The sequence below is a fragment of the Primulina tabacum genome, chromosome 16 (genome assembly GCF_025594145.1).
Source record: "Primulina tabacum isolate GXHZ01 chromosome 16, ASM2559414v2, whole genome shotgun sequence".
Taxonomy (NCBI): domain Eukaryota; kingdom Viridiplantae; phylum Streptophyta; class Magnoliopsida; order Lamiales; family Gesneriaceae; genus Primulina; species Primulina tabacum.
The window spans coordinates 9,839,629-9,911,717 of NC_134565.1; the positions used below are offsets into that span (position 1 = coordinate 9,839,629).

At 38.0% G+C, this 72,089-nt stretch overlaps 2 protein-coding genes, 1 long non-coding RNA gene and 1 pseudogene across 3 annotated transcripts; 3 read left to right on the plus strand and 1 right to left on the minus strand.

Moving 5' to 3' along the window:
* The first annotated feature begins 16,911 nt into the window (after positions 1–16,911).
* On the plus strand, positions 16,912–18,318 carry LOC142528985 (uncharacterized). Its single transcript, XM_075634317.1, has 3 exons — positions 16,912–17,379; positions 17,463–17,578; positions 18,038–18,318. The coding sequence occupies exons 1-3, from the start codon at positions 17,064–17,066 to the stop codon at positions 18,143–18,145; spliced, it is 540 nt and encodes a 179-aa protein (XP_075490432.1). The 5' UTR covers positions 16,912–17,063; the 3' UTR covers positions 18,146–18,318.
* A 15,542-nt stretch (positions 18,319–33,860) lies between these two features.
* Positions 33,861–36,084, plus strand: LOC142529500 (uncharacterized). The gene is made up of 3 exons (XR_012815908.1): positions 33,861–34,888; positions 34,983–35,416; positions 35,500–36,084. It is a non-coding gene; the product is annotated as an uncharacterized LOC142529500 (long non-coding RNA).
* Positions 36,085–44,412: 8,328 nt separating this feature from the next.
* LOC142528343 (uncharacterized) lies at positions 44,413–47,159 on the plus strand. The gene is made up of 3 exons (XM_075633386.1): positions 44,413–45,129; positions 45,217–45,745; positions 46,129–47,159. The coding sequence occupies exons 1-3, from the start codon at positions 44,413–44,415 to the stop codon at positions 47,157–47,159; spliced, it is 2,277 nt and encodes a 758-aa protein (XP_075489501.1).
* Positions 47,160–60,076: 12,917 nt separating this feature from the next.
* Positions 60,077–66,127, minus strand: LOC142529534 (calmodulin-binding protein 60 A-like; annotated as a pseudogene).
* Positions 66,128–72,089: the final 5,962 nt, after the last annotated feature.

Consider the following 72,089-nt stretch of genomic DNA (forward strand, 5'->3'; position numbering starts at 1 on the left):
TCGGTCTTAGTTCATAGATGAAATGATGAATAATACAAAATATAAAGATGATAACTCAATTTATTTGAAAGTAAGGATAAATGATCAATTAATATCTTACCTTATGTTTTCAACGGAAAAGTTAGATAGATAAACGATCTTGTTTAATCCTCTAACTTTGTCAAAAAAATGGTCATAACTTTTTGGGAGTAAAATGCAAAATATGATTAATTGCGGGTGTATCAAGTGATTATTATTATTATTAATATTATTATATTATTATTATTATTATTATCTTTTATTTTTTATTTTTGTTGAGATGTTCATAACGAAGGTGGCAAAAAAAAAGGAGAAAAAATGAGTGACGAAAACTTCACAGGCGACAATCAATCATTGCCTTCAGTTTGTGGAACCTTTGCATGCTCTAGATTTGCACGAGTAATTGTTTCGGGGCCCCTAAAAAAAAGATTGATCCCCAGAGTTTCATTTTTGATTTAGTACAGATATTAAATAGGAATCCTAAAGAGGACTTGTACATTTGTATGCTTGAAATTAAAACTAAAAGTACTTCTTGCAAGTTTTTTTGAAACCAAACCATATGTTTTGGCGATTTAATTTTATGTATTATACTATACTATTATCAAAAGAAAATTAGTGTCCCATAAATATTATTAAAAAATAATAATAGTTATTTTACGATGATTTTTAAAGAAATTGAAACAAAAAAATATCAACAGAAATAAAAATATTTTATTCCCACATTTTTGGGAGAATTTTATGCAATTTTTGCCGAAAAGATAGCGGCCACTGGCCACTTGGTTTGGTAGTATTTATCACTTGTGAAGAAGTATGATCAAGTCAAAAAGTCAAGTCACTGTGAGATTTTTATAGGATTTGAAAGGAATATTTTTTATTTTTTAAATATATTTTATTTTTAATAATATTGTATTTATTCAATTATAGAGTTCTGTATTTATAGATCATATATATTTATGAAGAAAACTTTAAATATGATATTATTATTTAAAAGAGTTTATTTTCGAATAAAACTCTTGTTTTCATATCTTGTATGATTCTTTTTTATGAATTAAATTTTAGGACAAATGAAGCTTATAAATAATCAAATATTGTTGCTGGTGTAGTGAGATGGAGAGAGAAAGAGACACCGTAAGAGCAAGCACGAGAGTTGAATATTTACATCGAAGATATCAAGTGCTCAAGCCAAGACGTATAGTTGTGTTGCCCTTGAGTATTAAAGACATGCAGACATAACACTTAATAACAGTGCTTATTAGTGGGTTGTTTATCAAACAAAATTTCGAATTCACAAATCATGCATCCGTAGTTTTAGTTATTTGATTTGACAAGTATTTGGATGCACTTTGCTACCTCACTGTGTTAAGAGAGTTAATTTTTCTTTATTTACTAGTATTTGTTTTGTAAACTGACGTGTTTTTCTAATTAATCTTTTGTACTGAGACACCATACAAGTGTGTTCATTTATGCATGATTCATTGTGTCTTGTTTTACTTACGTAAAGTTTTCCGTGTTGAAATATTCCACTACATATTTTATTAATTGTTATAACAGTGCACACAACAGTTAACTTTGAAACACAATGTCACTTTATTACAAAGTACTTTTATGCCATACAACCACCCTTCAAGTGGTACTAGAGAACACACTTGACCTTACTAAGTGAGATTCTGGTTATTTTTGGTTGAACAGGAAAAGTACAATGGACATGCCAATTGTCAACATGCTATGAGAATCAGTTCTGAATGGATCTAACTATGAAATATGGAAAGCTAGGATGAGGGTCTACATCAAATACATTGAAGAAAAAACATGACAATGTGTTATAGATGACTGGATTCCACCAAAGACAGTTGATGAAGATGATGACAGTTTGTTTAAACCAGAAAGTGCATGGACGAGTGATGAAGTCCAGATTTAGAACTTCAATTCAAAGTCACTTAATGTCATCTTTACTTCTGCTGACATAAACATATTCAATTTGATCACAAATTGTGTCCCTGCCAATGATACATGTGATGTCCTTCAAAGACACTGTGAATGATCTGAAAGTAAGTGAAGAACCAAGCAATGATGTAAACCACAAAATTTGAAAAAAAATGAGAATGGAAAAAAACAGAGTCTATTGTGGCCTATGATCGTCTACTGCGAGACATTGCTAACGAAGTTTTTAGTCTTGGAGACCCGATCTCAAATGAGAGATTGGTCAGTAAGGTGTTAAGATCACTTCTAGAACGATTTAACATCAAGAATCGACAAAGCCAAAGACACCGCTCAACTTGGTTTTGATGATATGTTAAGTTTTCTCAGAACATTTGAGATGAATCTGGATTTATAGAAGAAAGACAAAGGAAAGACAATTTTCCTTCAAGTTTCTAATTACTCATACCATGATTTAGTTCAACTGTCTCAGGAATTCAACGAGTCTGATCTATGTGAAGACTCCATCTCGTTGATTACAAAGAAATTTGGAAACTATATAAAGAAGATCATAGACAAGAAGAAATTGGACAAGCAACTTAAACTTCCTAGCATCAATGCTCCCGAAAAAACTCTAAGGTTTCCACCTACTCAAGGACAATTTTGACCGAAGAATGATGGAAAGGTTCGATATGATGTTAAGAAAATAGACTTGGTTCAATGCAGAGAGTGTTCTGGATTCGATCATTATGCCAATGAATGTGTCAACAAAGGGGAAAACTATACATCTTTCTTTTCAAATTTCAAGAATAAACTTTCATTGCAAGTTAATCAACTTGGTGTTGCATGTGGTGTTGAAACACCTGGTAGGAATATGAAACGTCCACTACTTTTTAACTTTAAATACTACTAGAATTTTTTTTTCGTATTTTAAAATTAGAAACTGATCATTTAAAATACTCAACATTTTCATAAATCAAAATAGTTTAACATTTAAAATATCAAGTGCATAAAAACTCCCTAAATCTTCAATTAACAAAATTCAACTCCAACATTTACCATGATCCTCCTAACTTCAAAATAAATCATAAAAATCTCTAATAAAATCATTACAAAAGCTTTAAACTTTTAAATATCAAGCTAATGCGGAAAATAAAGTTCCTCGGGAGTGTACTGTGGAACTCGATTCACTCAAGCGCCAGTGCCTACCTCAATATCATCATCACATACAGCATTCAAACCTAGTAAGTCTAATGACTCAGGACGTTCTAAACATGAGTAGCAAATAATACATATACAATCACATGCATTAAAGTCATATTTTTATTCAAAATAAATTTGTAAGCATAATTTAATCATAAATCGTCAAATCATAAAGCTTTTAATCATTTATCCTTTTGGGTGGAATTTGATCATTGAAATTGACTAGGCTTTATCCTCTGGTCGACTGATCAGTCTTAGCTCATCATTGTGCATGGAGACGAGCACTAGGCACCGACATAAAATGAAAATACGAACGTTGGGCTCCCTTTGGGGCCTTCTCCCGTAAACGGGCTCCCTCTGGGGCCTTCTCCCTCACGATATTCCCAAAAATCTTACATCATATATTTTTTGTCATAGTCAATTCACATCGTTCAAAAAAATATTCCTTTTCTTTTTAATCATAAAATATCGTGTCATTTCCACATTCGAAAAATAGCATTCTAACAGCAGCCAGCAGCCACACTCTTCAAGGACACCCAAACTGAAACCATAGTCGTCTAAAACCCAATTTTCGTTCAACCATCTTACCCTCCTTTCTAGCCCTTACCTTTGCATCTATGGACCCTTAAACATATTGAAAAACGTCACTTCCCATAACTCTATCATGACAGCCCCTTTGTGCATCATAATCATGATTTTAAAAGCATGAAAACACAATTTTTATCAGGTATATGTCATAAAAACGAAAATAAAAGCAAGGTTTCATATTTTTCATGTAAACATGATTAAACACAAATAATATGATTTGAATGGTGCAAAAAAAGGTTTAGAAACGTGCCATTGCGTTTAAACCGCTCGAAATGCGAATACCGAAGTGGTGGAATTCGATGACGAACGGAGAACGATTTCTATTTTTTCTACCCTTTTTTATTATGAAAACCCCACAAAAAACTACCTTGGAATGGAAGGGAGTCGAGTGATCATTGTTTGAAGGAAGAACGAGAAAGAAAGTCGAAGAAAGAAGGAGAGAAAAAATCGAAAAATTCCTTGCCTTTCTTCTCTTATTCGGCCGCTGTTTTCCTTCCAAAATTTTTTTACGTGACTTTGTGTGTGTTTCGTGGTGTGTGTGTAGGTGTTTAGGTGTGTGTGTCTTTAGGTTTAAGTTTAAATAATTTTTAAAAAAAAAACAAAAAGGCTTTTTAATTATTTAATTAATGAACTTAATCAATCTTAGTTTTTAAATAATTAATTAGACCCATTAAGATTAATAAAATCATTAGGCCTCAAATTAAATATTTAAAAATACCTATTTTCAAAAAAAAATCCCTTACAAATACATAAAATTCATTGCTCCCACATATTAATTTAAACTTGATCTTAAAATTGAAATAATTCTTAAAATATTAAAATAAATATTTTCTTAACTAAAAATAAAAATTTAGCTTCTAAATCTTTAACAGTTTAATCGTCTTCGGTCCTCCATTCCAGCCAACTACCGATATTCGTCTGAAAATCTTTAAATCATGAAATCAAACAAATTTTTACAAAATTAATCATTTATTCACTCAAAATATATCATTCATGCATCCAAAATCATTAATTAAAATATTTTATTAATTTAATAATTTTCATGCATGTGGTCTACGTCGATTGATTTTCGGGCCGTTACAGAACACCTATCCAAATTCATCAAGTAATATCTGCCTCAAGATGACAAATTACTCTAATTCACGTGATCTAGAAATTCATGATGTATATGAAGAAGAAATGACCTTAGAAAGTGTACAAAAACTCTATGAGGAACTTTATGCTGATTGGATCAAAAGGAACAAACCGAACTCGATCATCTCAAAGGAATCATCGAGTTGAAAAGTTATGTCACTAGACTTGAGGTGATTTTAAGTAAGAAGCACCTGGAGATGGAAAATATCAAGGCTGATCTAAAAAAATTGGCGCAAACTCTTGCTAAGTTCAACTCAAGATCAACCAAGCATACTCCATAGTGATGATGGGAAAGGATAGCAAAGTCGGTCTGGGGTTTAACAATAGTGTGTTTGAAGTTAGAGAATCATCCAACTCAAAATCTCAGCCAACTATTTTTGTGAAATGAAGTGTTGATAGTGTTGTTCCAAAAGACACTCATTCGGTTAAAAGTCTACCAACAAAGAAACAAGATACTGCTCAAAAGCCTAAACAAAGGAGACGTCCCTTTTTATGTCACTATTGTTTTAAGCCTGGTCATATCAGACCTTATTGTTTCAAGTTGAGGAATGACTAAATGAGCCGGGAGACAATTCGGATTTTTCACGAAGTGTCGCAAAACACCAGCCGCAACACCTTCGTCAAGAAACCTTCAACGAAGAAGATTTGAGTACCTAATGCTGAAATTCGTTGTACTGTTGTTTATATATCATTATAAACTAATGTTTCAGGTATCTGATATTTCGATAGTGTATGCTCATGCCACATGACAGGTTCAAAAGACTTCTTTACTGATTATGTTGAACTAAGAAGTGGCCGAGTAACCTATAGAGGTGGTACAGAAGGAAGGATTGCTGGTAAATGGATATTGAACTCTGATGAACTTCCTAGAATTCACAATGTGTTCATGTCAAGGGATTTAACTCAAACTTAATAAGCATTAGTAAATTATGTGATGATGACCTGCATTTAAGTTTTACAAAAAGACTTGTGAAGTATTTGATAAAGATAACACTTGTATCATGACAAGTACTAGATCGGCTGATAATTGCTATCAACTTTCAGAAGAACATGCTTACAGACATATGAAGGTAAGTGAACTAGATTAGTGTCATAAAAAATTGGGTCATGCAAACTTCAAGACATTGAAGAATCTAAGAAAACATGATGATGTGCGAGATCTAGCAAGAAAGACAATCAAGGATGATTTAGATTGCCTGCTTGAAACATATGAGTCATTGATCAACACATATGTTGTGCATGATGTTGTGACACCAAGGATAACACCCTTACTAAGAATGAAAGAATCCGATGATGATGATTAAATTAATGAAACAAATGATAATGATTATGGTGTGAACAAAATTGGGAAATACATTCCTAGAAAAATCTAGAAGGGTCATTCCTCATCTCAAATCATAGGAATTGCATACGGAGATATGCAAACTCGACGAAAGGAGAAGGTTTATTACCAAAATATTATTTGGTTACTATGCATGACTTCCGCATACTGTCAGGTAAGACACTCAAGCTTTATTTCACACATTGAACCAAAAACATTAATGACCCTTAAAAGATGAATTTTGTGTTAATGTTTTGTGCACGAGGAACTTGAAGAGTTTGTCTGGATTTTCAAGTAAAAAATTGATGAATCGGGAAATGTTTTTAGAATTAAAGCTAAGTTTGTTACTCAGGAGTATACGAAGGTTGATGGGGTTGATTTTATGAAACATTATCTCACGTAGCCCACATTTAGTCAGTCCGACTCTTGCTTGTCATTGCAAGTCATATGAGGATTAAAATTTATCAAATAGATGTGAAAATTGCTTTTTGAATGACATTTTGAATTAAGAAGATTATATGAGTCAATCGAAAGGATTTGAGGATCCATATCACTTGGACCATGTTTACAAGATAAAGAAGGTTTTGTGTGGACCGAAGCAAACTCCAAGTGCATGGTATGTTATGCTAACTAAATATCTGCTTAACATTCGCTCGAAACAAGGTGAGATCGATAAAACTCTTTTTATTCAAAGTTCAAATGATGATATATTCATGCGTCAAATTTATGTTGATGATATAAATTTTTGCGCTTCTTCAAAAAAGCATGTGTATAAATTTGTGGAATGTATATCTTCGACATTTGAAATGAGATTGGTAGTTGAGTTAAGTTTCTTTCTTGAACTTCAAATTAAACAATCGCATGATAGAATTTTTCGATGTCAAAGCAAATATGCTAAAAATATGGTGAAGAGATTCTCAAATGAACATGTCAAACACATAAAAACTCCTACGGGATCGAGTGAAAAACTGGGTAAGGACGATGTTACCGAAGTTGTTGACAATACCTTGTACCTCAACATCATTAGCAGTCTTTTTTATTTAACTATAAGCCGTCCTGACATAATATTAAGCGTCTATCCATGTGATAGATATCAAGCTAATCCTAATATCACACATTTAAATGTTGTAAAACTAATTTTGAGATACATTACAGAGACCGTAGATTTAGGGTTATGGTGCAAAAAGGAAACTAACAAAAATTTAGTTTGGTTTAGTTATTATTATTGGTCTGGAGATTTAGATGATTGGAAAATCAGCACTGGTGCATACTTTTTCCAAGGTAATAATTTTGTCATGGACAAGAAACAAAACTGTGTATCCATTTCAACTGCTGAATTTGAATGTGCGCACTACAAGAAAAACGCTAATACGACAACGGAACCATTTAAAATTGTTGTAACTGAGAGTGTTGTTGAAAGTGCGTTCAAAGACAATAATTAAAAACCGTTGTCGTAGCTATCATATTGCGATGGTTTTTTTAAAAAGAAAACCAAAAAACCGTCGCTAATTAGCAACATTTTAAGATATGGTTTCCGTCGCTAATTAGCAACGGTTTTTAACTAAATCATCACTAATTAGTGACGGATTTTGATTTAAATCGTCGCTAATTAGTGATGGTTTTTGACTAAATCCATCCCCACGTAAAAAAAATATTTTTATAATTTAATAAATATGCCAAAAATACTTACAGTATGACTAAACTAATAATATTCATGATTTTAACGAATACTTAGAAATTTACCAAAATTTGAAGCGAAAAAACTTATCTTATTTCGAATTTAAAATCATCTAAGAGTGAAAAATTTATGGTGTGAAGAAAATGGACCGAGGGTGCGGATATTTATAGACAATTTGCGACGGTTTTTTATTCAACCGTCGCTATTAGCGACATTTTATGTTTAAACCGTCGCTATTAACGACATTTTTTAATAAACTATCGCTATGAGTGACAGTTAAGCTAAAGCTGTCGCTATTAGCGATGGTTTGTTAATAAAAATGTCGCAGTTTTTAAATTAGCGACAATTTTTGTAAAATTAGCGATGATTTTAACAAAAACCGTCGCTAATTTAAATATAGCGACAGTTTTTTAAAAACCATCGATAAATTTAAAAAAACCGTCGCTAATTTAAACATGCGACATTTTTATCTATTTAGCGACGATTTTATCAAAACAGTCGCTAAATATAACAATATTTTACAAAAATCTTTCTTGTTTGTCCAAAAAACACGCTAACCGACAACGATTTTCTAAAACCGTTGTCGATTATCCAAAAAAACACGATAATAGACAAAGGTTTATAAACCCATTGTCTTTGTCCCTAAAAAAAGCTCAAAGACAGCGGTTTTTAGAAAACCGTTGTCTTTGAGCCCCATAAAAACGCTAAAAGACAACGATTTTCTTTTGCATAAAAAAAATGCTATACGACAACAGTTTTCACTAAAACCATTGTTAAAAAGTATACGACAACGGTTTTAATGAAAAACCGTTGTCGTTGGTGCGTTGTTGAAAGGGTTTTTTCTTGTAGTGACGGCAGCTGGTAGCTGTTATTAAAACTCTTGAGCATGAACGGAATGGTAGAAGACTACGGTTTCCACAATGGGACCTTGATTTTTTACTGTGACAACTCGAGTGAAATTGACATTTCAAAAAATTCAGTACAACACTCACACATACAACAATCACACACACAATACATTGACATCAAGCATCACTTTATTCGAGATTTGGTTGAGAAGATAATAATCTGAATGGAATTTGTTGGAACTGATAACAAATTGACATATATTTTCAAAAACCATTAGATTTCAAGAGATTTTTCAACAGTAAGAAGTCTCTCAGTTTGTATGCATGATAATCACTCGTTGATGTCAACATCTGGGACTACACTCAACATGCATATGCATTTATAGAATGTTAGACATATTGCATTAACTCATCCATCCTGTTATGTGAATTTTTTATATTGTGATGACTATTTCCTAATGTGCTTTCAGTTTCTCAGTTTTATTTCAATCAACACACGTGGCCATGAGATGTGCTCTGACTAAGTCACAAATTAGTTGAGGGATGTTCTGTAATCAATTATCTTGCCCCATGTGAAAAGTGACTCGAGAAGATTGAGCAAAAGCAAAAAAAAAAGAATCTTGTTCTGTATCAAAAGAAAATATGAAACGACATCGACCTTTTTTTGTTGCATAAACTCGAAAATACCAAATAAAATAAACTTAACATTTTCATAAATCATAATAATTTAACATTTGAAGTCTCGAGTGCATTAAAAGTCCTAAATCGTCAACTAACCATAATTCCTATGTCAACCTTTAAAAAGATCAACTAACCCATAAAATAAAGCATAAAAACGTCTCTAATAAATTCCTTAACATAAATCTTTCAAATCTTTCAATCGTCAGCACCTCTCATAATATCATCAAATCATGTATTATACAAACCTAGTAAGTCTAGTGACTCAGCACGTTCTAACATGAATAGAAAATAATACATATACAATCACAAGCATTTAAAAAAGTCATACTTTTATTTAAAATAGTTTTTAAACATAAGTAAACTATTTAAAATCATTTTCAGCATAATTAAATCGTATATCGTATAATCTTTTTAATCGTAAAGCTTTCAATCATTTATCATTTTGGGTGAAGTTTGATCATTGAAAGTGATTAGCCTTTATCCTTTGGTCAACTGATCAGTCTTCAACTCCATATGATCCATGGGGTTGGGCACTAGGCTCCACCGTGGAAATACGCTCGTCAGGGTCCCTCTGGGGCCTTGTCCCTCACGACATCCCCACAAAATAGTAAGTTCATCGTTCCTTCGGATCCCCCACATAGCATATATCGTTTTTCACAGTCAATTCACATCCCTCAAAATATTTTTTCTTTTCTTTTAAAAATATAAAATAACATAGCTTTCAAAAAATAACATTTTAAACAGTAAAAATTGCACAGCTTTACCATAAATCATAAAATATCATATTTTCATGAAAATCATCATTTCAAATCATAAAATATCATTTAGCATGCGTTATGATCCTTCAAGACGCTGCCAATCTTTTACGTATTACCCAAGTGTAAAATGACCGTTTTGCCCCTAGACGTAATATTTCTCGATTTTCTCTTTTTATTATGTTTAATGACATGGGCTTATCCCAAATAATTATTTATGCTTAAATATAATTTTTTTCATAATTTTATTTATCTTAATTCGAGACTTTTCAATTAATTCTTTAGTTAACTATTCGTGAGATATTTAATTCCCGAATAAATTCAAAACTTAATATTTTCTTCCCAAATTTCAAACATAACCTTTTTAATACCTGATATACCCTTGTGAGCTATGAACCACCCTCGTGGACCCATGGTTCCAATCTGTATTCATGTAATTTTAAATATGACCTTCAATCGAACACACCGAGCCATGCCCGAGCCACATCGAGCCAAACCCTAGCCAACCCATCTAGGAACCCTCCTGACCATCCCTGATCCTTAGGACATGACCCTAGCTCGCTCAAACTCTCCTGAACAGAAGACACAAAGCTGCACGTGACCTTTCCCTCTCTCCTAAGACTCTTGGCTAACTAGGACTCTTCAAGCCGAGCCACCAACAAGCCCACATGACCCTTACTGACCCTGGACCACGCCAGACCCAACCAAGCCCAACCCAAGCCCCTGACCTCACGCACGAAGCCCTGCCCGAAGATACAAGCTACGCGCACCCCACGGCTCCTGCTGCTATCTTGCGTGGAGGTTTCTACCTAGGCCACCACCAAGCCCAGCCCCTCATAACCCTCACTGGACCATCCTAAGGCACCATCTAGACCACCTAGCCCAGCCCCATAAAGAGCCGAAAGCCCCCTAGCCCGAGACTTACCTGAATGCGCATGGGGGAGAGTCCCAACTCCCATGGACACTTACCTAGCGTTTCCCTCGATTCCTAGCCATGATAGGACTCTTACTAAGACCTAACCACATCCCATACAAACCCTCCTCAAGACCTCGTCGAGCCCCATCACCCATTCACCCTAGTCGAGTCCCTTGAATCAAGCAAAACCCATGAACCCTCGGCTTCTCTCTTACCTTGCCATCACTCGGTTCCAGCCTTATTTTTCTTTAATTTGTTCAGGTTCCATTCATAATTCATCTTATGTTGGCAGCGAAACCCTCGGGAATCATAACGTTTCAAAACCAAGTATTAGATCGTTGAAACTTTGAAAATATTTTACAAAACGTTTAGCAATTAAAACTACAATATTTTTCATGCAAAAATACATAAAACATGCATATAATAGTTTGAATGATGCATCAAAAAGGTTTAGTAAACGTGTCTTTGCGTTTAAAACGCTCGAATACGTGATCGTCAGCGGGGAAGGACGAAAGGGCGACGAAGACTCCTAGCTTTTCTCCCTTGTAAATTTCGAAAATAATGTGTGTGCTGGTGTGTGTATTTCAGCTGATAGGAGGTTGAATTGTGGTGTTATGAAAGCCTAGGAGTCCTATTTATAATTTAATTAACATGATAATGGGCTTTGGTTTTGGGCCTCCAAGTATAGGAGCAATTGGGCATACTTAAAATAATTAAATTGAGCCAAATAACTCTAATTTAATACAAACATAAAATTTTATAAAAATTACTTTTCATAAATAATGCATTTGATATTTTAAAAGTCAATTGTTTGCCCAAAACCGGCTTTTCGGATAAAATCGAGCTCGACTCGTAAAATAATTCGAACTACCACATTTTTAGAAAAATTAAATCATTTTTAATCATATTAGGAAGCCTTGAAAATATTTAATGAAAAATAATTATTCTAGTCTTGGTCGTCCTCGGTCTCCTTTCCCCTGACTATTATCGAATATCGGGTAAATTCCTTCAATTTCATGAAATCATGTCATACAATCATTTAATCATGCAATCATATCTTTAATCATTTAATAAATATCATGCAAGAATTTAAAATCAATTAAATAAAACTATTAGGAAATTTAAATAATTTTGGATGCATGTGGTTTATGTAGGTTTGGTTTTTCGGACGTTATAAAATGAATGAAAAAAGCTACCTAAGCGAGTCCAATGAAGAATATTCTTTTAGTGTGGGAGCTACCTCTTTTGAATCATAAAACAAAGATCATAACATAAGAAAAAGGAAAAACTACCTGGAGGATTTCAATGAAAATCATTCTTCTAGTATGGAGCTACCACCTCTGGATAAAAATAAATAAATAAAGTGTAAATGATCTCTGTGTGTGCAGGAAAATCAAAATATTTTTTAAAATTGAAAGTGTTTCTAGGAGATGTTGCCAACGCCACATATAAACATCTTACAATTTGATCACATGCTTGACATTTCTTAAATGTATCATATTCTAGATATAACTAAGACATGCATGTTAATGGCTATGTGATTTTCTCTCCATCAGTGAGTTATAGAATTTGAACTTGTGACATTTGCATTAAACCCTTTTTTCGGACAGGATCAATTGTCTTTCTATAGAACCTAAGGGATGAAGTCAACAAAGGAGTTGTAATCTTTATTATTTTGAATATTTGAGATTTTCCATGGATTAGTGGGTTGAGTCAATGAGGTGTGAAATGTAGATGTTTTTCTTGAAATATATTTGCACAGTTCGTTTTTTTTACCGTTGGGTGATAGAGTAAAACTGGATTAATTTTGGGCATATTTTTCAGTAGGAGAATCTTTTTTTCTCTCTATTCGAACTCTCATTGCCCGCATTTTTCTTTCTTTCATTATTCGCGTTCTTTAAGCAAATTATTTTAAAAATTAGCGAAATTTTTATCTATATTCCTCATTCATATTTCACAGATGGCTGGAATTGGATATAATCCTCTTGATATTCTTAAAGAAATGACTGCAAGCGCCGGTATTCCACCCCATGTGGCAACAAAGCCTTCAGAAACACTACTATTGATTCTCTTCAGATGGTTGCGGTCGCTGATGACCCAGTTATGATTGAAGTCATTGCCCCTAGGGAGCTGGGTAATGCAATTGATATGGTCAATCCATCGGATTTTTAAGAGCTGGATCGTGTCTTTCCTGTTCTTCCACAACCAAGACGATCAAAGCGTCAGGCAGGGTGTGACATTGATTTCGCCGCATTCAAGAAGTTATGATCATCGTCCTCCACTGGTAATATTCTAGATCCTGATTTCTCATCTAGAAATTATTCTGATGATGAAGATTTTGAATTGGTCACAATAAAAAAATATGTTGCTGCTGAAAAGAAGACGTCCCCTGCTGCAGCTGTGAAAGAAACTATGGTTTCTTATTAACCAACTAATCCTACTAAGGACGAGAGTCTCTGGCTAAGTTTCTTGTACGGTTAAAAGAAAAAAAAGGCTTGAAGATAAACACACCAGAGACTGAAGCGCCCGATGAAAAGAAATGTTGCAAGTGTTCAAAGAAAACCGCCCTTGGAAATCTGATGATTCTACTTCTGATTAAGTTCTGACTCAGATTCTGAGGAGTTTTCTAGAAAACATGGTAAAAATGATGATGTTGATAGTGAGAATGAAGAGGGTGATGATGAAGAGGGTAGTGCTGCTGATGCTAGTCTCGATGTTGAGAACGATGTTAACGACACCATGGACAAGATTCATATTTCGGACTATGACTTGAGGAAATCATTTTCCACAAAATTTTATTTTGAAGTGCTCTTGCTATGTGGTCCCTTTACATTACTGCAAGATTGATTGATGAGCAAAATGTTGATATTGATGCGTACGGAAGGCAAAATTTGATTGAGTTTTTCAAAACTATGGGACTTCTTTCAGTTTTGAGCGTTGTGGCTCTTTACTCAAAAAGACCTATCCTGGAATTTTAATCAAATCTCTCATCCAATGTGGGTGATGACAGACCAGCAAAATACAAACGTGTGTTTGTCCACGATCAGGTATACAATTTCAATCACTCTATTATCAATGCATTCTACAATACTGCCGTTGGCGATGAAGAAGGAATGGCTCTTGACATTAATGAAGTTACTGCGAGCCTCACTGGAGGTTTGATCAAAAAATTTCTGGGTTGTCCTATATGCCTGGCATTTGCTGCAAATCTGACATCATTTTACTTAGTTATCCATTGGACTACGATCTGAAAATGGACTCCATCCACAAATAATACAGTGGTTACCAAACCGCAGTCCATTGTTCTTTTCTCAATTGGTAATGGGAGTACCACATTTAATTTTGGGAGGTTGGTTTTTAAAATCGTGCTACAGTTTGTAGATAATGGATTAAAAAAACGAAGCTGCCTTTCCCCTCTTTGATCTATGGGATTTTAAAATCACAGGGTTTTGTTCGTGATTTGGGGGTAGAACGTTCTGACTTCAGTGATGTGGTGAAGATTGCTTCTTGATGTTGTTGTTCATTCTGGAGAAAAAAGAGGAGATGAAGATGTTGAAGCTGCTGCAAAAATGTTCGAGTCTACTTGTTCTGACAATGGTGAAGCAGGATATACTTATGTTTTTGTAAAAATGTCAGGGTCTGCTGGTTCTGACCATGGTGAAGCAGGAGATATTGTTGAGCTAACTGAAGGAAATGTTTCGTAGATGGTCTAGATGGTTTTTATTATTTTTTGTTGCTCTATCTGGTTAATGTTAATAGTGTCATTATTATTTTATTATTGAATAAAGGTTGTTTTAGTTCCGTGTTGTAGACACTGCTAACATGATCAAATTCAGGGGGGATATGTTTCCAAATGCAGAGGGAGATAAATTGTGAGTTGCGTGCTAACTCATGGGAGTTCTGTTGATTATGTGTTTTGTCCAGAAAGAGAAAAATGGAGATATTGAAAGAAATATATTTTATTCCTTAATTATGTTTTCCTCAAGATAATATTGTGTTTATTAAATTATAGAGTTTTTCTTTTCTAGACCATATATATTTATGATAAGAACTCTAGATATAATATTATTATTTAAAAATTTTATTTTCTAATAAACTATGGTTTCATATCTTGTAGAATTTTTTTTTATGGAATAAACTCCAGGGAAAATGTAGCTAATAAATAATCAAAGACTGCTGCTTTCGAAGTGAGACGGAGAGAGAAAGAGACGCCGTATGAGAGCAATCACGAGAGTTGAAGATTTATATCGAAGAGATTAAGTGCTCAAACCAAGGCGTATAATGTTGTTGTGGAGTGTTGAAGACACGCAGACACAATACCTAATCACATTGCTGATTAGTGGATTGTTCATCAAATAGAATTTCGACTTTACAAATCTTGCATCTGTAATTTTGATTATTTGGTTTTATAAGTGTTTTGGATATATTTTGCTCGTTCACTGTGTTAAGGGAGTTAGTTTTTCTTTATTCGCTAGTATTTGTTTTCTAAACTGACATTTTTTCTAGTGAATTTTTTGCCTTGACGTACGTACCGCACAAATGTATTCACTTACGTATAATTCTTTGTCTCTTGTTTAATTACGTAAATTTTTGTGTGTTGAAATATTCTACTGAAAGTTATATTAAATGTTACAATACCGCACACTACACTTAACTCTGAAACATACAATTACTTTAATAAACAGTACGTTTATGTCATAGACCACTTATGTGTTTTTTCCCCCCCAAAGAAGTCATTATATTCATTAAGAATTTTATTTTTTAAATATGTTTGTATTTGGAAAAATTAGGTCTTGGCAGAGAGGAAACGACTTGATTCATATATGTTAAAAGCTGATACAAATATTTTTCTAATGTCATATTTATTGTAATATTAAATTTTAGCTGTGATTTGAATGTAATTTTGTATCTATGTTATTGTTTAAATTGAAAATATCGATTTAAAAATTCTATCAAATTCGAACAGAAGCTAAAAAAACCGAAGTAGAACCAGAATTTCTTTGATTCTTTTGTACGATAAAAGGTTATTATTATTATTATTATTATCTCATTTTTTCAGAAAAAAAAATGTCAAATTTCTTTAAAAAATACTTTTAGGGATCTTTAAAAATATTTGATATATGTTTTTTGTAAATAATTTTTTTGATATTTATTCAAAATATTAAACCCAAACCAAATGCATACATTAACATCGATCTAACTTCACTTGGATTTATGAACGACTCTGATCCGATTTAAATCCCAAAAAAAAAATAAATTAAAAACACTATTTAAATTTCTTCAAAATTAAAACCCCACAAATAAAATCTTGCATTTCACCTATTTAAATTTTATATTCATAGAATCAAACGTCTACCGTTTTATAAAAAATTACAATTGAAGATAATGTTGCAATTCAAATATTTTAAATTATATAATAACAAAAAAAACATTTTGATTGTTCTTTCGGCCGTGACGAATATTATACCCACACAATATTCTATTCTTACTATATATTTGTAGACTACCATCTCGTCTGTTTACAAAAACTTATAGCAAATGATATTTGTGTAATTTAAATATTTAAGCATATTACGCTACAAAATTTGAGGTTTCAATTCTTCTTTCAACAATAATAACTACCCAATAATATTATATTCTTTAAACACATATACACACATAATTAACAATTTTTGTAACATTATTTCACATGTTATTTTTGTGAGATATAATTTGATCCGAGCCATAAAAAAATATTATTTTTGATTTTATTTATGAATAGATCAACTAATTTTACGTATGTGTGTGTGTATATATATATATCGTATAACAAGATATGTATGTGGACCAGAGTAAGATGCTGTAAGTGTTCAGAGGTGTGACATCATACCGAGGAGTAGCTGACACCATGGGGTGTGGACCTATATCTATTATTCCATAACACATCCCTCCAAACAAAATCCTTCCTATTCTTTCTCCTTCGTCTTCATCTTCTTTCAGACACGCAAATCCAAAGAATTTGCAGATGGGAAACTGCCAAGCCATAGATAATGCCAGCCTCGTAATCCAGCACCCCTCCGGTAGAGTCGATCACCACTTCAAGCCTACTACGGTCGGCGAAGTCATGAAGACGAATCCTGGCCATTACGTCGCTCTCCTCCTCACCACCACCCTGTATTCCTCCGCCGCCGCCGCCGGTTCACTGGCTTCATCCGCTGAAAATTACTACGCGAGTAGGGTGAGCAACAGCAACGTCCCACTTCGTGTCACGCGGATTAAGCTCCTGCGGCCGACGGATACTCTGGTTCTCGGTCATGTTTACCGCCTCGTCACTGCCCAAGGTCTCTTTGATTTTTCCGAAGATTCTTCTATATTTTCTTGCTTTCCGAGTTTTTTTGATGAATTTTTTGTGATCTTTTGGCAGAGGTGGTGAAGGGGCTGGGGGCGAAGATGAAACAGGATCAGCAGAAGATAACCGGGAAGCAGAGTTCTGATTTTGATGCAGTTGTTCGGAGAACTGATGTGGAGAAGACAAAGCAGGTTATTCTTTTCTTTATTTTCTTTTTAATTTAATAATTTATTATAAAGTTTGGAGATTGATTAATTAAATAATTGTACTTTTAAGATGCGATATGTTTCTTGTTTACAAGAATAATAATAATAATTGAGAATATTTACCTTTATTCCACTTGTGCTAATTTGTGGTTGGATTTAGATCTAGAGATCTTGAAACCTTCCCATTAAGTCTTTCTGCTGCTAAATAATTGATCTGGGATTAGTTTAAGTCAAAATTATTGTTTAATGTGTAAAACTTAATCTTTTTTCACAACCCTTTTGCTAAGAGTTATTACATTCTGAATAATTTTTGAAATATCAATTATTTTTTGAAACACAAGAAATACATGAACAACTCATATTTCCAATGGTTATTTGTCCCAACTGAAATGATCCTATTTTATTTCTAAGTAATGTGTGTGTTTTTTTGGTTTTTTTTAACAGATAAAGCACGGCAGGCAAAAATCAAGAAACAGCACATCTGTAAATGCTGCATCAAAAAACAGAACATGGCAACCATCATTAAAGAGCATCTCTGAATCTGCAAGCTGATTCTGTCTTCTTTTTTTCCTTTTTTTTTCTTATTTTTTTTGGTTGTATTTTCTACTCTTTAGTCAGATTCTGAAGATTAAGTTACCCCAGCCCAGAAAACCGAAAGAAGATAGATTAATTGCTGTTGATGTATCAGAGAAGTTTCTTTAATAGAAATCTTTTATTTGCAATCTTCTCTTGCTCTCTTGCCTCTTGTTCTATCATAAAACCTTGTTATATAACATGGATGGTGCAAATACAAATTCGCCTTTGGCCGTCAAATGATTAATCTAAATTGTTATAAGAGTTTATTATCTAACAATTCATGAAATAATTACCTTAAGTTGTTATAGAATTGGTTAGTAATCACGTTAATGCACGACTAATTACATGTGGATGTGCAAAATTATAATTTGTGCCAGCTTGAAGGTTATGATAAAATATATATATATATATATATATCGAAAATATTAAATTATAAAGCCGAACTAGCAAGACATTTGAAGTGTGACTTGTGGTTCCACCCTATCACACCATTTTGTCCAAGGGCGTGAATAAAAGTAGGGATGGAATATGATTGAGGTATCTCTCAATCATATTAATTTTGAAATTTATTTTCTGTTTCGATTTTAAAATCGAAGCCCGAGATTTACATTAAGTCCCAATAGTTTATAGTCGAGTTGACACAAATATCTCAAAATTGCAACGATGTTTCAAATTCGAACAAGTTGTAACAAGTCTATCTCTAATTCAAAAACTAATGATAATAATAAGTTTTCGAATCACTGGTTTGAAGTCAAGTGACTTGGTTGTTTTTTTCATCTGCTATTAAAATTATAATCGTCGATCGTGATCATGTTGAAGACAAGAATTGTCGTAGCTGCTTTATTTTGACTTCACGCTAATGAGAACAAATTGAAGAGCATTGCAACTCCAAACGTTGTTATCAATTATTAATGAGCTAATGTGTTATGATGGATTCCTAATCTTTATTTGGACAAAATTCCAGTGATATCCGTTATGGTCCCTTCGTTAAATTTAGATTAATTTGAAGTAATTGATGTAATAATCAATTACTTATCGAAAGTAAAATGACAAATTCTCACACATTTTTCTCTTTTGATTACCAAGACCTGTGATGAGGAAATTAAGACCAATACATTTGTAAATATAGGAAAAATATTTATCAATGATAAACTATATTTTTGCAGATAACAGAAAAGAGTGGGGAAGAAGCAATAAATTTGAAATCAAAAGTCTGATTTCTTATACGTGTTCTAACAGCACTTGTTGTCCTATAAGCAAATATTAAAAAGAATGATGATGTCAGAAAAAGATTTTGTAATAAATTCCAATTAAATAAAATATTTATGCAGATGCAGAAGGTAAAATTATTTTGACCACAAAGTTTTGTCTCTCGTATCAAGCAATGCCTTCAATGAATAGTCAAGTGTAAATCGAACGGAACAGAATTTATGGCGCAGATTAGAAAACCCGATGTTCGACTATTGTAAGGTAATAAAATAAAGAAAGTAAAAGGTAAATTGGACAATAAAATAATGTTATGAAATCATTCGGATTGCCTAAACTATAGAAGAATGTCGTGAGTGGCCCCCAAATAATGCTGAAAGGGAAAAAATATATATAGTTAGAACATGGAATGATTCAATTTATTCAAATTTCATTAAATGGGTCAACAATCTAGAAAAAGGGAAGCCAATATAAAAACTCACTCGTCGTTCTATGTTCGTCTTTGACTTTGGGCAAGAATTCCCCACCATCGTGCAATTAAGCCGTTCTCCTCCTTTTCAAGAGCGCTCTCCGCGAGCTAATAATTATGATGTTGACCAAACTTTCAAGTAGCTTTGGAGGGTCCAAGCATAACTTCAATACTATCTCGAGCTCCGATCTGATATGCACCAATGAACAAAGATTAGAGGTGCTAGAAGTGTTTCATGCTTAGATCCTCCGATGTTTAAGTCAATTTGAAGAGCAAACTTATACAACACGAAAATATATTACTGCACGTAAAGCAATGAGTAAAGTGAATTAATAATGGGTGTTATCAGATATTTATAATGTGAGAATTTATAGAGTGTGAGTCTTGTATTGAAAGAACTCTTAATGGAGTAAGTTACCTGGAATAAGAGTTTGGTTTGATCTTATCCCAACTTTGGTAATTTATAATTTGAATTAGGATGGTATACGCTGATATCTCTGGGATGCTTTATTTATCGAGGTGATTTGTAGAGTTTTTTACATGGCAAGGACTTCTTCCACCGCCTTACTGTCATGAGTTCAAGTCAACTTCCACTTAGCTCGGATGTTCAGTTATCCTGTGCTAAGCTGTTTGATCAGCTCTTTCATGAGGAATGATTCTCGAGCTGAAATGGTCAGTTCGGGTACATATAGTGTATATTAAATTCAGATCAGGTAGGATTTCCAGGGTATCAATAGTATCTCCCTCTTTTGGTCTAAAAGAAGTATGAAGTTTACACTATGTTCGGGTAATAGCCAACCCAAATGCTTATCTAGGCTCTCTATTTCCTTGGCTCACATCTAGATCGTCAAAGTGGAGGGTTAAAAACGGCTAGGATTAGGATCCACATGGATAAAAACTCAATCTGCGTGACTTTTATTTTCGACCATCCGATACACGTGGACACTCGTGGTTATGCGCCTGTACAGATTCCCGAGGCCACGAGTTTAGTTTCTTGCTCGAATGTAGATCGTCATATTGCTTTAGATCGTGCGGTTGCAATCATGCGAGTCCGCCTGTAAACATACAAGTTTTTCCCGTCCTTGTCACATTCTCACCTCCATGACGTTACTCTTTCCAATTCACTACTCACCTTCCAACCAGAAATTTCTATTCCAGCTACCGCTTAACCCTCAGTAAGTTAACTCGTAGCCTTATAACTTTATCATGTCGAGTCCTAACCCTGGTGTGATTCAGGAATTAGCCAAGGAGGTAGACGCCCATCGAATTGAGGGAGTAGATACCCCTATAGGTGAAAGGGTACATAACAGCGACCCGAATGCCAGCTTTACAGGTTCTGAGGATGTCTCGGACTCTGATCAGGATATTGAGCAGAGGCATAGGCTTAAAACCATTCAGGCCATAAAAAAACATTTAAAGAGAAAGGTGAGGTTGAAATGGTATGAGGTGGCCGGGTCTTACCTCAATCATAGAAAATGTAGAACTCGTAAATCAGTAGACGTATAAGCCATGCATAATTCTAGGTTTTCTTAAATTTAATTGACTTCATTGCATGATGCATTTATTTGAAGTTAATTATTTTATTATTTCAGTTCAGTAGTTTGATTTTTAGCATTTCAGTTATTTCAGTGAGGCCGGACCGGAGTCGGAGTTTTGAGGTAGAATTTAAGATTCGAGAAATATTTCCAGAAGTTAATTTAGCCAGCAACCAAGTTCATTTAAGTTAGAAAGGGAGGTTTGAGGATTTAATTTAATTATTTGAGGTGATTAAGAAATGAACTCATTTAAGTTATTAAATTAAGGGGTTAGCTCACTAAATTATTTAAAGGATTAGTAAGGCTTTCAAGGATTATTAGTTGACTAGATAATCAACATTCCCCTTTATTTTTTTATGCATTTTTCGGCCACCCTTAGTGCTAGAAGATTCATTTTCCAACTCATCAACTTTGACCAATTCTTTGCATGTAATTAGTAGGATAATTCTAGGATTTTTGGGAGCACAATTTAATTAAATAAATGGACATATCCTAGTCTAGAACAAGAGAAATTTCGGCCACTACCTCCTAGAAGCATCCACCAACTCATTTGATATCAATTCAAAATTTAAAATTCAAAGGGGAGTGGACTTGGTCTTGATTCTTCCTTATATTGTGCACCCTTCTCCTCACCCCTCATAACCATTTTTCACCCCCTCTCCTTTTCGAAAATTCAGAGTGAATTCACACTCATTTTCAGTAGAAAAATCGTGAGGTACCTAGCCAAAAAGAAGAGAGAAAAATCGAGAGCAAGGTAAGGTAGAAAAGAGAAGCGCTCCACCTCCTCCGTGCCGCGTCGTCGTCGTTTCGTTCGTTTTCTTTCGAAACGAAACCAGGCATGTCTAGATTTCTTTCAAACCTCAATCAAGTCATATTATCATTTATTTTTCAGTACATGATCATGTTTATTCAAGTAAAATCGAGATCCAAGTCAAAACATTTTGAAACCACACATGCAGAATTTTCGATTTCCTTGGCAAGCTTCACGATTTCTTTTGGTTTGTGAGTTTCAGGTATTGGATCGACTCCAGGCTCCCAAGGCGGCTTGTATACATGTAGTAGGATGCATTAGGACCATGTTGGTCCATTCAAACCAGCCCCATGCTTGCTGAAAATTCAGAATGACAGTAAGTCCCCATAGGTGCAGAAATGTTGTTCGAAAAATTCAGTTTGTTGTCATGGAGGAAGGATCTGATCTTGGCTGCCCCAAGGGCCTATAGCCATGGTTGGATCACTTCCCTAGCATGTCTAAGACGTGACTAAGTTGCCCTTTTGGTGGCTTGGTCCATGGTTCATCGGTTTTTAATCAAAACATCACAACAGCCCCTATACCCCTTCGGCTTCTTCCTTTGTTCAGCATATGGTTTCGGTTTGTGGTTGCTTGGTGTGGATCTTGGTTGGCCTATGGCCCTTAGCCACAGGTTCATATCATGCTCCTAGATGTCTAGATCGTGCCATGGTCAATCAAATGGCCACTGGAACGACGCAAGACATCGATCTAAGCAAAACACTACACAAGCATGCAGGTTGCTCTCGGTTGGACCCTTCGGTTAAGATTTGGTGTGATGCGGATTGTGGCTGGCCTATGGCCATTAGCCATGGTTCAAATCATTCCTTGGGATGTTGGTAAGAGTCTCTGGTCGGTGGTTCACTTCCCTAATGGCCGATAGCCTCGAAACCAACGCAAGTCTTGTAGTTGCGCAGCTCCTGGAAATTACAGCAAGTTGCTGTGTCGGTTCAGAGGCTCGTTCGAGTTCTTGGTTGGCTTTTAGCCCATGGCCTTGGACTGGACAGTGCCTCATTGAGTTAGGAAGGTCATGTTTTTGACCGTTTGTCATTTGGATCATTTTTGAGGTCGTACGAGAATTTACGGTGCAATGTGCCAAATTGACTCTCGAAAGAGCGTTTCGTGTTTTGGCCTCCATTCCACCTAGATTTCGACCCTATCATTTTAGGAGCATTATTTTATGATTTTTCAGCGTATTTTAATCATGACTATACGTCGGTTCGGTGTCGGTTCAGGTTGGCTCGGAGTCATGATTAAATGCGAAGTCATTAGGCGTCATAGTCGCATCTTTTGAACGTAAATTGCATAGTTGTTCAAGTTTAAGCTATTGCATATTTTTCATAGCACAGTTAGGTTGCAGCGAGCCTGGGGACGATCCAATCCAATCCAGTTGGTAAAATTACGGGACATTTTCATTATGCCAGTTAATTATTTTACGTGCATTAAATAGAAAATGATTATTTTTGAGATTTATGCAATATGGCTTGTGGTTCATTCACTATGTGGGAGTGTTATTTTATACGGTCGTCAGTGACCGATCAGTTCAGTATGGTACCACCCGTCGCCAGTGACCGGCCAGCTCAGTTCAGTTTCAGCCTCCCCGGTAGCCAGTTACCGATCAGTTCAGCTTAGTGCAGTGGCCACAGGCGTAAAACATAATCTCAACAGAAAATTTTACCAGATATTTCAGTACAGGCTCCAAGGAGCAAATATTTTTACAGTAATTTCCAGTTCAGTTATGCACGTATTATAATTTCTCAGTACAGATTATTTTCAGCATGCCTCAGGACATGATATTTTATCTCATCATATTTTAAATTCAGATTTTTCTCGTTACCTGCGATATATGCATGCTGAGTCTTTAGGCTCACTAGACTTGATTGTTGTAGGTACTGATGAGGCCAGGGCCGAGGGCGGGGACCAGTGAGCCAGCTTGGGTCGGCAGTAGTGGCACCCGAGGACCTCAGAGCAGCAGTTGTTATTTTTTTCCGCAAACAATTTTATCAGTCGTTGGATATTTTTAAATCGTTGTTGTTGGCAAAACTTTAATTTTCTTCCGCTGCAATATTTTGAAATATTGAACTTGATTCACCAGTGATTTTATGAATGAGGCCATTTAAGTTCTTTTAAAAAGAAAATTTTTAATTTTCCGCAAATTTTCAAGAAAGGAGTTTTAGGCCCTTCACAGTTGGTATCAGAGCGGTGGTTCTGTATAGGGTTTCACTACTACTGACCGCGAGAAGCTCACGAAGCCACGTGTTTGGTCTGTAAGTTTTTCAGTTCAGCATTTTGTTCAGCATTTTAGTTAAAGCATGAATTAGTTTGTCAGCATGCTTCCAGATTTTCAGTATTTCAGAGTTCATTTAAAATAAAGTATGGAATTATGCATGTTAGTTACGTATGGGTTATGTTGGAACAGTATGCCCCCTAGACGCATTTTAGAGCGCATCAGAGAGGAGGAGCCTCGCCGAGAAGACAGGGAGGAGCGTAGACCAGAGGGAGACCTACCACCTCCTCCACCGCCCCCACCGACATGAGTGCCCAGATGTTAGCTGGGATGGCACAGTTCTTCGCACAGTTTGCGGGGGGCAATGCCGCAGCCATAGCCGCAGCCAGCCATGCCGATAGGGCCCGAGGCTGTTTATGAGCGATTCATGAAGATGCGCCCGAAGGAATTCTCTGGGACATCTGACCCCATGGTTGCCGAGGGATGGATCAAATCCCTCGAGGTCATCTTTGAGTTTATGGAGCTGGGGGACGCAGACCGAGTCCGATGTGCCACCTACCTGTTCACAGGAGACGCCCGCTTATGGTGGGAAGGAGCTTCGGTAGCCCTGACCTTGGCTACACTTTCTTGGACCCGCTTTACGGAGGTTTTCTACTCCAAGTATTTTGCTGAGGAGGTTCGCACCAGGCTGACCACCGGTTCATGAGCCTGAGACAGGGGGATATGACGGTTACGGAGTTTATCCGTAAGTTCGAGAGGGGCTGTCACTTTGTGCCCCTGATCGCGAATGATGCCAGAGCCAAGCTGATGCACTTCCTGGTGGGTTTACGGCCGATCTTGCGCCGGGATGTTAGGGTATCTGACCCTGCTACTTATGAGATTGCCGTCTCCAAGGCCTTAGCCGCAGAGCAGGATCTGCGAGATATCGAGAGGGATCGCCAGGGCAAGCGCCCAGTCCAGGCACCGCATCGCCCTCCTCCTCATCAGCATCAGCAGCAGAATAAGAGGCCTTTTCATGGACCGCCCAGGAACCGAGGCCAGCAGCAGCGGGGACGCCCAGCCCCGAGGACTCAGGAGCACCCAGTTTGTCCCAGGTGCTCACGTCGCCATCCTGGAGCATGTATGGCTGGCTCAGGAAAGTGTTTTAAGTGTGGCAGTCCAGACCACATGTTGCTGCAGTGCCCTCAGAGGAATCTGCCTACCCAAGGCAGAGTTTTTGCTCTCCATGCCGCGGAAACCAACCCGGAGACTATGTTGTTGACAGGTACCTTTAAACTTTAAGTTATTCTTCGAATTTCAGCATTTTGGGAATCGGGATTTAGATTTTGAACTTAGAACTGTTATAGGATTGCATGCTCTACTCAGATTTATTTCGGGGAAATTAAGCTAGAGGAACCTAGACCTTTGCATGTCTATAAGTTTTGATCTTGTAGTGGGATTCAACTTAGAGCTCCGCTCTTTCAGGGAGAATTTTTATATCTGGTTCTGCTACCAAGGCCTTGATAGATTCAGGGGCCACTCACTCGTTTATTTCGGAGGTCTTTGCTAACTTCCTCAAGATCCAGACCATTGGGCTAGATACAGCCTTTTCAGTAGTGTTGCCGTCAGGCGAGGAGATGGCAGCTACCAATGTTATCCGAGATATAGACCTTGAGCTGCACGGTAATCTTGTTTATGCGGATCTGATCGTGTTACCGATGCCGGAATTTGACATCATCCTAGGGATGGACTGGCTATTGAGGAACAAAGTGTTGATAGACTTCCAGCGGAGATCCGTTCTTGTCCGACCGCCTGGAATGGAGCAGTTCTTATTTGAGCCGGACAGGTACTTTTCTTTACCGCGCATTATTCCATATGTTCAGGCTAGGAAGCTCATGCATAGAGGGTGTCGGGCATTTCTAGCAACCTTTTTATCTGTCCCCGAGGAACCCAGCCAGTCAGCTTCAGATGTTCCGATTGTCAGAGATTTCTTAGACGTTTTTCCCGAAGACGTCTCTTTTATGCCACCCGAGAGAGAGGTGGAGTTTTCCATTGAGCTTAGGCCAGGTACGGCTCCGATATCCAAAGCGCCGTACCGACTAGCACCGACAGAGATGGCAGAGCTTAAGAAGCAGATCCAGGAACTTCTCGACAAGGAGTTCATTCGCCCGAGCTTTTCTCCATGGGGCGCGCCAGTCTTATTCGTGAAAAGGAAGGATGGCTCGATGAGGCTTTGCATTGACTACCGGGAGTTGAACAAGGTTACAGTGAAGAATAAATACCCACTGCCGAGGATTGAGGATCTGTTTGACCAGTTGCAGGGAGCTTCGATTTTCTCCAAGATAGATCTGCGTTCTGGTTATCACCAGTTGAGGGTGAGAGATGCTGATGTCTCGAAGACAGCTTTCAGGACTCGTTATGGTCACTACGAGTTCCTTGTGATGCCGTTCGGTCTGACGAATGCGCCAGCGATCTTCATGGATCTCATGAATCGCGTATTTCAGCCGTACCTCGACCAGTTTGTGATAGTGTTCATAGATGACATTCTCGTCTACTCCAAGAGTCGGGAGGAGCACAGCAGACATCTGACCACAGTGTTGCAGACATTGCAGAAACACAAATTATTCGCAAAGTTCAGTAAGTGCGAATTCTGGTTAGAGAAGGTGGCGTTCTTGGGCCACATTGTTTCTAGCAGTGGTATTGAGGTAGACCCCGCCAAAGTTGTAGCAGTTAGAGATTGGGTTGTGCCTCAGAATGCATCCGAGATCCGCAGTTTCCTTGGGCTAGCAGGATATTACAGAAAATTCATCCAGGGATTCTCCTCTATCGCCGTTCCACTCACAGCACTGACCAAGAAAAATGTGAAGTTTGTGTGGAGCGAGGAGTGTCAGAAGAGCTTCGATACTTTGAAGCAAGCTCTTATCTCAGCACCCGTTTTGGCTGTACCGTCAGGATCTGGTGAGTTTGTCCTTTATACCGATGCTTCGAAGCTTGGTTTAGGTGCAGTTTTGATGCAGCATGGGAGAGTGATAGCGTATGCTTCTCGACAGCTGAAAATCCACGAGAAGAATTACCCTACCCATGATCTGGAGTTAGCGGCCGTAGTTTTTGCTTTGAAGATTTGGAGGCACTATCTGTATGGAGAGAAGTGTCAGATCTTTACCGACCATAAGAGCCTCAAGTATTTCTTTACGCAGAAGGAGCTGAACATGCATCAGAGGCGTTGGTTGGAGCTTGTGAAAGACTACGACTTGTGACATTAGCTACCACCCGGGTAAAGCTAATGTAGTTGCGGATGCTTTGAGCAGGAAAGTCGCAGTGATGGCTCATTTGACGATGCAGAAACCTCTTCAGATTGAGATGCAGAGGTTTGATCTTGAGACTTACCCTCGAGGTAGAGTTCCTCGTGTATCTACCTTGACTATCCAGTCCTCTTTTATTGACCGTATTCGCAGCGATCAGGCAGCAGATGAGCAGTTGACACAGTGGAAGAAGAGAGATGAAGCCAAGGGCAGTGTTTTGTATTCAGTCAGCGACGGTATTGTGAGATACCGAGATAGGATATGGGTTCCTAGCAGTGATTCTATCCGAGCAGACATCTTATCAGAGACCCATACGTCCCCGTACTCCATTCACCCTTGGAGTACGAAGATGTACAAAGATCTGCAGCTATTGTATTGGTGGCCAGGAATGAAGAAGGACATCAGGCGTTTTGTATCCGAGTGCCTGACTTGCCAGTTAATGAAGGCCGAGCATCAGAGACCAGCAGGTTTGCTCAAGCCTCTTCCTATTCCCGAGTGGAAGTGGGAGAACATTACCATGGACTTTGTGACCGGATTGCCGAGGTCAGCCAGAGGATCGAATGCTATCTGGGTGATTGTAGATCGTCTTACCAAATCAGCGCACTTCTTGCCTATTAAGACGACTTTCACCATGGTTCAGTATGCAGAGCTGTATATCCGAGAGATAGTCCGACTCCATGGTATTCCAGTTTCTATCGTATCCGACAGAGATCCCAGATTCACTTCCTCGTTTTGGAAGAGTTTGCATTCGACTATGGGTACGAAGTTGCTGTTTAGCACTGCTTTCCATCCGCAGACAGATGGACAGTCGGAGCGAGTTATTCAGATCTTAGAGGATCTTCTCCGTGCTTGCGTCATTGATTTCTCTGGGAGTTGGGAGTCGAACTTACCATTAGTAGAGTTCACCTATAACAACAGTTTCCAGTCGTCTATAGGTATGGCTCCGTATGAAGCGTTGTATGGCCGCAAGTGTAGATCTCCTGTTCATTGGGATGAAGTAGGAGAGAGAGCAGAGTTGGGTCCAGAGATTGTTCAGCAGGCAGCAGAGGTAGTAGTCAAGATTCGTGATAGAATGAGGACTGCTCAGAGCCGATCGAAGAGTTATGCCTATCAGCGGAGGAGAGAGTTAGAGTTTGCAGTGGGCGATCATGTCTTCGTGAAAGTGGCACCTATGAAGGGTGTCATGAGATTTGGCAAGAAAGGGAAACTCAGTCCGAGATTCATTGGACCGTTTGAGATCCTTGACAGAGTTGGGACGCTTGCTTATCGTGTGGCTCTTCCGCCAAATCTGGCCGGAGTACACAATGTCTTTCACGTCTCCATGCTGAGGAATTATATGGCAAATCCTTCGCATGTGCTGAATTTCGAGCCGTTGCAGCTTACTCCGAACTTATCTTATGAGGAGAGACCCGTGCAGATCCTAGACAGACAGGAGAAGAAACTTCAGGAACAAGTTGGTTAAGCGAGTCAAAGTCAAATGGCTCAACCATTCAGAGGAGGAAGCTACGTGGGAGTCAGAGCCGGAGATGAGAAGTCGATACCCTGAGTTATTGGGTTCCTAGCAGTGATTCTATCCGAGCAGACATCTTATCAGAGGCCCATACGTCCCCGTACTCCATTCACCCTGGGAGTACGAAGATGTACAAAGATCTGCAGCTATTGTATTGGTGGCCCGGGATGAAGAAGGACATCAGACGGTTTGTGTCCGAGTGTCTGACCTGTCAGTTAGTGAAGGCCGAGCATCAGAGACCAGCAGGTTTGCTCAAGCCTCTTCCTATTCCCGAGTGGAAGTGGGAGAACATTACCATGGATTTTGTGACCGGTTTGCCGAAGTCAGCCAGAGGATCGAATGCTATTTGGGTGATTGTAGATCGTCTTACCAAATCAGCGCACTTCTTGCCTATTAAGACGACTTTCACCATGATTCAGTATGTAGAGCTGTATATCCGAGAGATAGTCCGACTCCATGGTATTCCAGTTTCTATCGTATCCGACAGAGATCCCAGATTCACTTCCTCATTTTGGAAGAGTTTGCATTCGACTTTGGGTACGAAGTTGCTGTTTAGCGCAGCTTTCCATCCGCAGACAGATGGGCAGTCGGAGCGAGTTATTCAGATTTTTGAGGATCTTCTTCGCGCTTGCGTCATCGATTTCTCAGGGAGTTGGGAGTCAAACTTGCCACTGGTTGAGTTCACCTACAACAACAGCTTCCAGTCTTCTATTGGTATGGCTCCGTATGAAGCACTGTATGGTCGCAGGTGCAGATCTCCTGTTCATTGGGATGAAGTAGGAGAGAGAGCAGAGTTGGGTCCAGAGATTGTCCAGTAGGCAGCAGAGGTAGTAGTCAAGATCCGTGATAGGATGAGGACTGCTCAGAGCCGACAGAAGAGTTATGCCGATCAGCGGAGGAGAGAGTTAGAGTTTGCAGTGGGCGATCATGTCTTCGTGAAAGTGGCACCTATGAAGGGTGTCATGAGATTTGGGAAGAAAGGGAAGCTCTGTCCGAGATTCATTGGACCGTTTGAGATCCTTGACAAAGTTGGGACGCTAGCTTATCGTGTGGCTCTTCCGCCGAATCTGGCCGGAGTACACAATGTCTTTCACGTCTCCATGCTGAGAAAGTACATGGCGAACCCTTCGCATGTGCTGAACTTTGAGCCGTTGCAGCTTACTCTGAACTTATCTTATGAGGAGAGACCGGTGCAGATCCTAGACCGACAGGAGAAGAAACTTCGGAACAAGTTTGTTAATCGAGTCAAAGTCAAATGGCTCAACCATTCAGAGGAGGAAGCTACGTGGGAGTCTGAGCCGGAGATGAGAAGTCAATACCCTGAGTTATTCGGTGAGTTCTAATTTCGAGGACGAAATTTATTTAAGGGGGGGAGGATTGTAGAACCCGTAAATCAGTAGACGTATAAGCCATGCATAATTCTAGGTTTTCTTAAATTTAATTGACTTCATTGCATGATGCATTTATTTGAAGTTAATTATTTTATTATTTCAGTTCAGTAGTTTGATTTTTAGCATTTCAGTTATTTCAGTGAGGCCGGACCGGAGTCGGAGTTTTGAGGTAGAATTTAAGATTCGAGAAATATTTCCAGAAGTTAATTTAGCCAGCAACCAAGTTCATTTAAGTTAGAAAGGGAGGTTTGAGGATTTAATTTAATTATTTGAGGTGATTAAGAAATGAACTCATTTAAGTTATTAAATTAAGGGGTTAGCTCACTAAATTATTTAAAGGATTAGTAAGGCTTTCAAGGATTATTAGTTGACTAGATAATCAACATTCCCCTTTATTTTTTTATGCATTTTTCGGCCACCCTTAGTGCTAGAAGATTCATTTTCCAACTCATCAACTTTGACCAATTCTTTGCATGTAATTAGTAGGATAATTCTAGGATTTTTGGGAGCACAATTTAATTAAATAAATGGACATATCCTAGTCTAGAACAAGAGAAATTTCGGCCACTACCTCCTAGAAGCATCCACCAACTCATTTGATATCAATTCAAAATTTAAAATTCAAAGGGGAGAGGACTTGGTCTTGATTCTTCCTTATATTGTGCACCCTTCTCCTCACCCCTCATAACCATTTTTCCCCCCCTCTCCTTTTCGAAAATTCAGAGTGAATTCACACTCATTTTCAGTAGAAAAATCGTGAGGTACCTAGCCAAAAAGAAGAGAGAAAAATCGAGAGCAAGGTAAGGTAGAAAAGAGAAGCGCTCCACCTCCTCCGTGCCGCGTCGTCGTCGTTTCGTTCGTTTTCTTTCGAAACGAAACCAGGCATGTCTAGATTTCTTTCAAACCTCAATCAAGTCATATTATCATTTATTTTTCAGTACATGATCATGTTTATTCAAGTAAAAATCGAGATCCAAGTCAAAACATTTTGAAACCACACATGCAGAATTTTCGATTTCCTTGGCAAGCTTCACGATTTCTTTTGGTTTGTGAGTTTCAGGTATTGGATCGACTCCAGGCTCCCAAGGCGGCTTGTATACATGTAGTAGGATGCATTAGGACCATGTTGGTCCATTCAAACCAGCCCCATGCTTGCTGGAAATTCAGAATGACAGCAAGTCCCCATAGGTGCAGAAATGTTGTTCGAAAAATTCAGTTTGTTGTCATGGAGGAAGGATCTGATCTTGGCTGCCACAAGGGCCTATAGCCATGGTTGGATCACTTCCCTAGCATGTCTAAGACGTGACTAAGTTGCCCTTTTGGTGGCTTGGTCCATGGTTCATCGGTTTTTAATCAAAACGTCACAACAGCCCCTATACCCCTTCGGCTTCTTCCTTTGTTCAGCATATGGTTTCGGTTTGTGGTTGCTTGGTGTGGATCTTGGTTGGCCTATGGCCCTTAGCCACGGTTCATATCATGCTCCTAGATGTCTAGATCGTGCCATGGTCAATCAAATGGCCACTGGAACGACGCAAGACATCGATCTAAGCAAAACACTACACAAGCATGCAGGTTGCTCTCGGTTGGACCCTTCGGTTAAGATTTGGTGTGATGCGGATTGTGGCTGGCCTATGGCCCTTAGCCATGGTTCAAATCATTCCTTGGGATGTTGGTAAGAGTCTCTGGTCGGTGGTTCACTTCCCTAATGGCCGATAGCCTCGAAACCAACGCAAGTCTTGTAGTTGCGCAGCTCCTGGAAATTACAGCATGTTGCTGTGTCGGTTCAGAGGCTCGTTCGAGTTCTTGGTTGGCTTTTAGCCCATGGCCTTGGACTGGACAGTGCCTCATTGAGTTAGGAAGGTCATGTTTTTGACCGTTTGTCATTTGGATCATTTTTGAGGTCGTACGAGAATTTACGGTGCAATGTGCCAAATTGACTCTCGAAAGAGCGTTTCGTGTTTTGGCCTCCATTCCACCTAGATTTCGACCCTATCATTTTAGGAGCATTATTTTATGATTTTTAAGCGTATTTTAATCATGACTATACGTCGGTTCGGTGTCGGTTCAGGTTGGCTCGGAGTCATGATTAAATGCGAAGTCATTAGGCGTCATAGTCGCATCTTTTGAACGTAAATTGCATAGTTGGTCAAGTTTAAGCTATTGCATATTTTTCATAGCACAGTTAGGTTGCAGCGAGCCTGGGGACGATCCAATCCAATCCAGTTGGTAAAATTATGGGACATTTTCATTATGCCAGTTAATTATTTTACGTGCATTAAATAGAAAATGATTATTTTTGAGATTTATGCAATATGGCTTGTGGTTCATTCACTATGTGGGAGTGTTATTTTATACAGTCGCCAGTGACCGATCAGTTCAGTATGGTACCACCCGGTCGCCAGTGATCGGCCAGCTCAGTTCAGTTTCAGCCTCCCCGGTAGCCAGTTACCGATCAGTTCAGCTTAGTGCAGTGGCCACAGGCGTAAAACATAATCTCAACAGAAAATTTTACCAGATATTTCAGTACAGGCTCCAAGGAGAAAATATTTTTACAGTAATTTCCAGTTCAGTTATGCACGTATTATAATTGCTCAGTACAGATTATTTTCAGCATGCCTCAGGACATGATATTTTATCTCATGCATATTTTAAATTCAGATTTTTCTCGTTACCTGCGATATATGCATGCTGAGTCTTTAGGCTCACTAGACTTGATTGTTGTAGGTACTGATGAGGCCAGGGCCGAGGGCGGGGACCAGTGAGCCAGCTTGGGTCGGCAGTAGTGGCACCCGAGGACCTCAGAGCAGCAGTTGTTATTTTTTTCCGCAAACAATTTTATCGGTCGTTGGATATTTTTAAATCGTTGTTGTTGGCAAAACTTTAATTTTCTTCCGCTGCAATATTTTGAAATATTGAACTTGATTCACCAGTGATTTTATGAATGAGGCCATTTAAGTTCTTTTAAAAAGAAAATTTTTAATTTTCCGCAAATTTTCAAGAAAGGAGTTTTAGGCCCTTCACAGAAAATGTGACCAAATTTCCCACCTCTTGACTACCACGCCTTCTATATTGACCAAACAGATATGGGTCTCCAAATTTCATTCCCCAAAACTATCCAAAAAATGTGCTAGTACTATGACATTTCGCCGAGCCAACTCCTCCTGAAATCCTACTCTACTTTCTATCCTTAAGAGTTATTTTTAAATATTTCGATTTGTAGGTCTCCATAGGTCTTCTCCTTAGATTTGTACATATCAAGAGGATAGGTCCGGGTAAATTTTATATCAACCCAAAAGTCGAGCATAAGTTTCTATGAGGCAACCCATCTGATCCATAAGAGGTGGCCTAACCGATTCTTTTACGTCTGACCCCTTGTGACTGAGCCTTGGGCTTGTGACATGACTTTGGCAGACAAGATCGAGGTTTGGTCTCCATATCTTTTTAAACATGAGCCCAAGATCAAAATTTTTTAGCTACTATGTCTGTCAAATGCTTCCGAACTACCATCCTAGTACATGATGATTTTTTATGTCACTTATGTTTATGTCGAAAATGAGACAAGAGAGAGGAGAGAATAAGGTAGGGTCGGGGATCTCCCCATCTTTCTTCTTTTAATTGACCGAGAAAAATTGTGTTTTCATTTTCTCGTGTAGGGACAAGATGTTCAAGGATGAGATGCTCAAGCTCCGCAAGAAGAAGAAGAATGAGGGCGAGACTTCCGAACAGCCGTTGCCCAAGCCCGTTGAGAAACCGACTCCAAAAAGAAAAGTGGCTTCTTCTCAGGGCCTTCCAAGGAAGAAAGTTGTAGTCTCCAAATCTGATGGTCTACAGGGTAAGACTGAGGGATTGGTCCCAGGGGATCGACACACTGGAAAAATCTGACAGACACTCCACCGACCTCCCCTGCTAGAGATTTGCGACACCTCTTTGCTCTGGGGGTCACTCAGGAAACAGTACATTCCCGAACTAAGGACTTGGAGGATTTCAGGGCCCGAATCTCGCAGCTGATGCAACAGCTCAGGCATATAGTGAGTCAGTATGCCAAGGAGAGAGCCTCTTTTTGAGGTTGAGCTTAAAGCCGCTCGGGAGTTGGTTGAGGCAATTGAGGAGAAGGCGATTGTCAGAGCCAAGCGGCTGAGCAGGAGAAGGCCTGGCTAGCTAAAGAGAAATTGGCCTTGGAAAGCCAGTTGCTAGGCCAACGGCAGGAGGCCGTGGGTTTTTGGACGTGTAAGAAGGAAGAATTTATTAGGTCCAAGGAGTTTGAGGTTCTCTGCCTGGGCAAAGATCTTACGTTATTCGAGCAGGGATTTCAGGTTTCCTACACCAATTCCGGGTAGGAATTAGAAAGTATCGAGGATTTCCTCCTTTTTTAATTTGACTGAGCCAAATTGGATTTTCATTTTCCAGTGTAAACAACATGATGTTCAAGACCGAGATGCTCAAGCTCCGAAAGAAGAAGAAGAACGAGGCAGAGGCTTCCAAACCGTTGTCGCCCGTTCCCGTTAAGAAACTGAACCGGAATAGAAAAATGGATTCTTCTCAGGGCCCTCCGAGGTAGAAAGGTTTAGCCTCCAAATCTGAGGGTCCATAGGGTGAGACCGAAGGACTGGTCTTGGGGAATCAGAACAATGGAAAAGGCACGATGGTCGATTTGGTGTACAATTCACCAACCATCCTTGCCCGAGATTTAGGCCCCTCTTTGCTCCTGAGGTGTCTCTTCCGTAGGCTGATTCGGGTCAAGTTGACTGCTGTAGAATCTACTTCTCGAGGTGGATCCACTGACCGTGCAAGGGGTGACTAATTGGGAGGTGGACGAGAGGATGACCCTTAGCTTTCTCGAGGTATATTGAACTTTCAAAATGGTTTGAATTCTTATTTTCCTTACATCTACCTCACATTCATGTATGTTGTTTTGTATTGAAAGGTTCTATCTATGAGGTCGAACAATCCATCCGAGTAGCAAAACCCGAGAAATAGTCCATTCCTGAATGAAAGACTTGGAGAATTTATGCGCCTGACATTTGCAGCTGATGCGACAACTCTAGGATATAAAGAGTTGGTCTGTCAAGGAATGGGCGTCTTTTAGACTGAGCTTAAATCTGCTTGAGAGCAGGCTAAGGCGGCTGAGGAGAAAGCCAATGTCGAAGCCAAGCAGGCGAAGAAGAAGGCTTGATTAGCTCAAGCGAACCTTGGCTTGGAAATCTAGTAGTTGTGCCAACGGCAGGAGACCGAGGCCTTTTGGAAGAGTAAGAAAGAATAATTTAGCTCTTATGTTCTTCAAGAAGGGATCTATGGTTGCTTGGACCAATTCCGAGCTAATGGCTACTCAGAATTCAAGCGTCCGACCTTTTTCTTGGATATTGACAAGGCACTCAAGGCCATGCTCGAGGAGGGTTTGGTGACTCGATCAAATGGGGCGGTCATGGAAAGACCTTTAGATGGTGTATATATTATGCTTTTTATTATTCTTATTATGTAATTTTTCCATAGTTGTAATATTCACACCTTCCCAATTTAATAAATGATTTCTTCTACCCTTATCTACTCGAGCATAATTTAAGTATCAATCCTGAAGCCGAGCAAGGGCTTCTGCCCGAGTTTAATATGGAAGCTGAAATTTCACTGATAATAATTAATGAACCGATCAGAGCTTTTTCCACGACACGACATGAAATTGGTAAAAAAATTTGATTTATCAATCACCTATCCGAGCAGAGGCTCTACCTAGGCAAGGTATGAAATTTGAAGAAACTTCACTAAGTAATAGTTATCAATCCAAGGAGGACTTCTACCCGGGCTTGTTTCGGATTTCCTAACTCATCTAGATAATTAAGTCAAGCAGATAGGACCATGTAGTTTTCCCACAGATTAGGCTTATCCAATTAAAGCGAGATGGTGGCGTTTGTGTAATGGTTATGAGTTTTGGACTTATGTTGTCAATGTGGCCGAGCTTTTGTGAGGTTGTGTTGGGTTTTAATGTTCTGAGCTCAAGGACACACTTATGTATTTTTCAAGTTATTTTGAGCTTTTAGGTAACAAGCATGAGGTCGGAATTATGTAATTATCAAGCTGTGTTGGACTTTTAGATGCCGAGCGCGAGGTCGGGCTTATGTATTTGCCAAACTCTGTTGGCTTTTATGTAACGAGCGCGAGTTTGGACTTGTGTAATTTTCATGCTTTTTTGGGCTTTTAGGTGCCGAGCGCAAGGTCGGACTTATGTATTTGAAAATCCTGTTGGGCTTTTAGGTACCGAGCGCAAGGTTAGATATGTATTTACCAAGATGTGTTGGGATTTTAGGTGCCAAGCGCGATGTCAGACTTATATTTTTCCAAGCTGAGTTGGGCTTTTAGTTGGCGAACGCGAGGTCAGACTTATGTATTTAGCAAGCTGTGTTGGGCTTTTAGGTGTTGAGTGCAAGGTCAGATTTATATATTTTTCAAGCTATGTTGAGCTTTTAGGTGCCTGAGAACGAGGTTCGACTTATGTACTTTCCAAGTTGAGTTGGGCTTTTAGATGCCGAGCGTGAGGTCAGACTTATGTAATTTCCAAACTGCGTTGGGATTTTAGGTGCCGAGTGAGAGGTCAGACTTATATTTTTGTCAAGCTGAGTTTGGGTTTTAGATGCCGAGCCAAAGTCGGACTTACGTATTTGCCAAGCTGTTTTGTGCTTTTATATGCCGAGCACGTAGTCGGACTTATTTTTTGCCAAGCTGAGTTGGGATTTTAGATGTCTACCGCGAGGTCGGGCTTTACAAGTTTTCTGCCTGGTGGTATTCTTGTGAGATGACAAACAACTGTTGGGCTTATAGTTTTGAAAAAGTACGATTAAAGAAATTTCTTAACATAATATGAATCCATATAATAGAAATGCAATTCTATCTGTGTAACAGATGTTGAAGTATATCCCCATCTATATTTCTATTTCAGTTTAAAATCTATGAATTATATTGCTTTTTCATGGTAGTTTTTTGAATTTGTTTCTACAAGGTTTGCTTGTATTTTTTATAAAATTTACTTATTCCCACATATAGTCTTACCTCAAATGTTTTGTATCATGTGTTTGTTGATATCGCGTAATGCCTTCTGGAAACACTGATTATTCAAAACTTATTTAAGAAAAACCTTTTAAGTCCTGATTCAGTTAACTAAATGTTGTTTATATTGCAATCACGAACGTTAGAAATGATCTGATTGAACTATGGAGGAAGAGATTTCAAAATCAAATGTACCATCGAATCGTCCGAGAGGTCAAGCTTCAGTACTTTCAATCTTGAAGCAAGATATGACAACTTCATGATGTAATTCCTTTTGTTACCTTTACCCATGTACTTCATTGAAAGGAGGCTTGCTAAAGGTGCAACTATTTCAGAATTTTTACTTTTAGCAAACCTCTTTTCGAGGTCTTGAAAGAAAGCCTAGGCCATAGTAATATCATTATACATTGTGCCCCTGAATGTTTTTGAAATGACCCTCTTCATAATCATCATACAAATATGATTTGACCATTCCCACTTTCAAACTTCCTCTTTTCATCGCAGGTACTCTTATCAGTAATGGTAGGTATAGAGTCAACTCTCACTACAACAAAAATGACTTCTCGCGACACGCAAATTCGCTTTCCACAGCGCGCATTGCACACTTCACATTTGAAAGCTGTTAAAAGTCGTTGGTATTGACAGCGCGCACTGCACGCCGCGGAGATTCGAATCAACAGCGCGCACTGCACGCCGTTAATAATAGCATCAACAGCGAACCTTACACGCCGTTAATACTAAATTTTTACAAAAAAAAAAAATCAGTTTCGTTAACAAAAACGAATAATCAAATATTTACATGCACAATCTTATGTACTTGTACAGTGATTCCTCCCACTCAACCAAATATCCAAATAACGTGATCAATAAATTCAAATTATATAAAACTCATAAACAGAATACCGAACACTCCATTAGTTTTATATCTTTGAACAAAAGATTAACTTGTTAATGATATTATTGCACAACAGTCGAACACTGATAGTAACTATCATGTCAAATAACAAATTTGGACAGATTTATTATTCATATGAAAAACGAACAACTATTACATGTTTATCGCCACAAATGCATATGTAATAATATTAAATATTGAACTTCCTTTGGCCGAAAAATATCCATAGATTACATAACCCAAATCATTTTATATTTTAAAATTAAATTAGTCTCTACAAAATTAGTCACATTAGCGACATTTTGTTTCATTCAATCCTATTTAAAACATATATAGCCGTATCATTATTTGAATAATTAAAATTTAAACTTGATCGAATAACTAGAACCTTAAAAAATTCTAGAAAGTTGCACGCGGTCGCGCGCTTGGGACTTGACCATGGGCTGCCCGCCCCACCAGGTGAGTGAGCACATGGTGCGCAGCTTGTAAGGAAGCCCAAATGCGCATAGGCGCACTGTGAAACAACGGGCTTGCACGTCACTTCTTGTACCTAAGTGCGCCCTAATTCGATTTTGGCGAAAATTTTACCCTAATTTTTTATTTTTCTCTAATTTTTTTTATACACACATGGACGAAAATTCGAAGTCTTATATAAATCCTCAAAATTTTCAGCCAAAATCTTTTTACCAAAACTGAATCTTTAAAAATTTTGTTTCAACCAAAATTTTTTTCCAGATCCAAAGCCATATAAAAAACTTTCAAACAAAATTTTCTTTTCCAGATCTGAAACCAAAGAATATTCATAACTTTTTTAACAAATCTCAAATAATTCAACATGAATGACTCCGATATCACTTGTTGGAGAAAATCCATAAAACCACAAAATCTATGAAAATCCATAATTCTTACGCCGCCTTGAGAACGAGTCTTGATCTTTCAAATTTACTCGCTCTTTTTCTTAACTATTTTCTATAATGAGAGCAGATAATAAAAAACGTGATCATGCGCGATCTATGGATCATAACTCATATATAGATAATGTCTATCATTTTCTTCTGATATTTCTATTTTAGTCCATCATAAAAACATATCTTACACTTATATCTCTACATATTGAAATGTCACAACCTATCAGATACATCAAAAGTCCAATAGCCAAAATTTTAACGAATCACTTTAATTTTAGACTTAATTTAATAAAAAACTCACAAGACATAATTATTTCACATATAAACTAGTCATGTCCCAATTTGACATCACCCAAGATGCCCCCGCCTTCCTTGATATACACATACGCACCTTTAGTAAAACTAGGTTTCTTCTCAACACTTTTCCTAATGATGTTACTACTAAAGTCTTCAGTGCTCCAATTGTGTTCATTGTAGTCACGATTCGCCTGAAGAAGAAATATCTCAACTTTTGCCTGAAAAAGTAATATCTCAAATGAGTTAACAAGATGCTCCAGTCCAAATCTGCATGTCTATCTCACTTACTGGCAATGAAAAACGACATTTAATTGGAAATGATTGTTTGTTAATCCTACAATGATTTAAAGCTATGATTATATAAACTATTATCCTTAAAACTAATATATAACAAACGACTTGACTTATAAAATATACGCACTTCTTTCAATTAACTAGAGATTTTTGCAGCGCGAGGAGATGGTCAACCCATAAATTCGAAACGCTATTATTATTATTATTATTATCGATAAACTATTTTTATATGTTGTAAACTTATAACAGTGTTTGGAGTTTTGGGATTAATAAGAAAATGCTTAAAAGATGTATAAATATATTAGTTGAAGTACACGCATTGCATGTGAAAAAATTTACTATAAATATGTGTTGTTGAAATTCAAGGAAGTGTTTATTTTTATTTTGGTGTCAAAATTGAAAAGATGCGCGATAGTTTAATTTAGATGGAAAATTGAATAAGAAATGAGAAAATTTTAATTAATTTTGTAATAATTTTTTTGTCTGATAACTTGTTCAATTTTGAGTTTTAGTCCATTAAGTGTCTAACGTTTGATTTCGATACACTGATTTGTAATTTTTGGTTATTTTGATCTAACTACTTACGTGTCTTCTGACAAGTCAAATTTTCGGTGTCAAATCAACATTTTCGTGTGTCACATCAGCAATTTGATCAAAATAGCCAAAAATTAGAAGTTATTGTACCAAAACCAATTTTTGAGAATTTCGTGGACCAAAACTCGAAATTGAAAATGGAGCAAAAAAAATTATTTTCCTTATTTTATTTTCTTATCATGAATGGTTTATGTGAATATTTATATTAAAATATTGGCAGGGAGAAGTATACCATGAAATTTTGTTAGATGTTTATTGTATGAAGTAGTTGTTTTTTATAATTGGTTATGTAAACTTATTATTCCAGGGCTTATTTAGTAAGAAATAAATAGTACTTTTGTAAAGATACACTAACATAAATAAAAAAAATAAATTGTTAAGGTATTCAAATCAATTATGGAATTAATTGTGCTTTTACTTCAAAAATGTTACACAAATATTTAAATATGACAATGACAATGTATTGTCTTAATTAAAAACAAATGGCAACATATTCTTTGAATTTATTAATTCTAATTCTATCTACATATATTTTGTGAATTTTTTAAATATGACAATGACAATGTATTGTCTTAAAAACAAATGGCAACATATTCTTTGAATTTATTAATTCTAATAGACGATGTAGATTTTAAAAAATTCACACAATATATGTAGATTGAACATATAAACAACATAGAGAATGCGACAAAAGTTAAATACACACTGATGTTCAAAACAAAGAGAAATGGGGGGAAAAATTTTGGTGCACGAATCGTCCGCATGTCTTGAAGTGCTGGATTGGGCATTGATACAGTTGACAAATTTTCTGCATCTTTCAGGCTGGATTAGCTTCTGGTTTGGCATCATTTTCGACACTAATTGTACAGAAAATATGTGTGATGCTTCAGGTCGACCAAAAGGTCTGCAATTTATTAACATTCAAGATGGTTATCGTTTGGTAAGAACATGAAGACGTCCATTTATATAGATCAATGATCATATGATGATGCACCGAAAAACCCTCCATCGGACTGTTCAGGTGGTTCTCACTTATCGAGTCGAATAGTTCGCGGTTATGGTTTACATCATTAGTCCTTTGACCCGGGAGAATATAGAGGTTCTACGTACTGGCATGCACTTTGATCCGTTTACCGACTCCATTGAGGGTCATCAGGTGGTGAGGTTGGTTGTAGCTTCAAAAAACGTAGGAGTAAATGCATTATAGTCGGGGATTCATCGTTTGCCTACGAGTGAAGATATCATATGTGATCTGATGAGTTAATATTGCAAGGAATCTCTGGCCAGAACAAAAAAATTTGTTTTAGGGAAATATGTTTTCCTAGTTACACATATCATGTCACTATTAGTACTCAAAGATACATCACATTATTATCAAATTCAAATGCAACTCTCAATATACCAATGATTGCATAATCGATCGAGATATATGAGTTGAAGAGACCGTATTGTACGTTAACCAAAACTTAAGGTTCTTACAAGCACTATCAATGATATATAGAGGATCATGAGGTGATGTTACTAGACGCTCTTACCATGATATGATGAATGCAATAAAAAATGGGTTATGACTTTCTTGATCAAGAAGTTGATGAAAAGTATTAGGCTAAATTAGGGTTAGCTCGAATAAGAATAAATTATGTGAACCCACGGCTAGCTATATTTCTGGACCATTGAGAGTCACACAAATATCAGATTCCGTGTTCCGTTGAGCTAATCAAAGTTCAAGGATGATGAATTTGGCGACTGTAGTTTGATGGAGATCAAACAAGATACTTATAAAGGAGTTTATAAGCTGATTCCGTGATATTGAAGAAATTGAAGTTAGCTTAATTGTTAATTGAGCAAAGAGAGTGAAACTGTCTGTTTTGATGAAAGATTTCACAAAACTTGTAGCTGCCGAAGATGAACAGTGAAAATTTTGATATTTGAAATTTTCAATTTTCATTGTATGAACAAGATTTGTATCCTTAATACATCGGCTCTGTCAGATCATCGATTGAGGTTATAATGACTTCACAATCATTTGTTTAGTGAATTTGAAATTTACTAATTAAATAATAATAACAGCAGTGGTAACTACTATTATGTATAAAATTATCATAAATATTCAAGAGAGATATATAATTAATTAACTTATAAACTAATTAAATAAATTGAATAGTGGTTATATAATTTAATTAATATATCTATGCGTGTATTAAATGTACATGTGTACATATATTAATGTTTATATATACACTTTATTTAAAAATTTAAATATATGTGTGTATAATATAAATACAAAATGCATTATCAAAAAAATTGATAAATACATGATATAATAATAATATGAGAATTTTAATTAATGAAAATTAAGAGTCATGATGAGCCTAAGAGTTGTGATGACATGCAACTTGTGAATTTATAAATATGGTATCAAAAGTTGATAACATATGATACTATGTCTGTACACACAAAATACACAACACAAAATCCCTCCGCTCTTCAATACAGAAAAAATTTTGGCCATCACTTTCATCACCGCCGCGTCCCACCGACGCTTCATCACCTCAAGAATTTTGAAATTCGAGATTCTCAGTCTCAACATAAGTTTGTTTGCCATTACTAGTGCAATCCAAACAAAGAATAAAGTTTCCGATCAAGGACCCAATTTGACGATCAAAAGACAGAGATTCGTTCGAAGAGATATACAATAAGAGCCATCTCCGCTGATCCCTAACTGGTTTGGAGTCCAACGTTTAAAAAGCACAGGTATACAATCAACGCCTTATGGATATTTGAATAACATGCGACATCAAAAGAAAGTTTCGAAAGTCGAAACTAAAATTTAAAAGTTCTGCTGCACATTAGGTGTGAGAAATCAGTGCCCTAACAATGTGAAGACAGCAAGGTTTGTAAGATGCAGATGTTTTCGGCACGAAGACAAAGGTGTTTATTGAGACAAATACAAGAGACTCCATGAAAGCTATTATAATCCTGCACATTGATTGGTACACTGCTTCTTAACAATATTTAAGGCATGAAAAGATCAGAACATAAAGAAGTGAATACCCATCTGCTATAGCATTTGCCCAAAAGATGGTCCATATCTCTCTCCATTACGAAGTGCTTGCGTATCATAGATTTTGTTTCCCCTGAGCCACGCCAATGTTTATGTGTGAATTGAATAGCAGTAGGCACGTGACTGCTTCCTGACTTCAAGATTTCTGACACAGCCTCGCGAGCCTACGCAATCACTCCTAACCAGGCATTAAAAAATGGTAGCATACTATTTAGTGAATTCCAAGATCCATTTCCTACTGTTTGCCACATAATCAACACTTTAAGCACCAATTTGGAAGATGGCAAACTTGACATGTACCAAAGGATCAGGTAACAGTATTAAACTGACCCAGGCCTCAAATCTGGAGCAATTGTAAACCAGTTGGTCACCACAGCTAAGCATTCTCTCTTCAATCCACCAAATGGTGCCATGCATCCTCGACGGTTCTATTTGTTAGAATATATTATTATTAGCTCTCAAGGGTAGATTAGTCATTTCATTCTTTTTGTGTTTACCCTAGCTATATAAACATATTTTCTTTGTATTCTTTATTCAGGTTTTTACAACACTACGACTTGAACTTTTCGCTCACTCTCTATTTCTTCATGGTATCAGAGCCTCCATCTCATGGATATGTCAATCGTAGAGAAGAACTGTTAATCTCATCCACAGCTTTATGTTGTGTTCGTATAGTTTTTCTTTGGTAATCGATTTTTTCTCTGCATTGTGTTTTGTTTTATTCGTTCGGTTTTGTTTGATTTTGGCATCATGGCTACTCGTAAAGACGATTCTCTTCAGTCGATTAGTGTTCAATTGGATGGAAAAAATTATTCGTATTGGGGTTATGTTATGAAGAATTTCTTGCGGGGGAAATCGATGTGGGGATACGTCACAGGTGTGCGAGACAAGCCTACAGACCAGACGAACCCTGATTATGCTGTGTCATTGGATGTTTGGGAGGCAGATAATTTGAAGATTATTGCGTTGATTAATAATTCTGTTGCGCACTCAATAAGTGCTCAATTGGCAAAATATGAGACTGCTAAGGAGGTTTGGGATCATCTGGCACGCTTGTATACACAGTCTAATTTTGCCAAACAATATCAATTGGAGACAGATATTCGTGCCCTTCAGCAAAAAGATATGAGCATCCAAGATTTTTATTCTACCATGTCGTCACTGTGGGATCAATTGGCATTAACAGAATCTGCAGAATTACGAGCATTCTCACCTTATATTGCTCGGAGAGAAGAACAGCGCTTGGTACAGTTTTTGATGGCACTTCGGAATGATTTTGAGGGTCTGCGTGGGACGATTCTTCATCGCAACCCTATTCTTTCTATTGACTCGGTTGTAAGTGAATTGTTAGCTGAAGAGATTCGTCTTAAGTCTCACGTTGATAAAGGGACAATCCCGACTATACCATCTGTCTTTGCAGCTCCTCAACGACCTCAAGCTAATCACCAAAACAGGTCAAATACGAAGGTTTCTCAAGATGAGTGTGTTTTTTGTAAAGATAAGGGGCACTAGAAAGCTCAATGTCCACTATTGTTGAGTAAAGGAAAAGTGCAGCTGCAACAACAACAACAACGACCACACAACACTCAATGGAAACCACAGCAGCAGCATCAGCCATCTCTGAACACTCCATGGAAACCACAGCAGCAGCATCAGCCATCTCAGAACATTCCATGGAAACCTGGTAATCCATCAAACCAGTGGACGTATCGACCACCTCAGTCTAACAATGCAGTTGCTGCACCGTCTTTGGATCCGTATTTGTTTGAGCAGTTTCAACAGTTCCTCGCTTCACAGCCTCATGCTATGTCAGCTTCTTCACATATAGGTTTGTCATCCTCTGGCACTTCAGGTATATCTTCGTCCATCTGGGTCTTGGATTATGGAACATCTCATCATATGTCTCCTGATTTGTCATCTTTTGCTTCTTTGTCTCACAATTCTTCCATTGAAATTGTGACTGCTGATGATACACCGATACCATTAGTAGGCGTTGGTTCTCTTGTTACGTGTTGTTTATCTCTTCCCGATGTATACTATATTCCCACTCTTACACTTAATCTTGTTTCGGTCAGTCAATTATGTGAGTCTGGATACTTAGTCTACTTCTCTTCTTCAAATTGTCATGTGCAGGACCCGCAATCCCAGAGGCTGATTGGGACAGGCCATAGACAGGGGGACTTTATGTTTTGGATTATCTCAGTGTATCAGATGTTGCAGCATCTAGTGTGGATCTCTCTTCTTTTCGCTTGAGTCAGTCGTCTTCTGTTTTTTATTTATAACATAATCCTCTAGAACATGTTTCCACGTCTTGTTTGAATTTTTTAGCGTCTACAGGAGCACGCGGAACTTTGAAAAGTCATGATATTTCTGATTGTAGTGGTTGTAAACTGGCAAAATTTTCGGCATTACTTTTTTATAAAAGTCTATCTTTTTCTCCTACTCCTTTTGATCTTGTTCATTCAGATGTGTGGGGACCATCTCCTGTTCCCACGAAAGGGGGGTCGAGATATTATGTTTCTTTTATTGATGACTGCACTCGTTATTGTTGGGTTTATGTTATGAAACATAGGTCTGATTATCTTGCTATTTTCAATGATTTTAAAGCTCTTGTGAAAAATCAACATTCAGTTGTCATCAAGTGTTTTCGTTGTGATTTGGAGGGTGAATACACTTCTAATGATTTCTCGCGTTTGCTTGCTTCTGATGGTACCATACGTCAAACCTCGTGTAGAGAAACCCCTGAACAAAATGGTGTTGCCGAAATAAAACATAGACATATTGTTGAAACAGCTCCATCTTTCTTACTGTCTTCTAATGTTCCTAGTGCATTTTGGGGTGAAGCAATTCTTATTGCTGTTCACGTTATCAATAGAATCCCAACTTCACACAATTCAGGTTTGTCACCCTTTGAAAAAATGTATGGTCATGCTCCTTATTATTCTTCATTACGTGTTTTTGGTTGTGCCTGTTTTGTTCTCCGACCACAGATCGAGCGCAATAAGTTTTCTCCACGTTCTGCTCTGTATGTTTTCCTAGGTTATGGTATTGGTCAAAAAGGGTATCCTTGTTTTGATCCAATTAGTCAAAAACTGTATGTCTCTCGTCATGTTGTGTTTCTTGAACATGTTCCATTCTTTTCTATACCTGTTAGTTTCCATAATATGACACATGCATATCTTATTCGCATTGACCCTTTCACCTCCGACACCGACAAGACTTTACCCACGACCACACCCGAGACTCCTGCTCCTCCAAATCCCCCTACGACAACCCAATCATCTCCTGGCATCGCGGATAATCCTCCACTCCGTCAGTCCACTCGGGTTCGTAAGTCTACTCGACTACCTAATTTTTCTTACTCGTGTTATTCTAGCTCTTTCGCTTCATTTGTTGCCTCTGTTCATCGTCTCTCTGAGCCTTTATCCTATAGCGAATCTGTTGGTAATCCACTTTGGCAGAAGGCTATGGCTGAGGAACTGACTGCTCTTCATTAGACTCATACATGGGATTTGGTTATGTTGCCACAAGGAAAGCATACCATTGGCTCTCGTTGAATCTACAAGATCAAGACCAAATCTGATGGATCTATTGAACGCTACAAAGCTCGTCTTGTTGCTAAAGGTTACTATCAGAAGCATGGCATGGATTATGAGGAAACATTTGCCCCCGTTGCTAAAATGACGACAATTCGTACTCTAATTGTTGTTGCTTCTGTTCGTCGATGGAAAATCTCTCAGATGGATGTCAAGAATGCTTTCTTGAATGGTGATTTTCATGAAGAAGTTTTTATGGCTCCTCCTCCTGGTGTTGCTCACCAATCTGGTGAAGTTTGTAGACTTCGGAAGGCTCTTTATGGTCTCAAACAAGCTCCTCGTGCTTGGGTTGAGAAATTTTCTATAGTGATTACTTCGCTTGGGTTTATTCCTAGTCATCATGATTCTGCATTATTTGTCAAGTGTACTCGTGCAGGTCGTATACTTCTGTCTTTATATGTTGATGACATGATAATCATCGGTGATGATATTGATGGTATTGAGGCTTTGAAGTCTGAGTTGGCTCGCTGCTTTGCTATGAAGGATTTAGGTTTGCTACATTACTTTCTAGGAATTGAGGTTGCATATTCTCCAAAAGGTTATCTTTTATCCCAGTCAAAGTATATAGCAGATCTGTTTGAGCGTGCACGTCTAACTGATAACAGGATAGTTGATACTCCTCTTGAGACCAATGCTCGGTACTCTCTGTCAGATGGACCTCCTTTTCCAGATCCTACCTTATACCGTACTATTGTTGGCAGCTTGGTTTATCTCACTGTGACTCGTCCAGATATTACGCATGCTGTTCATGTAGTAAGTCAGTTTGTCACTGCACCAACTATAGTTCATTGGGCTGATGTTCTTTGCATTCTCAGGTATCTTCGGGGAACTCAGTTTCAGAGTCTTTTGTTTCCTTCTACTTCCTCCTTAAAGCTGCGTGCATACTCTGATGTTGATTGGGCTTGTAGCGTACCGTACTTTTACCGTTCAAAATTTGCGGAAAAATTTAAAATTTTCTTAAACATAACATAACCTTCAAAGTTTGCCATAAAATATCTCAACCAATCCCCCATAAGACATGGTTGCTCAAAATAACTTCAATAAAATTTGCTCACAAAAGGTTTGCTCAAAGTGTTTCCCTCAAAACATGAAATCAGAGTAAATTAACATTTGCATAAAAACATAAACATTGCGGTCCTCGGGTTGGCCTCCCGCTCAGTCCAAGCCTGCCCCTTGGTTGCCACCTCCTGTCTCCTCATCAACATACTCACCTGCATCGATCAAGTCTAGTGAGTCTAAAGACTCAACACGTATAAAATGGGAAATAGCGAGTACTAAATAATAAAATCGCATGCAACTTTAAAAATAGAACATACATACTTGAACTTGAATTTAACATGCTTGAAACTTGAACATCGTGAGCTTAACTTAGACGTGCCATCAACATGAGCTTTTCTTAAACATTCTCGTAACATAAACTTGAGCGTATAAAGCATAATTTTTGCGTAGAGGCATGTTTCAAAGTAAGTGGCCCATAACATAATAAGGCCTGATCAGACACACCACAGTACTGGGCTGACAGGGATGTATCCACTGCCGCATACATAAGATCCCCGTTCATAAGTTTAACGGGTGGATTGGTCCATGTTCATAAGTTTAACGCTTTCCAATCCCGATCTGAACCCGTTCAGAAGTTTAACGGGGCGGAGAGGTCCTCGGCCACGTTCACCGACTTCCAAACCCATTCATACATTTGGTCACAAAGCAATTAGCATACCTCAAAACTTTAAAATGTTTTCTTTTGCACGTCATCATACTTACTTGGCGTTGAGGGATTCGTTGGATCTCGTTTGGGGCCGTTGCTGCAACATGCTAACATGAGCTCAAAAGTTTAACTTGCGTGACTTAGACGTAATCATCATGCCTATACCTAAGCTCAATCGCTTACTTAGGACATGCTAAGATTCCCATGACTCGACCATGTAAATCAGTGCACTAAACCAAGACATCAAACCTCAAAGCATACATCAATATTTTTCCCAAAATAAGCAGTACACGGACCCCGTACCTGGGTCCGTGTACGGGTCCGGGTAGGTTCGGTAAAATGTGTGCGAAGGAAAAAGGGAAGGCACGGACCCCGAGCCTGCCTCCGTGTAGGGATCCGTGTCGACTCGCTAAAGCCATACTCTGAAAAAAAAGGGACACGGACCCCGTGTCAAGGTCCGTCAAAGGGTCCGTGTACCTACGCAAGTTCGCCACCAAAAAGAAAATAAAGGCACGGACCCCGTGTCAGGGTCCGTGTGCGGGTCCGTGTGTCCTCGATTTTTCTGCACCTGCAAGAAAACTTATGCAATGTCTATTCACCCAATTTGACACTTAAAGGATGTGATTCAACACCTTAAGACTCTTCTTAGGACACCATAACATTGCACCAAAACTCGTACAAACGCCTCAAAACACGACATCCACTCTACTACCCAATGCAACACAAAATACGGCAATTGACATCAAATCGATTTCCTACGACTTCCCACTAGTTCAAGTGCCTAACGACATGAAACGCAACCTCAAAAATACTCCAAACATCATTACCAATATATCTATACGCAGCAACAATCACCGGTCGATTTCCAACGAAGCCTGCAACACAAAAACTTCAAGAACACATCAATATCATAAAATTTCTGAAAACGCAGTTTGAGCAGTCCCACGAAAAACGCCATAACTCACTCGATTTTCATCCAAAAATCTCGAATTTTATATCAAATCGAAGGCATCGAAAAGTTCTAAATTTTTCGCGTTGAAAGTTTTCTCAAAATCTCGACCGAAAATTCTCAGTTTTAAGAAGAACAGTAAAAACGTGATTTAGATCTAAAAATTTTCCTTCAAAGTCGATCCAATCAATTAATCGCTCAAACTACGAACATCATACACATGATTTTACGCATAAAAACAACGCAACACATAATATGACATGATCGACGCAGCAAAGGAGAGATTATACGTGCCTTTTGATGATAAACTTTACCGAAACATCGATACCGACGCGGGAATGGAGCGAGGCTTGACCCGGGACGAACGGGGCACTAAAATCCTCAAAGAAAACACACGAAAAGTTGCTGGATTTCGAAGAAGGAAGGGGCGGCTGCTCTAGCTTGAGGGACCCTAGGTTTCTCTCACAAAAATAATAAAAATCTCAATGTGAAATGAGTGTGTGTGTTTAGTCTTGTACAGGTGTGTGTAAAAGTGTGTGTGTGTGTGTGCGTGTTTTTAGTAATTAGGGAGTAAATTATGCTTAATTAAATAATTAGTCATCAATTAAAACACTAACTCTCCCCTAATTAAAGTAAAATACACATTAATTTTTATAACGTTCTCCTTTAATTGAAATAACACACACAACATGCTAATTTTAAAATGTTTTAAATTCTTAAATCACTAAATACATAAATTAGGTTTTAAAGATACTAACAACTAAATAAATTATTTAAAACACCCCATCCTCAACTTAAAATAAAATACCGCATTTAAAATTTGCCAAACTCGTCACCGGTCTCTTTTTCCTCGGCCCCGCATCGAATAATCGCCTGAAACATGAAACTTGAAAAACATTTTAACGTGCATCACCATAAACATGAATAATTTAAAATAATGCATTTTCATAAATTATGAATGGCTAAAACTCCTTTAAAATTAATTAAATAGATGCATGAGTTTTACGTGTATTGATTCTTGGGCACTACAGTTCCTCCCCCACTTATAAAAATTTCGTCCTCGAAATTAAATCTCACCGAACAACTCCGGGTAGCGACTCCTCATATCCGATTCTGTCTCCCAAGTGGCCTCCTCCACTGATTGGTTTAGCCACTTGATTCTGACTAGCTTAGTCACCTTGTTCCGGAGTCTGCGCTCCTGCCTGTCTAGAATTTGAATCGGTCGCTCTTCATACGACAGGTCTGGAGCAAGCTGCAACGGCTCATAACTCAGAATATGCGAAGGATTGGCTAGATACTTCCTCAGCATAGAGACATGGAACACATTGTGTACCCCAGCCAGATTTGGCGGAAGGGCAACACGATAGGCTAGTGTCCCAACTCTGTCCAAAATTTCAAACGGTCCAATGAACCTCGGACTCAACTTGCCTCTTTTCCCGAATCTCATCAGCCTCTTCATAGGAGCTATCTTGACGAAAACGTGATCACCAACGGCAAATTCGAGATCTCTCCTCCTCTTATCAGCATAACTCTTCTTACGACTCTGGGCGGTCTTCATTCTATCACGAATCTTGACCACCACGTCTGCAGTCTGCTGAACTATTTCTGGTCCAAGTTCCGCTCTTTCTCCGATCTCGTCCCAATGAACTGGTGATCTGCACTTTCTTCCATATAAGGCCTCGTAAGGAACCATACCTATTGATGATTGGAAGCTGTTGTTGTAAGTAAATTCCACTAGAGGTATCTTAGACTCCCAAGTTCCCTGAAAATCAATCATACACGCTCGCAACAAGTCCTCTAAAATCTGAATCACTCGCTCAGACTGGCCATCTGTCTGCGGGTGAAAAGCTGTACTGAACAGCAACTTTGTCCCCATGGCTGCATGTAAGCTCTTCCAGAAGGACGATGTGAATCTCGGGTCCCTGTCGGACACAATTGAAACTGGGAATCCATGCAGACGGACTATCTCCCTGATATAAAGCTCTGCATACTGCGTCATGGAGAAAGTCGTCTTTCACTGGCAAGAAATGCGCTGACTTGGTGAGTCGGTCCACTATAACCCAAATAGCATTAAAACCTCTGACTGATCTAGGCAACCCAACCACAAAATCCATAGTAATATTCTCCCATTTCCACTCTGGGATCGGGAGTGGCTTAAGCATCCCTGCTGGCCTCTGATGCTCTGCCTTCACCTGCTGACAAGTGAGGCATTCTGACACAAATCGGCGGATGTCTCTCTTCATCCCTGGCCACCAATACAAAATCTGGAGATCCTTATACATCTTGGTACCTCCTGGATGGATAGAATACGGAGATGCGTGTGCCTCTGTCAAAATATCCTGTCTGATCGATTCACCACTAGGCACCCACATTCTATCTCTGTATCTCACAATCCCATCTGACACTGTATAAAGAACACTGCCCTTGGCCTCCTCTTTCAATCTCCATTTCTGTAGCTGTTCATCTGAAGATTGTCCTGCCCGGATGCGGTTTAGCAAATCAGATTTGACTGTCAGATTAGACAGCCTAGGAGCTCTGCCCTCACGTTAAATCTCTAGACCAAACTTCTAAATCTCAGACTGAAGAGGTCTCTGCACTGACAACTGCGCTACAACTGCCACCTTCCTGCTCAATGCGTCTACGACAACATTAGCCTTTCCCGGATGGTAGCTAATTTCGCAGTCGTAATCCTTCACCAGCTCTAACCACCGTCTCTGTCTCATATTCAGCTCTTTCTGCGTGAAGAAATATTTGAGACTCTTATGATCGGTGAAAATCTGACATTTCTCGCCGTATAGGTAGTGTCTCCAAATTTTCAGTGCAAAGACAACGGCGGCTAACTCAAGATCATGCGTCGGGTAGTTCTTCTCGTGCACTTTCAACTACCTGGAAGCATAAGCTATGACCCGACCCTGCTGCATCAATACTGCGCCTAACCCAAGCTTAGATGCATCGGTATATTATACGAAATCTCCTTGCCCTGATGGCATGTTTAGCACCGACGCAGAAATAAGAGCTTGTTTCAACGTATCGAAGCTCTTCTGACATTCATCACTCCACACAAATTTGGCATTTTTCTTGGTTAGTGAAGTGAGTGGCACTGCTATGGACGAAAATCCCCGAATGAACTTATGGTAGTAACCGGCTAAACCCAAAAAGCTGCGGATTTCTGATGCATTCTTCGGTTCAACACAATCCTTAACGGCTGCTACTTTTGCTGGATCCACTTCAATGCCACTGCTAGACACTATATGCCCCAAAAATGCTACTTTCTGCAACCAAAACTCGCACTTACTGAACTTCGCAAATAACTTGCGACTATGCAAAATCTGTAAAATTGTCCTCAAGTGCTGGCTGTGCTCCTCATGGCTCTTCGAGTAAATAAGGATGTCGTCAATGAATACTATGACGAATTGATCGAGGAACGGCTGAAATACTCGGTTCATGAGATCCATGAAAATTGCTGGAGCATTTGTCAATCCAAATGGCATCACCAAGAACTCGTAATGCCCATATCTGGTCCTGAAAGCTGTCTTGTGGACATCTGCATCCTTCACTTTCAGCTGATGATATCCCGATCGAAGATCTATCTTGGAGAACACGGTAGCTCCTTGCAAGTGATCAAACAAGTCTTCGATTCTAGGCAACGGGTACTTATTCTTGATCGTTACCTTGTTCAGCTCACGGTAATCGATGCACAGTCTCATGCTTCCGTCTTTCTTTTTCACAAAGAGCACTGGTGCGCCCCACGGTGAGAAACTAGGGCGGATAAACTCTTTGTCTAAGAGCTCCTGAATCTGCTACTTAAGTTCTAACATCTCTGCCGTAGCTAATCTGTACGGTGCCTTAGAGATTGGCACTGTGCCTGGCATGAGATCGATTGCAAACTCCACCTCTCTATATGGTGGAAGGCCTGCGACGTCGTCTGGAAAGACGTCTGGGAAATCTCTGACTACTGGCACCCCTGATACAGAAGGAGTGGGCACGTCCGGTGCTGAGATAATGCTGGCCAAGAAGGCCTGACACCCCTTTAAAATGAGTCTCTGTGCCTGCATGCAAGAGATCACGCGCGGGAAACTCCTCCATCTGGCTGGCTCAAAAAGAAACTGTTCCATGCCCAATGGTCTGACTAACACTGATCTCTTCTGAAAGTCGATAAGAACTCTGTTCCTAGTCAGCCAGTCCATTCCCAATATGATGTCGAATTCTGGCATCGGGAATAGGATTAAATCTGCATATACTAGGTGGCCATGCAGTTCTAGATCGATATCTCTGACCACACTTGTAGCTAACAGCTCTTCCCCTGATGGGACTATCACTGAAAAGTTCACGTCTAGATCAATGGACTTGAGGTCCAAATGATTAGCAAAAGTCTCCGATATGAAGGAGTGAGTGGCTCCTGAGTCTATCAGTGCAGTTGTGGATAATCTCTTAATAAAAATGTTTCCTGAGATGCGTTAGCACATCACAAAACTTATATCCCCAACATAAAAACAGTAACCTAAAGCATAATAGAACTCAATATCCCAAGTCACACAAAATATTACTAGCACACTAATAATCCTAAGCAAAATTCCCACATGCATGGCAAAATAATACTGAGTTTAGGTAGAAAAGTTTACCAGTCAGTAAAGTGGTGTCTGGATCATCCGCCTCCTGTGCGTGCATGGCAAATACCCTGCCCTGGGTTGGCTGCTTCCACTGCGGGCACTCCTTCACAATGTGGTCACTGGATCCGCATTTGAAGCATTTGCCTGATCCGTACAAACACTGGCCCCTATGCTGACGATTGCACTTTGGGCACACGGGGTATTCTGGCTTCTGAGGAACTCCCTGCTGCTGGATTGGACCCTTGCCCTGCGGCGGTCCATGATACTGCTTCTTCCCTGGCGGCCCCTGGGGAGACCTCCTATGCTGGGGTCGCTGATGCTGCTGCTGCTGGTACTGCGGAGCCTGATAGGGCCTCTTGCCCTGCCTGTCAGCCTCAATATCTCGCTGGTCTTGCTCTGCCGCCAGCGCTCTAGATACTGCGACTGCATAAGTAGTAGGGCCAGCTACCCTCACATCACGGCGCAAGATCGGCCGCAGTCCATCCATGAAATACCTCAACTTTGCTTGGGCATCATTCGCAATGAGGGGTACGAAGTAACACCCCCTCTCAAACTTTCTGACAAAATCTGCCACACTACTGTCTCCTTGTCTCAGCGTCATAAATTCCCTGGTCAGACGAGAGCATACTTCTTCAGTGAAGTACTTGGCGTAGAACACCTCTTTGAATCCGTTCCACGACAGAGTCTGCAAGTTTACTGCCACTGATGCACTCTCCCACCATAATCTAGCATCCCCTGACAGCAAGAATATAGCACATCTGACCCTGTCGGCGTCAGTCAGCTCCATAAAGTCAAATATTACCTCGATGGAATTGATCCATCCCTCAGCTACCATCGGGTCAGTAGTACCCGAAAACTCCTTCGGACTCATCCTCCTGAACCTCTCATATACTGCCTCTGGTCTAGGCCTCTCCTCGGGGCCTATAGCAGTCTGGTTCCTCGCAAACTGTGCGAAGAATTGAGTCATTCCTGCCAGCATCTGCGCTTGCATATCTGGCGGTGGAGGTGGAGGATTGGCTCTCTCCTCATTTCGGGTCTCTCGATCCACTTCCCTTGCTTCTCGGTCAACCACACGTCTAGGAGGCATTCTGTCCCATCAATTACCCAACACGTAAACCCACTATGCATGAACATGATATCAATGACATAGGACGCATGAAATCTAAACTCAAAACATGGATATGCTGCATTCATGATTCAATTCTTACTACATACATAATGCAAAAATTAAAACTTACAGACTTGAGGTGTGACTTCGAGAGCTTCTTGCGACTGGCAGTAGGCATAACCCTTTACAGGAACACCGCTCTGATACCAACTGTAGCGTACCGTACTTTTACCGTTCAAAATTTGCGGAAAAATTTAAAATTTTCTTAAACATAACATAACCTTCAAAGTTTGCCATAAAATATCTCAATCAAGTCCCCCATAAGACATGGTTGCTCAAAATAACTTCAATAAAATTTGCTCACAAAAGGTTTGCTCAAAGTGTTTCCCTCAAAACATGAAATCAGAGTAAATTAACATTTGCATAAAAACATAAACATTGCGGTCCTCGGGTTAGCCTCCCGCTCAGTCCAAGCCTGCCCCTTGGTCGCCACCTCCTGTCTCCTCATCAGCATACTCACCTGCATCGATCAAGTCTAGTGAGTCTAAAGACTCAACACGTATAAACTGAGAAATAGCGAGTACTACATAATAAAACCGCATGCAACTTTAAAAATAGAACATAAATACTTGAACTTGAATTTAACATGCTTGAAACTTGAACATCGTGAGTTTAACTTAGACGTGCCATCAACATGAGCTTTTCTTAAACATTCTCGTAACATAAACTTGAGCGTATAAAGCATAATTTTTGCGTAGAGGCATGTTTCAAAGTAAGTGACGCATAACATAATAAGGCCTGATCAGACACACCACAGTACTGGGCTGACAGGGACGTATCCACTGCCGCATACATAAGATCCTCGTTCATAAGTTTAACGGGTGGATTGGTCTCTGTTCATAAGTTTAACGCTTTCCAATCCCGATCTGAACTCGTTCATAAGTTTAACGGGGCGGAGAGGTCCTCGGCCATGTTCACCGACTTCCAAACCCATTCATACATTTGGTCACAAAGCAATTAGCATACCTCAAAAATTTAAAATATTTTCTTTTGCACGTCATCATACTTACTTGGCGTTGAGGGATTCGTTGGATCTCGTTTGGGGCCGTTGCTGCAACATGCTAACATGAGCTCAAAAGTTTAACTTGCGTGACTTAGACGTAATCATCATGCCTATACCTAAGCTCAATCGCTTACTTAGGACATGCTAAGATTCCCATGACTCGACCATGTAAATCAGTGCACTAAACCAAGACATCAAACCTCAAAGCATACATCAATATTTTTCCCAAAATAAGCAGTACACGGACCCCGTGCCTGGGTCCGTGTACGGGTCCGGGTAGGTTCGGTAAAATGTGTGCGAAGGAAAAAGGGAAGGCACAAACCCCGAGCCTGCCTCCGTGTAGGGGTCCGTGTCGACTCGCTAAAGCCATACTATGAAAAAAAAAGGGACACGGACCCCGTGTCAAGGTCCGTCAAAGGGTCCGTGTACCTACGCAAGTTCGTCACCAAAAAGAAAATAAAGGCACGGACCCCGTGTCAGGGTCCATGTGCAGGTCCGTGTGTCCTCGATTTTTCTGCACCTGCGAGAACACTTATGCAATGTCTATTCACCCAATTTGACACTTAAAGGATGTGATTCAACACCTTAAGACTCTTCCTAGGACACCATAACATTGCACCAAAACTCGTACAAACGCCTCAAAACACGACGTCCACTCTACTAACCAATGCAACACAAAATACGGCAATTGACATCAAATCGATTTCCTACGACTTCCCACTAGTTCAAGTGCCTAACGACATGAAACGCAACCTTAAAAATAATCCAAACATCATTACCAATATATCTATACGCAGCAACAATCACCCGTCGATCTCCAACGAAGCCTGCAACACAAAAACTTCAAGAACACATCAATATCATAAAATTTCTGAAAACGCAGTTTGAGCAGTCCCACGAAAAACGCCATAACTCACTCGATTTTCATCCAAAAATCTCGAATTTTATATCAAATCGAAGGCATCGAAAAGTTCTAAATTTTTCGCGTTGAAAGTTTTCTCAAAATCTCGACCGAAAATTCTCAGTTTTAAGAAGAACAGTAAAAACGTGATTTAGATCTAAAAATTTTCCTTCAAAGTCGATCCAATCAATTAATCGCTCAAACTACGAACATCATACACATGATTTTACGCATAAAAACAACGCAACACATAATATGACATGATCGACGCAGCAAAGGAGAGATTATACGTGCCTTTTGATGATAAACTTTACCGAAACAGCGATACCGACGCGGGAATGGAGCGAGGCTTGATCCGGGACGAACGGGGCACTAAAATCCTCAAAGAAAACACACGAAAAGTTGCTGGATTTCGAAGAAGGAAGGGGCGGCTGCTCTAGCTTGAGGGACCCTAGGTTTCTCTCACAAAAATAATAAAAATCTCAATATGAAATGAGTGTGTGTGTGTGTGTGCGTGTTTTTAGTAATTAAGGAGTAAATTATGCTTAATTAAATAATTAGTCATCAATTAAAACACTAACTCTCCCCTAATTAAAGTAAAATACACATTAATTTTTATAACGTTCTCCTTTAATTGAAATAACACACACAACATGCTAATTTTAAAAGTTTTAAATTCTTAAATCACTAAATACATAAATTAGGCTTTAAAGATACTAACAACTAAATAAATTATTTAAAACACCTCATCCTCAACTTAAAATATAATACCGCATTTAAAATTTGCCAAACTCGTCACCGGTCTCTTTTCCTCGGTCCCGCATCGAATAATCGCTTGAAACATGAAACTTGTAAAACATTTTAACGTGCATCACCATAAACATGAATAATTTAAAATAATGCATTTTCATAAATTATGCATGGCTAAAACTCCTTTAAAATTAATTAAATAGATGCATGGATTTTACGTGTATTGATTCTTGGGCACTACAGGGCTGGCGATCCCACGGATCGTAAGTCAACCACTGGCTTCTGTATTTTTCTTGGAGATTCTCGTATCTCTTGGAAAAGTAAGAAACAAGTTGTTATTTCTAGATCTTCTACAGAAGCCGAATATCGTGCTATGGCTTCAACTACTTGCGAGATTGTTTGGTTACGTTGCTTGCTTGCAGATTTCGGTATCCTTCTTCGTCATCCTACTCCGTTATATTGTGATAATCAGAGTGCAGTTCAGATTGCACGTAATTCAGTTTTTCATGAGAGGACAAAGCACATTGAGATCGATTGTCACGTCACTCGTCATCATCTCCAGCTTGGCACCATCACGTTACCTTTCCTTCCTTCTTCTCTGCAGATAGCTGATATGTTTACCAAGGCACATTTCGCTTCGCAGCTCTTGTTTTTTGTCTGACAAACTCTCCATGCTTTTAGTTGTAGCATCGTGAGTTTGAGGGGGGGTGTTAGAATATATTATTGTTAGCTCTCAAGGGTAGATTAGTCATTTCATTCTTTTTGTGTTTACCCTAACTATATAAACATATTTTCTTTGTATTCTTTATTCAGTTTTTACAACACTGCGACTTCAGATTTTCGCTCACTCTCTATTTCTTCACTATTGATAACGTTTCAACAATTGTTTGCTTGTGCAATGCATCCATAGATCATTGCAACTGTGTTATGCTCTGTGCATCAGTTTAATAAATTCAAGGGGTTGAATTTATAAGATAGTAAATTCAAGAAGTTGAATTTATGAAATTTGGAGAGAATAAATTGAAGGATAGTTGAATTTATAAAATTTGATATTTTATTTATTAAACTCAAAAGTTGGGTTAATTAAATATTAAATTTTGGAGATGATAAATTCAAAGAGTTGAATTTATAATTTAAATATTAAATTCAAATGTTGAATTTATAATGGATTTAAATTAAATGTAATTGGTGTATGGATTATGGGCTTGTATGAGTACAAGACCAACATACAAATTATTAATATTCTTAATTGGACTTTAAAAGATTAATTAATTAATTAAATTAGTTGAACTAGAGTAATTAATTTATTAAGCACATTAAGTGTTTGATTTAAATAATGGGCCATAAGCTTATATATATGTGTATTAGGTTTGGGGTTAAGGATTTTTCAACACTCATAATTTTGAAAAACCCTAGCCACCACCATTGTGTTTTTCGAAAACACACCTCCTCCATATCCCAATTTTCGGCCATCTCACTTTTGAATTAGAGTTTGAGTCGCCTCTCAAATTTTAATCTCCTACGTAAAAACTTCTTTCAAATATTCTAGTGCTATTTGGAAGAGGAACAAATCTTCTAGTATTGGACCTGATTAGAAGAATAAAGAAAGGATTTTGAAGATCATTCGTAGGGATTCATTAAGAGCTAGATCCGCCTATACCGGATTAGTTGGAGCCAAGTGATTTAATTCACTGAAGGTATAAATTTCTAACGCCCTATGAATGTTTGAGAATATAAACCATACGAGTGCCCAAAACAAATATATTTTGATTGTCAAAATAAAATAAAAATTTTAAAACTTTCGCTGTATTTGGACACGAGAAAATCGAGATCCAACATGAATCGAATAGCAGTAGGCATGTGACTGCTTCCTGACTTCAAGATTTCTGACACAGCCTCGCGAGCCTACGCAATCACTCCTAACCATGCATTAAAAAATGGTAGCATACTATTTAGTGAATTCCAAAGATCCATTTCCTACTGTTTGCCACATAATCAACACTTTATGCACCAATTTGGAAGACGGCAAACTTGACATGTACCAAAGGATCAGTAACAGTATTACACTGACCCCGGCCTCAAATCTGGAGCAATTGTAAACCAGTTTCACCGCAGCTAAGCATTCTCTCTTCAATCCACCAAACGGTGCCATGCATCCTCCACGGTTCTATTGATAACATTTCAACAATTGTTTGCTTGTGGCAATGCATCCACAGATCACTGCAACTGTGTTATGCTGTGTATCAGTTTAATAATATAACACTATCAGGCAACTAAATGAATATAAAGCGAGAAGAAACGTGAAAGTGTCACACGTATGTAACATTCAAATAATTGCCTCCAAACTACAACTAGATACAAGTAACATTTCCATAGAATATCAGAATACCGTGAAAACACAATATCAGCAGCTTGTTAACCAATCCTCTGCCTCTTCTGAACATTAAAATCACAAAAATCCATAACCCTTTTTCTAACGCGAGACACCCACATCGTGAGACCCACGGCCGCAAAGAAGCGGATACTGCCAGCATTACTTTGTTGAACAGAACATGATTCAACGCAAGTTTCAGAATGGTTAGTGTTATGATGGAAAAGAAGAGATACCACACTCTCACGGTCAACAAGATGTTAAATAAATAATTTGGATTAGTTAACAGGTCACTTAAGGCCTGATGGGTCGGTGAATAAACTGGGCCTTGATCAGGGACAGTCAAAGATGGATAGCACGAGGGATAGAAGCCAAGATCATTCGGTGAATGATTTGGACCCTGATAAGTGACAGCACAAAACGCCTGATTAGAACCAAGAGCAATTGGTGAAGAACTTGGGCCCTGATCAGGCACTGGCAAAGATGGATCACGTATTTGTTGCATTCTTTCTAAGCCAGTACAGCTAAAATTGCTTGAAGGACACATAGAAGGACCGATTGTCGGAGATGAAGTATCTGGTTCTATTGTAGCATATGCATCATTACGTACAGTGTCTGTGGCAACACAAATGTCATGGGATTCATAAGGAAATTGATGCACAAGAGAAGTTTCATCATCAACAAAGGTCAAGTCCTTCCGATTTTCAAATGCAAGTAAAAGCAACTCCCGCGCGCTAGCCTGTTAGAAGACAAATATCAATTAGTTAAACATGACCATCAACCTGAATTCAATCATGCCTCTTAAATAAGATGAAAATTATATATAATAAAAGAAGACCTGTTCAACTTCAGATAGATTGTCAAGATGAACATAATGGGAGTTGCGGACTATCCCCATTAATTGGCCAACAGCATCAAATGCCACAACAAAATTAAATTTAGAAGGAGAGCTATACAAATAGATCTTTTTATCATCAATAATGCATGTATGAGCGTGGTCCACTATGGCCTTCCACACCTTAGAACCTTTGAAAATCTGTAGATATCCCACAATGATTACACAGATCGTGCCAAAGGATGAAGACAGTTCAGATGTGCGAAATTTCCTTTTGAAAAAGAAAATGACAGATAACATAAACACCACCTTCATAAAGTTAAAATGTCATGTATTTCCTTTTTCAGAAGTGACCCGCTAATCATGAGCAGAAGTTCCAGAAAACTAAATTGCAATGAGTGATAATCAAGAACTGATTATTGAACCACCTTTAGCTGACTAATATCTAGCACCCTTTACTCAATATTGTACAAAGGACAGACAAAAGGAATGCAATTATGATTTTACTCCAGAAAGTATAATTAAAAATAGGATAGTGCAGAGGTACTAACTCTCCGTAGCCTCTGAGGATCAATAGAGAGTAAAAACCGAAAATCTTGTACTGTAATAATCTTTTCCTTGTACAAATCCTTACAGGGGCCACCGTCTCTGCCAATGTTTTCCAATCTCCAAATATCATCTAAAAGAGATGGTGGGTAGTGCTTTCCATACACTGCAAACAGGATACAGGAGTAACACAAATGTTCCATCAGCTGTCTTCTTAAATGTGGCTTGCTTCTACCGATAGTGTTCATACTTGGACAACTATCTAAAAATGCACTTTACTAACAGTTGGGGACCATAACAGAATACTAGTAACATGAACCATATAGTCATTGCAAAAAGGAAGGCCATGAAAAGACGGTGCCAAAAAAATGGTAAGCTGAACTAAAAACATATTTGTCTTGATTCATTCAATTTACCGTAACACATGGTTTTCAGTATAATGTAAAAATTGAGGACAAATAATATGGATGGAAGTGCCTAAAGGGCAGATGGAAACAAAACTTTTTATAAATGTCTGTTACTTGCAATATTCACTAAATTACATCCAAGGAATTTCGGGAAAAACAGGGAAATTCTATTAATTAGATTCTGCTTCCATTTGCCATCTGCATTTTGATTTTGCGCCACAGAATTCCTACTAGTTTCATATGGTTCTAATGTGAATAACATGTGAACCACTCTGAACACCCAGATTGAGTCTACAACTCACAATTATGCAATATGAAATTCTTAGAATGAACAGACAATAGCAAGAAAATAAAATGAGAGAGACTTGCATTTCCCTCGGCGGTCTTCAACCATAAATGACTCTGTCCATGCTTCCTTCACCTTACTCCCATTAGAATTATCTACAAATCTTGCCCCAAGTCGGCACAAACAGCGCTTCTTCCAACTAGATCCATGTTCCTACCTTGATATCAGATAAGATGCCCACCCCTTCCTTGAGGCGCACATACATACCTTTAGCAACACGAGGTTTCTCCTTTTCACTTTTCCTAATGATCTTATTATTGAAGTCTTCGGTGCTCCAATTGTGTTCATTGTCATCATCATCTGCCTGAAGAAGTAATATCTCAACCTTTCGCGAGGCTTCGGGCCCGGAATTAATAATTTTCCCCGTCGTACTATCGACGACAGCCAACCTCATGGCATTGCCTCCTTTTCCTTCAATCTCCTTGCCCGTCAGAACAGGACCAGAAACTCCATCTAAAAACTTCAGCTGTAAAGTTCTGCTTTCTGTGGGCATAGTAGCTTCATGTGTACGGTTCCTGAAGGATGCATAATGAGATTTGAATGGTTACAATCACATCTGCATGCGCACGTGTTTCTATGTAACTGGTCACACATAGTATATGTATTCTAGTTGCACAGTTTTCAGTTGGAAAAAGAAAATAAGGTGAATTCACTCATCATATAACTATACTCACCCAAAGCCATGAGTCATAAGTTTAGATTGAATTTCTTCTTTGACCTGGAAAAGAATAATGGGATGGGTACCAGTAAATCCAAGGGCCGAAGAATTTTGAACTTATGGGTAGAATCATGATATCTCATTTAGCTATCATTCTTCGAACTTATGGGAAGAATCATGATATCTCATTTAACTATCTGCTAATTCTTGCCCTATGCCCTATTATGCAAAGTGACAAATTTTCAATAATTCTACTAAGATTTTTTAAATAAATGGCAGCATAAACATCAAAGGACAATTTTCTGGAAGGGAAGGAAGGTGATTGTAAAAAGTCTTGAAAATTATATATATCTAATCTAATAAAAAATAAGATTGCATTTGGATGGAGAAGTACATGACTTCAAATCACTAATAAAAATCCATATAACTTGTGTTGAGGCTATATTTTAATAAGGCTCAAAGTTTGTCAAGCCCAAACCCTAGAAGTAAGAGGCGAAAGATTGGATAAGAGCCAATCGGTAATTTAAATTGATTTGAATTAGTCAAATGGCGTACAAGGCGTACAAATAAGGGAAGATCAAGGGCTACATCATGGGAAGATCGTCATGGAAGAATGAGAGAATCGGTCATAAATTTTTAAACAAAAGAATTCATCGGTAGAAGATGAAGGACACGACACACATATCACACAAATTCTTGCAACTCTCTCATAAATCTTAGTCATAGTTCAAGCAATTTTCACATTTTTCATTCCAGTAGTTCAAATCATTCTTATTAAAACTTCGCTCGAATAGTCGCACAAGGCTCATTGCACTCGCTAAATACTTTGGATGTTGGATTTCCACCTCAATTACAATCTGCTCCCTTAACCCACTGATGAATATTTCCACTTCTTGTTCGCTGTCAGAGCACAGGCATGAGCAAACATTGTTCGAATTGGCTCTGATATTTTCTTATGGTTCCTGTTTGGCATAACTTAGATTACGTGCACCTTTCGATGCATACGGTTCAAAGAAGATTGTGAAAAAAAAAAGAATTTTCTCCAAATTTATTGTTGCGGATCAACGGCCAAATTGGAGATTACACTGTGTCTGGAATTCTTCCCACTATAAGTTCGGCTTATCTCTCTCTAATTTTAGGAACCATACTTGCGCTTCTTCTTCTACGTGGAAGGATGCTAACTCCACATTTTCCTCTTCTAGTGTATGTTGATGTCGAAAAAACTGTTCACATCTATGAATCCATCCCAACGGGTCTCCACGGCCATTGTAATTAGGAAATTCTATTTTTGAGTATTTTGGAATATATCTACTGACCTTCTCCCTCGTCGATGCGCTTCGACTCCTCGCGTGGTGGCATGCGCGAGTCTTTGTAGCTACTTTCCCCATTGTGCCCACCTGGATTTTCAGAACGTGTGTTTGTCAAGCTCAGTGAAAGTTCCTGGAATTGTGCGACCATCTCTCACTGCCGTTGTTTGGTTGCACGTTTATCTTCCTGGTACATGTTCACGAATGCCTCGAATTGTTGTTCCAGCTTGCTGATTTCCCAGTTTGAGATCGTGTTATAGGTCATTGGACAATGAAATCTCTTAGTTCGGAATAGGATTCCTGGCGTTTTGATTTACGACCTTGAAGACCTATGATTAGATTAGTTGAATAATTGAAGCTCGTGAAAATAAGAGAATCATTTGATCTTGTGAAATATCTTTATATTGATATTTTCTCTATACCTAATTATTTTAACCAAGTTCCTACATACACCAACGACGCAGTCCAAAACAAACTGAAATAAAATCCTACCAAATCTTAAAAGATGTGCTGAAATTTATAAGATAAAGAAATAGTTAAAACAAGAAAATAATTATCCTTGTTTAACTAAGAAAATTTTTTTATTGCTCCTCAGCCTTTAACCCTAAATTTCCCATAAGTGAAACTTTGATACACCTTGGGCTTGTATGTTTCGTTCTCTACATTGTTGCCCACAACCCCTTCTCGGCCCACGTCGTCTTCGCGGCTCATGACAACAAGCAATTTCAAGTAATCATCTTTCGCACAAGTGCAAATAATGTCGTAATTAATTCTACGAAAACAGGGAACCGAATAGCATCTCGTAGGACTCAAAAAGAAGGGAAAGAGATTACAAATAGCTGTAGATAATGAAGAACTCGTATGGGCAGCACGTTGAGCTAAAGATTCAACGAGGGCCGGTGCAATCAGTGGTTGGCTGTAGATAGCAGAGGCTTGGGCTATAGGAAAAGCAGAAACAGCACGAGGGAAATCTTGACTGACCGTGGTAGTCGCAAAAGCAAGGCGCGTAGCGAGTAACATTTGCTCATGCCGGGAAGGGGCGAACTAAAACCCGATTGGACACCGGTGGACAATCCAAAAGCAACAGCGAAGGGGTTAGGACCAGTAGCAAAACCGGTCGACGTGACTGGCAGCGAGACAGAGGCGACGACTTGGGTGGAAGCGGTGCTCGCGATATCCGATCCAGAGAGGTGCGCCGGAGAAGATTTTTGAACCATATTGTTTCTTCAAGTGGCAACAGCGAAGGGGAAAGGATGACAATAGCGAGCGGGCTCCATTTAATGAAGACAACAGGTGAGAGGGAAGCCTTCCATTTTGAAATCCAATCGGGGAATGGAGTTGGGCTTCAGTGTCACAAATAAATAAAAGGGTAAATAGGCCTATAACAAGCAATCTTTCGGCGCATTTGTTGGAGCTATATTTTAATAAGTTTCCAAAGTTTGTCAAACTCAAACCCTAGGAATAAGAGGTAAAAGATTGGATATGAGTCCATCGGTTATTTAAAATGATTTGAATTAATCAAATGGCGTACAAATAAGGGAAGATCATGGACTACATCGTGGGAAGATAGTTGATCATGGAAGAATGGGGGTACCGCTCGTAATTTTTTAAACAAAATAATTCATCGGCAGAAGAGGAAAGACACAACACACATCACGCACAAATTCTTGCAAATCCCTGTAGAAATCTTAATAATAGTTCAAGCAGTTTTCATGTTTTACATTCCAGATTTCTGTAGTTGAAATCATTCTCGTTCCAATTTCAGCAACATTCTTATGTTATATGTTAATATTTTTTTAAAAAAAAATTGTAAACTCTTACAGTTTATTGTAAAGATATATCATGTTGAAAGTTTATCTTTCAATTTCCGGTAGTTTTTCTTTAATTTTCTTTTGTTTTGGCATTGTATTTTTTTGGATATTATATCATACGCTCAAATTTAAAGTTAGATTTTTACTATTTTTTCATTCTAGTTGATACTTTTAGCACATGACACGACCGCAACTCAAAATATTGGGCAAGCAACTTGTTCATGCAATTTTCCATCCGAAGGATCTGAGATCCTTCCTTTAGTTGTTTTTCGAATAACTATTTATAATCTGAAATCCACTCCTCCAAATTCATCTTCAGATTAGATCCTCAGTTTAAATACAATTGACAAGACATCTCAAAGCAACAATCATATTTATCGCAGATTTTGCATCAATACAATTATTTTATTTCATCATCATCTATCTATAAATTTATTGATAGATTACGTTTTTAATTTACATTTTAAAAAGTTTATATAATTAATTTTTATAAATAATAACAAATTTTCTTAAATCAATATAGTGCTAAAGTAAATTTAACAACGGTTTTGGAACATGTTTTTTAATAAAAAAAAATAGGAGTTTCCTTGTCCAAAATCTACCGTGTCACTCATAACAAATTTCAAATAATTGTTTTAATTATCAAATAATATATTTTATTTTAAATTATTAAAATAACTACATAAACTAAATTTTCCAATAATTGAAGTGATAAGAATACAAAGAACCTGAAAACAATAAAAAATAGTTATTAGCCATTAGGCGCTCGGTTTGAGGTGCCCTCGAAGGATCAAGCCATTTACAATTAGCTATAGAATCTATTTTGTATTTGGTCCGCTAAGTATTCAAATTTAGGTTTTTATAGCGTAAGTTAGGTTAGCGTTTTGTACTTTCTCCGGGAATAATATTATAGTGTTAGATAATTCTAATGTGATACCAAAAAATACTAATATGACAATGTAAAATGCGAAGTGTAGTCGGTAAAAAAGAACAAAAAGTCAAATTACAAACCTCACTGTTAAGATTGGAACTGGGACCTAACTCAACCCCAAAAACTAGCTCAAGGAACTATATATACAAATCTCAGGTTATTTATCCAACCGATGTGTTAAGATTAGAATTTGGACCTAAGTCAACCCTAAAAGCTAGCTTAAGAGGGAAGGATTGTCCAAGGCCATATATACAACTCTCAGGTTATTTATCCAACCGACGTAGAACAATTAACACTCACTTACAAGATTAAAAAAACAAAATCAAAAAATTTAGACGAACATTTTGGCTATTATCTCGAATCTATGATACCGACAGCAGCAACAAGATCTACTCACAACTTTACGAATCAAATCTTCCACAACGGGCAAAAAATCCAAAGCAAAGAGGCACAACCCATTTCAGTTCCCAACTCAAAACACCAAATTCAGAGGGAAAACACACAAAGAAACATCATCAACAAAAAGTACCCAAAAAGCAATTAAAAAGGTCAATAAACTCACTTTCTCAAAGTTAAAACCAACTGCCCATCAATATCTGAACTCCCACTGTTGCTGGCGCCTTCCGTCGGCAGATTTAACAGCATTTTCCCCTCTCACCAACCCAAACTCTTACAAAAATATGTAGGAATCAATATAAAACAGGGCCTGATTATTTTTCTTATATAAAAGAACCAAAGGGTTCCATAATAGCGTGTCATTTATTATAAAGTCTTCTTTTACAACACTTGCATGGTCTTCTTATACACTGCTCAACATTGATTTTGAATGTCATAAACACATAAATTTGAAAGCATTGATATAATTTGCTACGTCACATTAATTTCTATATTATTTTTATCCAATATATTAATTATTAATTTTTAAATGTTAAAAGGGTCCAAGTGTTAGAGTAGGTGCCCGGCAAGCCAACTTGTGGCTCGAGCTTCATTGACTCTAATATAAAACAATCTTTATTTTAATAATATTTTACGATTTTATTCGATTATAGCATAATACTTTATCTGTATACACATGCAAGCTGCATAGATAAAGTCCTTGAATATACAATAGGTACCATGAGGTCTGCGTCGCAACGTAAGATCATGGAACTCATTAGGAAGTGTACCGTATATTCTAAATAGGTTCCTAGTCGATTCAGTCGCCTAAAACAAGGATAAAGGTCGCTCGAGCTTGAGACTAGCATTTGTGGTGTAAACGCCATGTTTCATTGGCAAGGGCATGGAGATGTCCATTCACGCAGATGGGTGATCATAAGATGATACACTGAACAACCCTCCCTTGGACTGTCCAAGTGATTCTCACTTATCGAGTGGAATAGTCCGCAGTTATGGTTGTACACCAATAGTTCTTTGACCCGGGACAATGTAGGAGCTATACGTACTAGCATGCACTTTGATCCGTTTACCGACTCCATCGAGGTTCATCAGGTGGCGAGGTTGAGTGTAGTTTCGAAATACGCAGGAGCAAATGCATTGTAGTCGGGGATTCACCGTTCGCCTACGGGTGAAGATATCCTATTTGATCTGATGAGTTAATAGTGATCCTATGTGATCTGATGAGTTAATAATGCAAGGAGTCTCTAGCCAGAGCAAGAAATGTGCTTTATGGAAAGGTGCTTTCCTAGTTTCACATGCCATGCGACTATTAGAACTCAAAGATAAATCACATCGTTATCGAATTCATATGCAACTCTCGATATACCAATGGTTTCAGATTCGATCGGGATATATGTGTTGAAGGGACCGTACTTTACGCTAACCATGACTAAAGGTTCTTGTAGGCACTATCAGTGATACCTAGGGGATCATGGTGCGATGCTAATAGACGATCTTACCATAATCCGATGGGTACAATCGAAAATGAGTTCTGACATTCTTGATCAAAGAGTTGATGAAAAGAATGGGGCTAACTAGAGTAAGCCCGAATAAGAATAAATGTTATTTTGAATCACATGGAGATGTGAACCCACGGCTACCTGTATCCCTGAACCATTGAGGGTCACACAAGTATCGGATTCTGTGTTCCCGTTGAGATAGTCAAATTTCAAGGAGTTGGAATTTGACGACTATAGTTTGATGGAGATCAAACAGGAAGCTTATAAAGGAGTTTATGAGCTGATTCCATAGGATGAAAGAAATGGAAGTTAGCATGATTGCTAAATAAGGAAGGAGAGTGGAACTGCCTGTTTTGTGAAGGAATTCACTAAAACTGGCAGCTGTCAAATATGTAACTGCCATATATGGTAAGTTCTAAATTTGGTAAGTGAAAATTTTTTATCTTCGAAATTTTCGATTTTCATTATATGAACAAGATTTGTATCTTGGTACATCGGCGCTTTCGGATTGTCGATCGGGGTTATAATGAGTTCGGAATCATTTATTTAGTGAATTTAGAATTTACTAATTAAATAAATGATTATGCTAGTAGTGGTGACTACTAATATGCACAAATTCTCATAAATATTCTAGAGAAGTCTAGAATTAAATTAACCAAGGAGTTATTTATAAATTAAATAATTGTTATTTAATTTAATATATGTATACATGTATATATTTTATATGGTGATATAAAAAATGTGTATATGATATTATTATATCATGTATTATTAATTGTTAATAAATAAATTATATATTAATTATATGGGAGTTTAAATATAATGAAGTTAATAGAGTCCTTGTGGGAGAGAGACTCCTAATTAGATTAGGAGTCTCACTCTATAAATACACCATTAGGGCTCATTGTTGGTGAGGAAAAAATTGCACACAAAACCACCACAAATACTCTCCAATTTCTCCTTCAAAGTCACGTCCACCACATGAAATTGGTGAGGGAAATCTTGGCCACAAAGCAAATTAGTTTGCTTAATTATTGATTAAAAATCAATAATTATTGTTTCTTAATTGTTGATTATGAATCATAAGTGAAAAAAATCACGATTGAGAATCATGATGCCACGGCCACTTCAATTAAGAAAGATTTCGGCCATCAAGCTTCCTTCCACTTCCGCGCTGCCGTCGCTGCACCATCTCCGGATTTTGAAAATTCGGAGGCTACAGTCTCAACGCACAAAATCGCTTGTGATTTCTAGTGCAATCCAAGCGAGGAACAAAGTCTTCGATCGTGAACCTAATTAGGCGATCAAAGGAGAAGAGCCATTCGTAGAAAATTACAAGAAGGGCTATATCCGCCTCAAACCGGAATAGTTTGGAGTCCAGCGTTAAGAAGGCAAAGATATAATTCTAAACACCCTATAGATGTTTTTAAACACATGACGCCCAAGGACAAAATTTTTAAACTTCCGCTGCATCTTGAGTGCGAGAATACGATGTCCCAACACCAAGACGACCGACATGTGATATGACTTTTGTACACTCTCCAACATTGAACTTGTGGAGGCCTGGCTTTGCTTTTGCTTCTCTTTTTCCCCATAAAATTACAAAGTTTGAACATGAAATTTGATTTGTTTTAGTGACTACCAAAATTGTTATAAAAAGGTCAAAAGGTACAATGATATAGGAATATATGTATGTGTGTGTGTATATATATATATGTATATATGTATGTATATATATATATATGTATGTATGTCTGTGTTTGTGTATATATATGTATGTATGTATAGATACTGTCTTGTAATGATAAGTGATTATGTATACATTAATGCGTTCTTTGAAAGGATGAATTCCATTTTGTTATCTCTTATTGAATAATAAACTTACTGATTTATTCATCATGAAATAAACTTTTATTAATTTTTTATTATATTAGGTGTCAATTGATTTTAAAAAATATATGGAAATATTAGCTTAAATACGTGTGTAAATATAGTAAAAACTTATATATCAAAAAAATTTGAAATTAATTTTTTTAAAAAAAAACTTTTGAAATTTTAGTAATACTGTTTAGACATTTGGAAAGAAAATACAACAATTTACTGAAAAAAGGGCTGATTTTAGCCTGAATTTTAAAAAAGGTTTTAATTCTAAAAAATAGTAAACTTTTTATTTTTAACTTATTTTTTTTTACTTATAATCGGTGTTTTAAAAAGAGCTTGGTAGTAGGCGGGCAACTGTCTAGCCGAATTTTTTTAAACTTATATCTCTAATTTTTCTTTTTGTTCATCTCCATATTTCTTCATTACAAAAAAAAAAAAATAGTTTGCAATGGTCAAATCCATCGTTGATTTCGTTACCAACAGTTTTAACTGCCGTCACTATATCGGTCGCTAAAACCGTCGTTAATTTCATGGAATCCATGGAATCTCCCTCTTCTTCAAGATTCAATTTGTAAGAACTGTATTGTTCGACAGATACCACAAATAATAAAAATATCAGTATAGGATGTAAAACAGAGAATTTGTATTTTGTCAGAATTAAATGTTGTTCCAGATGTTACTACATCTCTGACAACATGCAGCGGAATATTAAATTTTGTGACACAAATTCACTTAACATAAACAAATAGATGAGATT

Bases quoted from the DNA above. Each gene is read 5' to 3' on its own strand.
- LOC142528985 (XM_075634317.1), top strand. From the start codon at position 17,064: ATGGGAAACTGCCAAGCCATAGATAATGCCAGCCTCGTAATCCAGCAC. The intron at 17,380-17,462 runs GTCTCTTTGATT...ATCTTTTGGCAG, and splicing joins CCGCCTCGTCACTGCCCAAG to AGGTGGTGAAGGGGCTGGGG. The intron at 17,579-18,037 runs GTTATTCTTTTC...TTTTTTTAACAG, and splicing joins ATGTGGAGAAGACAAAGCAG to ATAAAGCACGGCAGGCAAAA.
- LOC142528343 (XM_075633386.1), top strand. From the start codon at position 44,413: ATGGCTACTCGTAAAGACGATTCTCTTCAGTCGATTAGTGTTCAATTG. The intron at 45,130-45,216 runs GTTTCTCAAGAT...GGAAAAGTGCAG, and splicing joins AAAACAGGTCAAATACGAAG to CTGCAACAACAACAACAACG. The intron at 45,746-46,128 runs GTGAGTCTGGAT...TTGTTCATTCAG, and splicing joins TGTTTCGGTCAGTCAATTAT to ATGTGTGGGGACCATCTCCT.